At 34.1% G+C, this 72,089-nt stretch overlaps 1 protein-coding gene across 2 annotated transcripts; it reads right to left on the bottom strand.

Annotated features, from left to right (window-relative positions):
• Positions 1 to 19,005: 19,005 nt before the first annotated feature.
• LOC149579987 (chromatin remodeling protein DDM1-like) lies at positions 19,006 to 47,875 on the bottom strand. 2 transcript variants are annotated; one of them, XM_089788295.1, is made up of 17 exons: positions 47,593 to 47,875; positions 42,947 to 43,027; positions 42,429 to 42,611; positions 41,201 to 41,482; positions 41,045 to 41,119; positions 40,054 to 40,409; positions 39,767 to 39,959; positions 39,495 to 39,670; positions 21,914 to 21,983; positions 21,624 to 21,813; positions 21,336 to 21,434; positions 21,147 to 21,241; positions 20,939 to 21,058; positions 20,579 to 20,698; positions 20,356 to 20,454; positions 20,081 to 20,182; positions 19,006 to 19,879 (listed from the first exon to the last, which is right to left on the bottom strand). In XM_089788295.1, the coding sequence occupies exons 2-17, from the start codon at positions 43,016 to 43,018 to the stop codon at positions 19,601 to 19,603; spliced, it is 2,511 nt and encodes an 836-aa protein (XP_089644421.1). In that variant the 5' UTR covers positions 43,019 to 43,027; positions 47,593 to 47,875; the 3' UTR covers positions 19,006 to 19,600. The 2 variants fall into 2 exon arrangements, with proteins under 2 accessions (XP_089644421.1, XP_089644428.1); XM_089788302.1 differs by having other exon boundaries at positions 47,647 to 47,737.
• Positions 47,876 to 72,089: the final 24,214 nt, after the last annotated feature.

The raw sequence follows: 72,089 nt of genomic DNA on the forward strand, positions 1-72,089 counted from the left end.
TGACTTATCATTGATGCCTTTAGTTGTTGATAGAGAACTGTTGTGATCATTATGATTATCATTTGATGCTTTCTAGTTTTCTGTGGAGAACTAGTGTGATTATTGTGGCTTATCTTTTGTTGCTTTCTAGTCACTTGTATAGGACTGAGGTGACTTTGTGATTTGTGATTTCATGAGCCTAGGGTAGGTTATCTATGTGTAGTGTCGGCAAGTGGCTTGCAATGGGGGATAGGAGACCCTAAGTGGCTCTAGGGATGACTCATTGTAAGTTGTTTTTAATAAGTGATTACATTACACTAAATATTTACTTAAATTAACCTAATAAGATTAATTGTATGTTCTCACCCATGCCTCAAGTGCTAGTACAGACTAGGATGGGAGTTGAGAGAATGCTTGGTTATGACCTTGCATTCGATAGTATGCCTTGTTAGTACGAGAGGATACTAGTGGCTGCAGGATTACTAGGGACCTGAGATTCCTGAGGGATTGCTCGGGTAACTTCCAACATGTTTTGTGCGATGACACTTTTCCGCTTGCATAGTAGGTTTCCTACATGTCTTTGTGTGCCTCTCGATCTAGATGTTGATCTATTTGGAACCTTTGAGTTAGTACACTTTTAGGATTTCCTAGACTTAGAGAGTACTTGTGTTTTGTGTATTGATATCCTGGTTGGGACTTGAGACTATCTCCTCAATGTGGTGGGAGTGGACCATTTAGGTTCCACGTGGTTGAGTGGTAGTGCTTTTTCACTCTTACCATTGAGATCCATCCATGGTCACCGTGGCTAGAGCATTCTTTGTTGGCATTTGTCTTCATTTTTTTCATGGGTCATTATGATGGATGGTTATATTTTATGATGGATGTTGTATCATTTTATGATGGATGTTATATCTTTTGATGTATGGATGTATCATGTATGGTGGATGATTTCATTTATTGTATTGTACGTGTATCATGGATCCGAAGAGGGTGTTGTGTTTCTATTATTACTTATGTATGTTCTTTTAAGCCTTTCATACCCTGTGACATGTACAGTGGATGAATGAGCATTCTGAATTAATTCGCCAAGAGGCATTCGAAAAAAATGTATATTAAATGGACTTTGGACTTTCTAATTATTCTTTCATGTGGATATGATAGTTGATAGACTTAAAATTAATTAAATTTGAATGTGACTCAACGTCTTGGGATCCTTAAGGAATGTAACCTGTTATGTATGTTTGTTAATGATTACATGTTATTGCTTCTGCTACTATGTGTTTGATGTGTATGATTATCTTTCTTGTTTTAAAAAATATATATGTTTAGCAAACTTAGTAAAACTTTAGGTTAATTCTTTTGGATCCCTTGGCGGGGTGTTACATCTGGTATCAGAGCCTGAGTTTCTACATTGGGAGCTCTAGGTCTATTGGAATGTCACTAGTGTTAAACTTGTTGAACTGAAAATAGAACTTAAAACTTTTAGTTGTATATATTTTTCATACTTTAACACTTAGACTTCAAAACTAAAATTATACTTAAACCAAAATTATAGGCAAACTAAAAATTGGAACTATTCTATTTGCAAACCATGTGTCTTTTATCTATGCTTTTCAGTAGTATGTTTTATGGCTATTATAGCATTGTGTATCTTGTTGTAGGATGGTATCTGGGATGAGGTCGTGGTAGGGGCCATGGACGAGGCAAAGCTATCAGTGTCCATGAGTCTGTCCACGAAGACTTTAATTAGGAAGAGAATAGGGAAGAGCATGTCAGTGAGCATCATGAAGTGAACCATTGAGAGGAGCATGCTAACTCAAAGGAGGTTGATATGAGGCAAATGATGTGAACCATCATTGATCACCTACCTCCTGTTCATGATCAGGATAGAGCACATCGGGCAGGACATGAGCATGGACCTAGGTCTAGGACCCCTCCGAGGGATCGACAGAGATCCATAGTATCCGCTCAAATGAAGGATCTTCAGAGGTCCAAGGTCAAGCCCTTTAACAGGCAGGGTTCTGGATATGTAGATGAGCAGTGGCTTATTAACCTTGATAGGATTTTTGCTATGCAAGACTTTGAGAGTAATTTCAAAGTGAGATTTTCTATCACCAACCTGGAGCTATTTGGGGCCACTTGGTGGACAATCGAGGAAAAGAAGTTGGGCTTAACCATGAACAGTGTCACATGGGAGTTATTCTTTGAGAGCTTCCATGAGCGATTCCTACCAGAGGAATGGAAGAAACATAGAGCATATGAGTTCCATAACCTGAGACAGTACACTATGACCATTATAAAGTATGAGCACCAATTCTTTGAGATCATGCCCTTTTCGGGATTCAGTGACAACCCAACACAGTTGGCACAACATTTCATTAGAGGTTTGAACAACTGTTTAATTGGGGGTGTTAAGGTATTTGAACCTAAAACCCTCAAAGATGCGGTACATCAAGCCGTCCTTGTAGAGCAAAGCGTGAACTTACAACATGGGGGTTCTGTAGGAGCACCTTCAGCATCAGGGTCGAAGGGTGGTCATGGAATAGGTAGTGATAGGAAACCTCCTTTTGGGGGTAATCAGTGGCAGGAAGGAACTTATCCTCCAGCACAGAGTGGTGGCAGTGGTTCCAATGCTAGGAACTATCACAAGGCTCATCGCAATAAGCCCAACCAGTATGATTGGTCGTCTCAGGGTGTTCAATCTTATCCTAGTGGGGGTAGTTTTCAGCAGTCTAGTGCACCTAGAGTTCAGAGGAGCTTCAATGGAGATTGTTTCACATGTGGACAACATGGACACAAATCATCTCATTGCGCTCAAAGGAAACCACCGTTCTCAAGCCAGGGACCAGCAGCTTCTGAACCTACAATTGGTGACATGGGTAGAGCCCAAATATTGTACTTAGTGGAGTCATATCCTCCTACAGGGGGAAACGGTCCAAGGGGACCCGCATAGTGAGTCCTTAGCTTTATTTCTTCTTGTAGGCTTCCAGGAGTAAGCCTAAGTCTGGGGGGGTGGATGTAGTGCCTACCCCTAAGTTACATTTTTTCTATCATTGCCAAACTCTTTTAGGCTAGTTTTATGTTTGATGATTAGTACTATTGTTTTTGAGATTATCATATATTTTTTTACACTCATTTTATTATATGATGAGATTACTTGGTACTCTATATTTCATGTATGTATGATGATTATTCAGTGTTTTTAGTTATTGATGATGATTAGTTAGATGGTTTATTATCACATGTGTTTTCTTATGTATACTTACCCCATATTGCATTTGTATGGTGCGCGTGTTTGTTTTCTTTATGTATAGCATTTCTGATGTGGTTAAGGAAGGGAGTCGTAGTCACTTGTTAGTCGGGATCTACACGATGCACCACTTCTTGCCATTGTCTATTTAGCTTAGAATATTGTGTTTGTACATGCGTGGATTTTATGCAGGTTGCAGGTATTGGGTATCGACTTCCCTGAATTGCCAGGATGAGCATACCCTATCGCATTATCTCAATGGTAAGAGAGGGCAGATAAATCTTAAGTCCAAATCTTAAACCCTTTAGCCATTTTTCCTAATTGATAATTAGGACAGGTATCTAAGTTGAGTACCCTCCGAATGACATTAATTCATGATTATAACTCTTTAGTTTGATTTTGTATGTGTTCTTCTATGATGGGTTTTTTTATGTTGTTTATGAGTCCTTAATGATTTTCTATTAATTAAGTTTGATTAAAAAGATTAAATTAATGATTTAATTTAATGGAAATTATTATGACACTTTAATATTTAATTGTATTTAATTAATTGAGAAATTAATTAAATAAAAAGAATTAAATTTGGAGATAAAAGTTTAAGGATAAATTTAGAACATGATATTATTTATTTAATTTAATAATAATATATTTAGAGTTCATTTTTAAATAAATGCTAAATATTATTGTTATTTAAGTTAATAAATATTCTATCAATTAAGTTTCTAAAATAAATTAAAAGTGGAAAAGATATTAAATTATTAAAAAGATTCTAGTTCGCTTGATGTATGCATGAGGTTAAAATATGAGAAATTAATTAAAAAGATAAAATAAGTGAAATTAATAATGTTATTTTAATTTCATAAAGTATGCATGGGATTAAAATTAATAATAATTAAAAATAGAAGTCAAGTGAAAAATTAAATAAAGTTATTTAATAATTCATTTAACGTGCATGAAAAGATAAAGCAAAGATTAATAAAAGATTAATTTGGAGTTTGAGTCTTGTGAGCATGGAGTCCTCTCGGGTGAATGCACAATTAGTGCCCCGATTTGAGGAGAAAACTCCTTATCACAACTTTGGGGTTCATTTTTGAGGGACCACGAATTTTGGGACAAATTTGGACAGGAATTTTGGAAGCAAATTTTGGAGAAGGAAGAAAATTTTTCAAAAGGGAGAAGATTTTGAGAGAAGAAACTTTGACTCTAAAAAATCTTTCCAGGTGTTGCGTTGTTAGCATCAGAATCTGGGTAGATTCTTGTGTTTTAATTCACATAGTAAATTTACATTTTCTATTCTTCCTGTCTCCTTCGTGACTATAAATTGTTTGTGCATACTTCTCTGCGATGAATGTTTCAGTATAATATTTTGGATCTACTGGAATTCTTGTGGGTTCTTCTGAATACGGTGGGATTAATATAATTTTAAAATCCTTTATTCAATAGAAGTAATTGTAAATTAAATTCGAGTAGGGTTTTAAAATAATAATAATAATAATAAATTTTAATTTAAAAATTTGAATGGTTATAGTTTTTTTCCTATACTAATATTATAAATGTTATTTTATATATATATATATATATATATATATATATATATATATATATATAAATTAGAGAGAGGGTCTTGTTTTTGGAAAACTTATATATATAAAATTTTATATTAAAAATATATATATATATAATAAATTATGTGGGGGTTTTTGTTTTAAGAAAATTTATTAAATTAAAAAATATATAATAAAATATAATTTGGGAGAGGGGGGTGTTTTACCCCACTCCATCCCCTTTACTTAACTAATCGGCGGATGTATGCATGTGGGTACCTGCATTAAATCACAGGGTACCTGCGTTAACCGCAAGTAGCATTAATGTTGGCGATCCTTTGTAAGGAGGTTGCATGCCTTTTCAAAAGGAGGCCGCTAGTTTTAATATTAAACTTGGTTTTAATAAAAGTTTTTAATTATTATTTTAAATTATTAATATTTTTTAAAAGCTATTCTTATATATATAAGTTTTTAATTGTAATTTTTTATTAATAATATTTAGTAACAAGTTTAATATTAATAATAGATTTTAATATTAAATTTAATATTATTTAATATTATTTTATTAATAAGTTTCGTAATGCAAATGTTCTTATTATTTAATAATATTGATAAATTTTATTTATTAATTTAAATAATAATGCATTCAAATATAGTTAAATTTTAATTAATAAAATAATTGATAATTTTATTAATTATTAATAACTAATGATGGTTGAGATATTAATATAAGTATTTAGTTTGATAATTGTTAATTAATTTTAATTAAAAATTTGTTTAATTAAATTTAATTAATGATGAATATAGTTAAGTGAAAATTGTAAATTTATTTCAGTATTTATTTTAATAATATTGTTAGATTGGGGTTACTTATTTGTTTAAAATAAATAACTTGCCTTTAGATCATTTTAGAGAACTGAATCAAATCAAGTTGGGTAATTGGACTTTTATTCAAATATAGGAAATAGGTTAATTGTAAGGGTAAACAATGAAACTTAATTACTTAAAACATATGTTTAACTGGAAACTAGAACCTTACCTTCAACTCAACTATATGCTTTCAAATCAAATCCAATCTGTGAGACTTTGATGTTTTCTATGTGTTGTCTATGTTGGGGTTTGGGTGGTTCTAGAGTGTTGACCAATTTAGGACGTTTACCAGAGGCTGAGAGTTATGCGATTGTGATGATATGATGATTTCTTCTCGATCTTTCTAAACCCAACCATGGTGATGTGTTGATATGCTCTATGATGGATGTTATTACTGGTTATTATTGCTTTCTAGTCTTCTTGTCTGAAGCTGAGTGTATGTTTATGAGACATCTGACTAAACCATTTTTGAGCCATTGATCAGTTATACTTGGGTTGCTTTCTAGTCGCCTTGAAGGGACTGAAGTGTTTTGCTATGTTCTTGATGATGTCATGTTGCGATATGTTTTGTCTTGACCATTTTGGAGTCTTCAATCAGTATTGTGATTTATTTTGGGATATTTCCTGGTTGCTCATTGAGAACCATTGGATATTGTGACTTATCATTGATGCCTTCAGTTGTTGATAGAGAATTGTTGTGATCATTATGATTATCATTTGATGCTTTCTAGTTTCCTGTGGAGAACTGATGTGATTATTGTGGCTTATCTTTTGATGCTTTCCAGTTGCTTGTATAGGACTAAGGTGACTTTGTGATTTGTGATTTCATGAGCCTAGGGTAGGTTATCTATGTGTAGTATCGAGAAGTGGCTTGCAATGGGGGACGGGAGACCCTGAGTGGCTCTAGGGATGACTCATTGTAAGTTGTTTTTAATAAGTGATAACATTACTCTAAATACTGACTTAAATGAACCTAATAAGATTAATTGTATGTTCTCACCCATGCCTCGAGTGCTAGTACAGACTAGGATGGGAGTTGAGAGAACGCTTGGTTATGACCTTGCATTCCATAGTATGCCTCTTCAGTACGAGAGGATACTAGTGGCCGCAGGATTACTAGGGACCCGAGATTCCTGAGGGATTGCTCGGGTAACTTCCAACGTGTTTTGTGCGATGACACTTTCTCGCTTGCATAATAGGTTTCCTACATGTCTTTGTGAGCCTCTGGGTCTAGATGTCGATCTATTTGAAACCTTTGAGTTAGTACACTTTTAGGATTTCCTAGACTTAGAGAGTACTTGTGTTTTGTGTATTGATATCCTAGTTGGGACTTGAGACTATCTCCTCAGTGTGGTGGGAGTGGACCATTTAGGTTCCACGCGGTTGGGTGGTAGTTCTTTTTCACTCTTACCATTGAGATCCATCCATGGTCACCATGGCTGGAGCATTCTTTGTTGGCATTTATCTTCATTCTATTCATGGGTCATTATGATGGATGGTTATATTTTATGATGGATGTTGTATCATTTTATGATGGATGTTATATCTTTTGATGCATGGATGTATCATGTATGGTGGATGATTTCATTTATTTTATTGTACGTGTATCATGAATCCGAAGAGGATGTTGTGTTTCTATTATTACTTATGTATATTCTTTTAAGCCTTTCATACCCTGTGACATGTACAGTGGATGAATGAGCATTTCAAATTAATTTTTCAAGAGGCATTCAGAACAAATGTATATTAAATGGACTTTGGACTTTCTAATTATTCTTTCATGTGAATATGGTAGTTGATAGACTTAGAATTAATTAAATTTAAATGTGACTCAATGTCTTGGGATCCTTAAGGAATGTAACCTATTATGTATGTTTGTTAATGATTACATGTTATTGCTTCTGCTACTATGTGTTTGATGTGCATGATTATCTTTCTTGTTTTAAAAAAAAATGTTTAGCAAACTTAGTAAAACTTTAGGTTAATTCTTTTGGATCCCTTGGTGGGGCGTTACATTAGATCTCCACTGATCTCCACAATCCACAAGATCTCTTTTGTACACATACATACATACATACATATATATGCATGCATTCATATATATATATATATATGTGCATGCATGCATGTATATGTACACATACATACATACATCCTTTGCATGGTTCAAAGGTAATGTTATTTTGGCTGAGGTTTTTGCAAGGGAATGAACCTCATGATTATGGAATTTACAAAAGTAGAACTTACTTCTTCAACTCCTTACACTCAACTCTTTACTGAAGTTATTCTTCTAGCAGTGAGAATGGTTGTTACAAATTCCTGGGAGCCAAAGGATCCTGAACCTATGCTATTTTTTCTAGAGACATGGGAGAAGTTACTACCATCTTCAGTACTTCATAACATTTTGGATCATATAGTGATGCCCAAATTAATAGCAGTAATAGATACTTGGGATCCTCACAGGGAGAGTGTGCCAATACATACATGGTTATATCCTTAGCTTTCATTGTTGGGCCAATGTATGGAGTCTTTATATCCAACCATTCATTATAAATTGAGGAATGTGCTTCATTCTTGACATTCAAGTTATGCATCTACATATGCAATTTTATCACCTTGGAAAATTGTATTTGATCCTGCTAGATGGGAACAATTGATTGTTCATTTTATTATACCTAATCTGATGATAGTTCTATAGGAATCCATGATTAACTGAGCTAATCAACAACTAGACCCATTTAACTAGTTTATGGCTAGTTTCTGTCTAGATATATCTACTATCATATGTTTTTGTAAAATTTCTTGTGAACTCTACCCATTTTTCCTAGTCTGCATTATTTGTGTGGAGGAACTTGAGGTAAGTCACTTAGCACAAGTTGAGTGAGTTTTATTGTTTTATTATTTGGATTCTGGAATATGTATGTAGCTAGATCAATTTTTATATTGTGCTAAGATGTAATAAGCACCTTTAAAAAGATCTCTAAATATACATGTTTAGAAGGAAATACAAAGAGATACCAATTTAGAAGGAAAAGAAACAAACATTTACATAGCTCCCTTGAAGAAAATCATAAAGCTAGGGCACGACAATAAAATGCAGAGATCACAAGGGCATGACAACCATGGCCAAATCACAGAGCAAGGGCATGGCAATGAAATCTAGAGGTACACAACAACGAAATCATAGAGCAAGGGCACAAAAACTAAATGCACCAATGACAAGGGTGTGACAATGTTCAAAGCTATCCACCCTCTTTTGTGTGCAGCTCTTCGCAATCAAAACAAATTGGGAATGATTTGTGACGTGTTTTCTTTTTTTATATACTCATTCGAGCATCGCAATTACAATGCCAATAGGATGAGATGAAATTGGGATAGTGAAAAAAATATGATATGGAATAATGGAATATGAAAATGAGTGCAATGGGATAGAAGTACAACTCAAATTTGGAGATTTGAAGGCTTTAAAGAGATCTTGAGGCATGAGTGATGAAACAAATGAGACACATGAAGTAGTGAATAAACATAACGTGATCAAGGATGGAAGAAAAAGAAAGGTATTGAGAGGAAATTGTGAACGAAACTTTTGATATTCAAAGCTCACATAAGGCAATAGGTGAAATGGATATTGTGGGATAATGAGATGATGAAGTGTGGTGATGTTGTGATGAAACAATGTCCATAATACACGAATGTTGAAAGCTTGCTATGATGGTGATGTTGGTATCGATCATTTGTTGTCAGTATTGCGACGGTGTCGAGGATAATTGCAAAAAAAAATGAAAATAACCACAAATTACAATGTCATCACAATTTGACCCCAAATGTTGTAGTGGGCATACTTTGCTCCACCACTACTCCTCCCCACCCTCCACACTCAACCTCTACTCCCTCACCAGCCATGCCTCCACTCTCTATGATATCCCTAGTCAGCCTCCTCTCCTCTTTACCCCACCTCCCAGTTGCCACCTCTTCACCTCATCCATTATTCTTACGATCATTAGATTCATGAGCTCCAGTAGAGCTACAAACAAGGAGGGTTTTCAGGGCGAGCTCCTCAAGCTCGACTTCCTTGTCCTGGTTTCTTTTCTTCGTATGCTCTTCAATAGTGTTGTTTGCATTGGTTTGCTTAACTCATGGTCGAGGCACATCATCTATGTAATTCTCAAGACTGGCTTGACTTCGGATCCAGGTAACTACAAAACTATCATGATTGGGCACAACTTTGCTAAGCTCTATGTTACAAATTTTAACATTATTATTTGTAGTGATCCTGACAAGAGAGTGTGTACAGCTAGGGGTCAAGTTGGTTTTCGAGCTAATAACTAGACCATGTACCATATTTTGATGTTGTGGTCCATCATCGAGGAGGCTCTTCATTGCTCTAAGAGATTCTATTGTTGCTTCATAGACTTTCGTAAGGCCTTTGATATCATCCTGTGGGTTGCCCTTTTCCAGAGACTGAGAGACATCGATATTTCAGAGATTTTGTTGATTGCTATTATGAGACTATATGAGAGTGTTACTAGTAGATTCAGGATGCCAAAGGGTTTCTCAGCCCCTATTCAGAGCACTATTATGGTGAAACAGGGTTTCCCTCTTTCCCCTACTTTATTTGGTATTTATATTGGTCAGTTGGAGACCTTCCTCTAAGACTTCTCACTCCCTATGGACGGTTGTTGCTTGCATTAGGTCTTGATTTCCATTCTCTTGTTCGTTGATGATGTGATCCTTTTGGCATCCTCTTTGAAGGGTCTTCAGGGACTTCTCGATGGCTTGGCCTCCTTTTGTGACCTTTATCAACTCTCAACGAACTTGAGCAAGACTCGAGTTATGGTCTTCAACTGCCTGAAGACCTTTCATCTGCACATCTACTTCCAAGGTCATGAAATCAAGATCACCACATCATATGTGTACCTTGGGGTCAAGTTCTCTGGACCTCGCTTCAGTTTGAGACCTGTCATCTAGCCTAGGGTTAGTAAGGGTATGGGCTCCCTTTGCATGCTCAAGAGATAATGCTTCATATATCACTTCCAAGACACTTCATCCAAGTTGTCCCTCCTAGACTCCTTGGTCCGATCGACAATTCTTTATGGCTCAGTGGTTTGGGGACCTTCTCTCCTTGATTATGACTGAGCTTCCATCGAGTGTGTTCAGACCCTATTTCTTTGGTGTATTATCATATGTCATCAACTCAGCCCCCACATTATTATTCTCACCAAGTTCGGGGCCCATCCCTTTAGGTTGGCCACCATATTCAACCTGATTTGGTTTCTTCATCATCCTCATGGTATTGTTGACTCTATGTGTGATTGGTGTAGATACTCTTACTTGGCTTATTGCTCCTCTGTCATTGTGGCAGATTTTGATCCGACCTCCCAGGCCCATTGTTGGTTTTCACAAGCTTCATCTTTGTTGAGCTTAATTGGGATTGATATTGACCACCTCCCTCCCTTCTAGTTCTCTCTCGATGCTCCCATCCACTCATCCCCTCACAGCAGGAGTTGAACCAACATGTTAGACTTGACATTTATAGATAGTATATCACCACGACTTGGTGTAACCCTGCTGGCAGATTACACCCGAAGATGGTCTTTTATGCCAAACACTTTCTCATTATCAGAGACAGTTTTAGTGTTCCCCCTAGCTACTTGTCTCGGCATTGGTGTCATGCCTTACGCATCTCTCTGGGCTCCTTCAAGGTTGGCTCCCACTAGCTTCAAATTTAGACAAATCACCACATGGATGGAGAGGACCCAGACTTGTCACTTGTGTACCTTGGGCACGACCGAGACAAAGATCTTTTTCATTTTTTCATTGTCTTGCCTACTACGAGATTAGTGGGAGATTATGTTTCTTATTTAGGGAGTGCAACTCCCTCGTGGCCTTCTTCAGCTACACGGACCAGAGATGCCTTACCCTGTACCTCAAAGATACTATGCAGCTCTGCGACCACAACTTACAACTTTTATTCCCCCTAAGAGAGACCTTGGTTCAGCTTATCACCACTTTCTTCTCTCCCTCATCTCCATCATGTGGGACAAAGCGGCCTTCCAGTGCCACCATCGCCAGTCACTCTAGATCTGTGAGACCTCATAGTTGTTATACTCGTCAACGACACCTCGGTGGCGATTTGGGCACCTGCTTGCCCTAGTCTATACCCTTTTATGCTTGGCTTCTTTTTACCAAGGAAGGGCCCTTAGTCCTTGCTTCTTCTTGTATCTCTTGTTTTTCCTATTAGCTTTCTTTCCTTGGCACTGTTTGGTGCTTTGGTAGCTAGCGATCTTTTATCTTGTACGCTTTTCAATCCCATTGACCCTTGTGGTCTCTTGTTGGACATTAATAAATTTATCTTATCTTATCTTAGTTTATCCTTGCCTTCTCTGTTGCATTATCAACTAAATTTTTAATTTTCTTATTCCTTTCTTTCTTTTTTAGCTCCATTCTAACCATTACATATTTTTAAGTAAATGTCTCAAACCTCTCTTCCTTATCATTAATGTGAGTACTATGCATTATTAGAATCTGATAAAATTAATAACCCAGAAAACTAGTGCAAAGAATAAATATCTAAACTATGAATGCAAATGATACAAAATCAAAATAGCATCATAGAGTTAGTCTCGAAGAGAGTAATGCAAATGCTGGAAACAAAATAGCATTAAGAGGATGCAAAAACAAGAGATGCTAATACAAGCCAGGTAGCATGCTTATATAAGCTAGGAAGAGGGAGGAGGTGGCAACACCAACCAATGAGGAGCAACCATCTATCGGACTAAAGATAGCAAAGTATCTTCCCAAGATAGCTAATGGATGCTCACATGTAGGAAGGTGACACCTCACAACCATTCACCTAATAAGACATGCTTTATTAACCTAAGCGAGATTATTAAAAGTGTAGGAAAAAATTAGAAAAATAGGAAAAATAAAAAAACTACACTAATACCCCCCCATAAGCGAAGCTTAGGTGGATGCTAACCTAGCAAAGATATGAGAGCAGGAAAATGGGTCCCAGCAATAAGGCCTGATCAGGTACCCAATACAAGAAAAAGAACTAGATGAAGGAAACTAAGCCTCCAATCTAGGAAATGTCCCAAAGAGAGGAACAAAAAAGAGCATGAAGCATCTCCGAAGCATGAAGCTGCAAACACTGTCAGAAGAAACTACTGGAACCCCCACTGAAATAGTGCATGACTAGGTAGAGAAGACAAAGTCTAAAGAGCTGATCAATCGAAGAGGTGACCTCCAAAGGTAGGAATGAATGAGTGTCTATATAGTAGATGAGCCATCTCACCGAAATGCATAGGTGCCTAGCCACTGCATCCGCCTAGTACATAGGAACAAAAATTGAATACGTAGATCACTCAACCGAACCAAAGAAGCAATAGAGCCAACAGGTGAACCCCCCCATAATGCTTAACAGGGAGAGGGGTGACAGGAATACTGAAATGCAATGCCAAAAACATCTGCAAGAAGAAGAATTAGGAACACCAATAGTGCAATAAAAGTACAAGCACAGGATAAAGGGTGATGTCACCGACACACTGCATGGGCTAATGTCGTGGAAGAAAAATTCATTTGACAAGGGTGGATGAGCACAAAATGGCAAAACATCATGACCCCCCATGGCACTTTATAACTGAGTGCGAGTACAAACAAATACAAGGTGTACAAGATCCCAGATATGCAAAAGCAAACACTTTATCTCAGTGCATTTGCAGAAAAAGGAATGCAACAGAATTGAAGAATACAATGCTCAGAAGTCAAAAAGAAGAGTGAGCCAAAAGAACAGAAGAAGAGATTCCAGGACCTGTAGAATCCAAGTAATCCGCTAGAGTGCGAAAGTGCAAAACTCGAAGGAGAAAGAACCTGGAGTAGAATCTGGATAAAAGACCTCTGCAACTGAATAACTCACAGAACCAGATTTCCAACGATATCTGGCTAGCCCAGAAAAGAGTCTGAATGAGCGAGATATGGCTCCCGGAAGGCAAAATAGAACATCTGGCTTTGACTACCAAAATAGGCAACCAGACTATAGCAAAAATCAAAAACACCTATACCATCATTTTCATCTTGGAACCAGCTTTTCGATGCATTTTTTAGATCGAAAAAATATGTCTGTATGCTCAAGTTACGGTGAAAAAACCAACAAGGCCTCCTCATGAAGAGCATATGCTAAAAGTGAAAGTTGGGCACAATAATCAAGGAAACAAATAGCACCACTACGATCTACTCAAAAAATCATGCACTTTCAAAAAAAGAATCGCCTCGATGCGAGGTCGTATGAGAAATTTATGATCCTCCAAAGTTTCCAAAACGAGAACTGTGCACAATCACGGTTGAGAATCTGCAATTTTTGAAGAATTCATGCATGAAAATCAAAAGAACAACTCCACTAATGGATAGAGCACAAAAAAATAGCCAAGTTCATAACAAAAATCATCAAAATCGGAGTCAGTATGAGCAAGAATGAGACATTTGAAAATTGTGTTCAAATCTGCGACTGCCAACGAAGAGGGTATGGTTGTATCTTTGCATGCTCGATTCTGCAAAATATATAGCTTGCATGCAAAATCTAAAAGATACCCAGATGGTTTTTCGGGGTTACGAACAAAACCCAGAAAGCGTTTTTCTTGCTGATGTACAGAAGATGTTGTTGTAGTGTAAATCAAACGCCTTTAACAGTAAAAAAACGACTCCAAAAATCAAATAATGACCCCAGCAACCAGAATATGACATGCAAATGCTGGATCAGCTTCCTAAGTCCATCAATGGTATGTTGGAACCTGCAATACTAATTGAAAACTCCAAATATGCAAGTTGGTTGTCAGATTTGAGATTGAAACCCCAGAGAAAAATCGTTTTTGTCAAAACTTTTCTGATTCTCAGGATCATCCAAAGATGCAAGAGAAGAGCATACTTCGTTTTTCAAAAAACTACAAAAAAGTTTATTAGCCCCCCCCCCCCCCCCCCGAATCTCTCAAATAAGAAAACTAAAATCTACTCTTGCACATACAAAAGCTCTGATACCATGTTAGAATATGATAAAATTAATAACCCAGAAAACTAGTGCAAAGAATAAATATCTAAACTATGAATGCAAATGATACAAAATCAAAATAGCATCATAGAGTTAGTCTCCAAGAGAGTAATGCAAATGCTGAAAGCAAAATAGCATTAAGAGGATGCAAAAACAAGAGATGCTAATACAAGTCAGGTAGCATGCTTATATAGGCTAGGAAGAGGGAGGAGGTGGCAACACCAACCAATGAGGAGCAACCATCTATCGGACTAAAGATAGCAAAGTATATTCCCAAGATAGCTAATGGATGCTCACATGTAGGAAGGTGACACCTCACAACCATTCACCTAATAAGACATGCTTTATTAACCTAAGCGAGATTATTAAAAGTGTAGGAAAAAACTAGAAAAATAGGAAAAATAAAAAACTACACTAATATGCATTTCTTGAATATATCGAATAATGATATTAGGGATGATCTCATTTCTCATTAGTTATATCCACATCTCCCTAGGTTCAACTACCTCAATACAACATTGATCGATTTTTACCATAAAACAAATTACCTCTTCATATTTTTCAACAATTGTTGTAAAAAGTATTTCCCTCTTTCGCATCCTCTTTTGAAACATCTAAAATTATCCTAAAAATGATATATCAATTGATCGTTGTTTTGTGACCTGTAGAATTGTGAAATTTGATGGGCTTCCAATACATCATTCTACCAGGTTACTCCAGGAATGAAGTTCAATGGATAAATAAACATGTGAACTATTAAAATTAAAAATGAATATTACATAGTTGTCTTTATTTAAATCATCTAAGTTCTTTAATAGTTGGCTCCTCAAAATTTCACAAATATCAAATTGAGTGTCTTTCTTTAACAACCAGTAAGTTATTATGCTATACTTTGTACCTAAAAATCATAGATGCAAGTTTTACATCTAGTTGTACAATTTCATTTAATGTCATCATTCTTTGACCCCATTTAGATTTTGTCAATTCCTCAACAACATTTTTCTTGGTTGATTTCAAGTTAATAGTTTCATAGGTTGCACTAAATCTAGTGACCTCTTGAATAAGTTCTTTGTAATCTTAATTGGTTGATCATTTATCTAGAAAAATTAAACATGTATCCAACTTAGAACTATTTTTATCCACTTTGGTTCATTGAATTCCGAAAGTCCTTGTATTGAAATAGGTTAACTTCCTTAAGTTTTTGAAATTCATTCTTCAAAATTCTATTACCACCCATTGATTTATATTGCTTGCGAATGTCAAGACTACCAATTTCTTCCAACTTTTAGTGCATATGTGCACAAATATCCACAATATGCAAAATATTGTGGGGAACATTTGAAAATGCACCTTCCAAATCATCATCCATTGATTTGAGTTGATGAAATTTGAATTCATATCTTCTTTCTCCAAACACTAACTATATGAGGTATACCCATAATTATACAAAGAGATTGATAAGATTCTACTCAAATAAATATATTTTAGTGTAGTAGGTTTACTCGCAAATATGATGAACTAATCAAATTGATTGTCAAATCACCTTTGATTTGCTCTTCTCAAGTTCTTCAAGTCACAATGTGAATAATATCTCATGTAATCCACCTTTTATTCTTTCGATCCATCCAGTTTGGTTATTTAATGTCGTCCGTGCCCTAACTGTCAATAAAGATGATGAAAACCTTCTACGATCATTGGTTTGTCAATAACTATGCCTAAAGTCCAATACGTAGCATTTTAGATTCAATTTACAACTATGCCCAATACCACATCAAGAAGTGATGCCATCCCCTGGGCTCTTCATATTTTTGGCTATATTAAGGTTATCAATAAAGTATTCATAGTAGGGGCTAGTCTGACTTACCCAGTTGAGTCAATCTATTCTTTTCTAACCCATGTCTTCTTCATTTCATCTTTAATATCACTTAAATCAATTTTACTTCATTTATCATCATTATTTGCATTGTTCTTCTTAAATGAACCATTCAAGATTATTCCATTATCTCCTTATCTATGTCCATAATTGTTGCATTTGTGACAAACGACATATGATTTACATACCTTGGATTTTGGAAATTTGATCTCAACTTGCAATTTCTTGAATGTGTCCAAAGTTGTTGCATATATAGCATGAAGGGTTTCCTCCATTTGCATTGGGTCTAACGTCCAATCTTGCTCTGGATCTACATTCTCTAGATCAATGTCTATACTGCTAGCATGTGAAACAATGTCTAAATAATGGTGAAAGTTTGTACAACACTTGTCATTGAATTTATGCCCTTTATCTTTTTCTATAGGTGTCTCTTTGGGTTTCTGTGTCTAGCCTACTCTACCTTAATTTGTTTTAGTATATTTTCCTTATTCATAACCTAATCCTTACTTATTTGCATTGTTCTTCTTAACTGAACCATTCAATATTATTCCATTATCTCCTTATCTATGTCCATAATTGTTGTATTTGTAACAAATGACATATGATTTACATACCTTAGATTTTGGAAATTTGTTCTCAACTTGCAATTTCTTGGATGTGTCCGAAGTTGTTGCAGATATAGCATGAAAGCTTTCCTCCATTTGCATTGGGTCTAACGTCCAATCTTGCTATGGATCTACATTCTCTAGATCAATGTCAATACTGTGAGCATGTGAAACAATGTCTAAATAATGGTGAAAATTTGTATAACACTTGTCATTGAATTTATGCCCTTTATCTTTTTCTATAAATGTCTGTTTGCGTTTCTCAGTCTGGCCTACTCTACCTTAATTTGTTTTAGAATATTTTTCTTATCCATAACCTAATCCTTACTTATCTTCAACTAGTCTTTTCCTTCTTGCTGCTTTTAAGTGCTCAATTTAAATCTTTCCTTGAATTTCTTTGCTTTGGCTACATCATTCCTTAAGATGTTATTCACTTTTAAAAGTTCGTGCTCATTGTGCTTTATTTCATCTAGATGTTGCATATGTCCAATTTGTGACATTCATCTGATTTCTCCTTTTAAGGCTTTTTCAAGTTTTACCTGATTTATTGTCTCTCATTCAGTTCCTTATCTCCATCTCATTATGTGATTCATCTTTTTCTTTCATTGCCTTTTCTAGTTTCTCTGATGAGACCACTTCATTCTTCAAAAATGTGACCGACAGGTCTTTATGTCTCTAATTGACAGCCAATGACAACAAATCATAAGAATATAATAAATTCTAGACTTTGAAGATCTCTCTTAAATGAATAGAATACCATCATCTTTCTCATGTCCATAGGCTAGGCATCCCAAATACAGGTTACCCATCTATATAATTGCATTTGCACCTCTTATTCTCTATATACAGGATTGCCAGGAATTGGAACAGTTCATGACATGGAAAAATTATCAGAAATAGTGACTTCTTTGTAGAAAGAGAATGGAATTTGGTAGACTCTTCACCTTATATGATCATACTGTATATTAATCATTTTTGTGCTCAACAATTTAGTGACACTTTAATTTATTGGGGTTTTGACTTCACAAATATTAGACACGTTCTTTTTTTTAATTTGTGTTGTGAGAGGGAAAATTGAGTTCAATTACAAGAAAGATTTATGCAGTGATTCCTTACTCGTGGTTTGTCAGACGGTCATCAAATGTTTATTGTCAGACAATCATCAACTGTTTATGGACATACAATCAACCATATTTGTGCAGTAATTTTATCCTAAACTGTGTCCATTTGCCTTCAACAAATTCTTTAAACTTTTCCAACAAGGATATGAAATTGCTCTCTTCTGCTTATAGTTACCAACATTGTAGTCAACCCCAAATTTTGCTACAGATGTTAAATATTTACGAGAAAAAAGTCTTATGCCAAAGTTCACCGATATATAAAGAGGGTTGGGTCATCCATCTGCTTCACTCAAATGCTTCATATGCCATGCTTCAAATGCTTCATATTTCTGTTCACCCATCTCTCATGCAGAATCATCTGGATTTCTTGCTTACAAACAGAGTGCTTTTGTACTACTCTTCACTATCTTAAGACATTATGGGGTTCAAGTACTAGTACAGATATGAGGTTAACCATTAAAATTAGTATACATATACATAAATGATCAAATATAGTTACTCCTCATTCACATACCCCAGTTACTGATATATGTAGATATCATCTAGTTCTACTATAAGGCATATTAAACATAACCATGTATGTGGTCACCAAAAATTGTGGATACAGAATAGGGACAGTCCTCATTCACACAGAAAGTGCCTGGTAAGCAAGGTTCACAACCATGGAGATGGATTCAATTGAGTACAATGCATTCAAATAGTCTCTGTAAGCAGCTTGCAAACTTCTTAAAAAATGCAGTCTTAAGTAAATATTAAGTTTTATGGTAGACTAGAGTAAATCGATTATTCTAGATACACAATCTGTATTATCAATGGAATGGCATCAAGTTCACAAATTAGAGTAAACCAATGAATACATGTAATAACCCTTACAGTAGTCAATGGAGTGGCATCACGTTTCGCAAATTTGGTCAACCAATGAATACAGACAGCGAAATTCAAAATTGTCAACAAAAAGGTCTTCTCCCTGATTGATGTTGAAAACCTGTTCGTAACATCAAGTTTGTAATTGAAGTGTGTCCATTGAAACAACTCCTGATCCAATCTTCCAAAACTGTCGGCAAAATTTTGACCATATAATCACTTCTGGTTGTAAAATCAAATTCCCAGCACCTGTGATCTTACCACGTAAATGAAAACAAGGTAGTATGGTTTTGATCCAGGTCCATGATAAATTTACTGTGCACGATAGCCAAAAAGTTCCGTGAAATACTCAAGATATACCACAATGGTAGAGCAAGGCAAGCTTAGTTGAAACTTCTGGCCACAAAACAATTGCATTTAGAAGAAGTTCAGACCATTTATTCTCTTTCAAGTTTCATGTCTCTTCCTGCTTCATGTTTGTGTCAGCAATATGCTTGTATCCTTCAATAGACGAGAGCATACTTTCAACCTTTCCAGCTCGTATTACCACTTCCCATCCTGGACCCTTGAGAGGAAGTTTGTTCGAGTAAGTGCCAGCATCTGTAGATGAACCCAAAACCATGTCACTACGGTCCAAAAGCTGTAATAGATTCGATTCACTAATCTCCTGACTCTGAACAAGCTCTTCTTCTTCGTCCCTTTCTTGATTCAGTAAAGCAAGGAGGTCAGATTCCTGTGCCAAATTCAGACAAGCACTCCATTAACCACTATTTCATGTTGACTACTGGATCATTCTAGAGTGATTGTCAATTCTCCTGTAATATTATAGCTCTACTGAATCTCAAAATTCAAAATGTTCAGGCAACCCTGTTTATGTAAACAGTAACATTAAATTCTAGTTGTAAAACCAAGCTAGCAATATCTAGATACATACCTTAAAGAAACTGTGAATAGTCCGGTCCTGGCAAAACCGACCTTTCTCAATCACAGCATGCTCCAACTTCAACTTGCCAGAAGCAACTTTAAGCATCCGACACTATTTTTAATCAACCACACAAACATCAGTGACTTGAGCTGTTGGCAGGAATGTTTCAAGTCCCAACTGAACTACACATCATTATCTGACACTATTTTTCACCAACCACAAACATCAGTGACCATCACCTATTTGCAGGATTGTTTCAGAGCCCAGTAAAAAGAAGACATTACCTCAGCAGAGTGAGCTGTACAAAGCCTATAAACATGCACAGGTTTCGTTTGCCCAATCCTATGACATCGATCCATTGCTTGCAAATCCATTTGTGGATTCTGCAAAGATGTCAAATACCAATTAAAACTTCATATCCAAAATGGCATAAAACATAACACAGAAAATTCAAATACCCAAACAAGTGCATATAAATATTATCATTCTGCAATTACATTTTCTTACCCAGTCACTGTCATAAATAATACAAGTGTCTGCTGAGGCAAGATTTATTCCGAGCCCACCGGCTCGGGTGCTTAGCAAAAAAATGTGAAGATTACTTCCTGGATTATTGAATTCGTTGATCTGAATTATCAAATTAAAACACCATTACATTCAACTGCCATATAAAGCTTGTAAGTGAAGTCACAATTAGCATTTTAACCAGAATGATGTCAAGTAGTGAGAAGTACTCAGTAAATGAAATTCTTTGAAAAATCAAGATGCTTCATTCAAAAAGTGACTAGCTTTTCTATCAAATGATCATAGGTTGTAGTTTCACTTGATGTGTACAATTAAAATAAAGTCCACCAGTTGGAGAATAACCTGTCTTTGCCTATCAGCTAATTTAACTCCTCCATCAATCCGACACATTTCATGGCCCATTTCACTTAAACAGTACTCCAGCAGGTCTAGAACTCTAGTCCATTGAGAAAATACAAGAACCTGTCCACATATTCAAAATCAGTATAACAGCACATAATTTAATTTCGATACGAACATTGATGACCAAAATACAAGAACCTGTCCTTACCTTGTGTCCTCTGGCTTTCAAATGTTTTAGAAGCCTGTCTAGAAGCTGAAATTTGCCACATTGTTCCATCAATTCATTTACTGGAGGATAGTCAACTGAAAGAGAAGAAAGTCCAATTAGGTTTTATAATTTTTATCTCAAAAAACTTTGAACAGAAGTTTTTTTCATTCAATCGTGATAAAAGCATACAAGAAATCTCAAATTGTGACTGCAGTAGATCAGGATGATTGAAATTCTTGCGCATTTGAATCATTAAATTGTCCAAAGTGGCTTTATGAGCTCTTGTACCTGTAGAAAATATGACTAGTTATATTTTCTACTAAATGCACAGAAAACCTTAATTAATTCATCCAAAAAGTCCTTCCAAACACACCATAATAAGAACTAAGAATCTTTACTGGGCTAAGTGTTGTGTGCCTGTATGAACATATTAACCATATGAGTAATTATAGGTGTAAATCCACGAGTTGTTCCCACCGTTTACTGACTTATCATGTAGATATGGAATCAGAGTCTTCTTTATTAGATGATCCTGGATTTCTTTCTGTGTTTTAGTCATTCGTGCATATAATATTATTTCCTTTTTCAGAGGAAGATCTTTCTCCACATCTTCTTTCAGCCTTCTCAAAAGAAAGGGTCTGAGAATTGCATGAAGCTTTGAGATTACCTAGAAACCAGTTGCAACATTTAATATAACAGCACTGAATTATATTTAACAAACAGGCAACATTATCATTTCAGCGGATAGAGATAAAAGGAGTACACACTTGGACCCTTCTTTTCTCATCAATTTCTTCCTGTGCTGTTCCATTTATATTCGATCCAGATAGATTAAACCTGGAAACAAAAGCAAAAAGTTAACATGCCATCCAGCAGTGCAATGTATAAGCAGAAGGTATATTTTCTTTACAGACATGTCGTATATCCTCCATCGTGATCACCGAAGCAAACCCAACAACAATAAATTCTATAGGATGTGAAAAGTATTTTTCATCGTAAAACATGAACCATACTCTATGAAAGTGACATATCCAGCTAAAAGGCAAGTATATCTTTTCACATAAACCGCATTAATATATCGCAAAAGAGATTGTTATTCCTTTTGCCATGAGATGGTTACAATTGCAAAGTAAAATTTGATTTTTATGACAAGATCAGCACCTCAATGGCAAGATTGGACATATTCTGGAAACAATATGGCATAGCATGCAATGCAGTAATACATATGTGAACAGTAGAGGCATGTCATAGATCCTTCATCATGGCAACCAAAACAACTCACAACAATATACTCTTGATGATGGGGACGGACAGTTGACAATAAAAAGTGAGCTCTATTCTATGAAAATAACACGCCCAGTTAAAAAAGGAGTGAAGATCTATTCTCACTTAAAGTGACAAGTTTAGATAGCCAATAAGATTGTTATCCTTCTCGCCACAACATGGTAAGACTTTAAAATTGATCTGTACGATGATGATCATATCAATGAAGCAAGACTGGAGATATTTTGAAAGCCAGCAAATAAATGAGCCACTAAATCATTATATCAATAAATAGAATCAAAATCCCTGATACTCTTGTTGCTTTTAATTCATTACTCAAGTCATCATATCAATAAAGCTTCACCAATTTATTATAGGCTTCTCTTAGTTACACAATGTGTCATTAGAAGCTAATAAGGGAAAAAATGGTTATGTTTTCATGAAAACATTCACCTATAATCACTTTTGTAAGCAAAATATTTCCTACTACAAGGTCATTCATTCATTTGAGAGAAATATTGGTACTTAAATGCATAGGGCAGTACTCTTGATCAAAAATATAATTGAACAAAAGCCTTAGCAACAAGAACCCAAATAACAAAAACATTTTTTTTGGTCGGTAATGGCTTTTGACAAAAGCTTTGAACTAGCGGGGTCACAATGGGGAACCTCATCCCTATGGTGGCATCCAGTAGATTAGATCACCGATACATAGTCAATATCCAATGGGTATTTAGTCATCCATCATAATATTAAGCAAAAATAACATAAACATTGATTTGAATCAACATAATATGTAAGTTTGTTCGTATATCTGCATATAAGCAATCATATGCTAATATTATATCTATGAAATGCATACAGAATTGAAGTTAAGAATAGTCCTCAAAGTACTTATTATGCTATCTATATATATTGTTACACTCATACCAAGGAATCACTGGTTATTATAATATGTTCTTATTAATGCCTTTTCTCTTCTTAGAATATGTTCTTATGGATGGCACCTTCATCTCTTCTAAATGTCTTTCAATATTGTTGGAGAGTTGTGTTTCTTAGGTAGTTACTTTGTGAGTTTTTCACACCATCACCCCATTGTAAATGGTGACCCCCTTCTTTTGTTTTGGGCCTTGGCAATACAAATCTTGGACCTTAAAAGTTTGAGTGGTTAAGTGATTGAATTGTTTAGGTTATAAGAGCAAATAGGAGTATCAAGATCAAAGTTTTACCATGACAAAATTAAAGTTTGAGGTAAAATTCCTAACTGCATAAATAATTTGGTTAGTCAAAAGTCCATTCATAGCGGTTTCAAAATCCCTATAAAAATTAATTTTCCATACTTAAAATATGAAAAAACCCTTATGAAAATCAAATTTTCCTTGTGAAAATGCACTTTACCCTTACGGAAATAGAATTTCTTGTTATAGTTTAGCATACAAATAAAGATAAACAGCATTAAACAAAAGTAGAGTAACCTAGGCACTAAATACTCAAGACATTTATCTTGAGAAAACCCTTCAACTAAAAACACCAACCACAACAGAAAAAACTCTTTTACTAATGATAAAAATGTTCAAGTACAATGCTTTCCACTTGATGTCGTCTATCGTTATACTAAGCAATCACACATATAAATTGAGATGAGAGACTCTTCATAACATACCCGAAAGTCTCTTCAATTTCCAAATACAAGACTCTTCATGTTCCAAACACATTACTCTTCACATGACACGTCTCTCCAAATAATATATATTATCTCAAATATTACCAATATATTCTCCAGCTATTGATACAGTATTATCTCTATTTTAACATATGGAAAAATCAGAGATAAAGAGCTCTATCTCAACTATAATCTTCAACACTCCCTCTTAACAAGAGAGAGATCTTTAGTATAGCAAGCACATATAGTTGCAACCAAAGGTGTCAATGTTATCTTCATCACATAAAAGACGTGTTATCTCATCATAACATAATTCACCATAGTAGAATAAAATTAGCATCATGGAGTCACACACGACTTCCACCATCTCTACTCACAAAGGGTAGTCCACCATAACTACTTGCAAAGGGTGGAATGAGGGCTTTCACCTCAAACTTCTTCCAAAGAAGAATGCATTTTCACCATGTGTGCTCACAGAGGGTGGTCCACCATACCTACTCGCAAAGGTGCAACGAGGGCTTTTACCTCAAATTCGAATCCAATCTCTCTTAAGTGGCAATGGGGTGTATTACATTTATTTGAAAATGGGACCAAAAGGATTGTTTGGAGTATGAAGACTATGAAAGAAGAAGCAATTTGAAGTGAGGAAAACTTTGAGCTAGTCATGGAAACCTTAAGACTGATTAAGTGGGCCTTGATTTAAGTTACTAGGGGCCAATATATGAAAAAATATGAGCCTTAAGAATGGGCCCCTAACTTCCAACATGTAGGCTCGAGTCCTAAATCACACTCTACATCCAATGAAGATAAGGCCCATGATAAAACATATGGACCTATAACCAATGTTAAAGCCCAAATCTCGACGTATAGACCCTAAATCAAGCCTTGATCCAAATGTGTGGCCTACTAAATCAAGGTGTGGCCCCATAAGTCTCAAATCTATAGATTGAAACTCAATATGACCAGCCCAAAATCAATGGCCTATGACTCTAAACCCAAATGCTAGGGCTTAGTTTCTAACATGTGGGCTTGAGTTTGGTGAAATAGGCCTTAAGCATAAAAGGTAAGGTTCTCAATGTTCAACACGTGGCTTCATTTCCAACCCATGGCCCTAGATCTACCCTCATCACAAAGCGTGTGGGCCTAAATTAAATAACTATGGCCTTAATTTCAATGCACATAACTAAATTTAGTGAGAAAACAACCTAAAATCTCTAACATGTGTCCTTAAATTGTGAATGTGTCCCTCAATTCTAACGTATGGGCCTTAATCTCAAGCATGTGGCCACAAATTTGCGCATATATGCAACAGGGCAAGTCTAATAGCTAAGCATTGGACTCAAAGCTCAAGGCCTAGTACTAAATTTTTAATGAAATCTTTAATTTGAAGCATATAAACTCTTTGTCCAACTATCAAGGTTGAAGTCCTACGAGGTTTGGCCCTAAAGCAAATGTATGGCTTGAGATCAATGAAATTAGCCTTAAGCCTTAAATGTGGGGTTCTCAATGTGTAATGTATGGCTTCATTTCCAACCCATGTTCCCATCACAAAGCATGTGAACCTAAATTATATAACTATGGCATTAATTTCAATACGCAGACCTAAACTTAGTTCAAACATATGGCCCATTCATTTTAATGATAAGGCCCAAATCTGGGATGTGTGGCCTCATCTCCCAGCTTGCAGCCCTATATTCAAACTTGTGGCCTTGATTTCCAGCATGTGGGCCTAAATCGGGCCTCAAGTCAAACATCAGCTCCTCAAATTGGAACATATGGCCCCATAAGTCCAACAAGCCTGGCCTTTAATCCTAGCATACAATCTTAAATCAGGACTTAAATCTAAAAAGGTCTGGCCCTATAACTGAAACATAGTCCAATTCCAGCAATAAGGTCTTAAAACCTAAACATGAGGGCCTAAGTTTCACATGTATGAGCCTGAATACAATAAGGACTAAATCAGGCCTATAATGCCAAACACAACCATTAGGTCCTAAATCAGGCCCTAATTGATGGTGAGTGGGCATAAATTCAATACAACACCCTGATTTCAATAAAAGGCTTTATAAACTTAAATGCAAAAGCCTTCAATCTGATCCAGTAGCCTCAAATTTAATCATGAGGCCCAAATGTAATGAAGTACTACATCAGCCTATAACCAGGCGGGAAATTCAATCCTAGGTAACAAGACTTATATTGAAAATTTGAAATTACAGGCATTAAATTGAATGAGAGAGTCGTGAATTAAATGCAAAAGCATCAATTCGTTAACGAGGCCATTAACGCGTTAGAATTCATTTTTTATAGCCTAAAGGGAAAAACGATTCAAGGAGGCAAAGCTATATGAGCTTGGGCATTTTTCAAACATCCAAGCTTGAAGAAAAAATCCCTTCAAAAGTTTGTTTGCCAGTATATCAAGAGCAGTCTAATCCATCAAAATGGCAGATTGAAGAGTTTTTCCACCAGTTTGGTAGAAGGTAGAAGGAATAAGTATAGAAGCTGATGAAAAGGTAGTCCTCTTCAAATTTCAAGGAAAATTTATCTTAAAAGGGACTGATTATAGTGGTTACCAGTGATTAACCTTTCTGATTTCAGTCACTTTAAACCATTTTAGGACTTGAAATCAGATCAGATCCCTCTAGTGATCCATGATACATCCTTAGGCTACACTGTTTCAGTTACAGGTCAGTCATTTGAACCAATTTTCAGAGTCTCACAACCTCATATCAGTTAATAATTTGCAGGTCACAATCATCTATCATCCCATTGCAGCAACATAAAATTATTGTGGGAGCGATCATATAACATCTCATGCTATAAACAATGTGGCAGGTTGTGTAACATGGCTGGAGATGGAGATGGTGAAAATCCCATGACCAAAGGGACTAAAAACAGGACAAGTGCAAGCATAACATGGAGACTTAAGGTCACGATACATCCTTAGGCAACGGTGTCAATAATTTGCAAGTCACAGTCATCTATATTCTCATTGCAGTGAGGTAAAATCATTGTAGAATGCTCATATAATATCTCATGCCACAATCTCACAAATTTTGGATGAGCTTGCAGAGGCTTCCCTGTAATTAGCAGCCTAAAACCGCTGTCATTTGGAGTCTGGCCCAATTGTTGTTGATGCATTTACAGTCTGATAATAAGTGCCATCTGGTTTATAATCCAACTTTTAGAGTTTGTCTTTCAGCATCATGGGAAATTATTAAATTAGGAACTAGGATTTGATCCTATCTCCAACTATGCTACGAGTTTGATGAGAGGGAGTAAGTTAGCCAAATTCTAATTAACGTTATATGTAGCAGGTTGTGTACCATGGCTGACAATGGAGATGCCACAATCTCACAAATTTTGGACAAGCTTGCAAAGGCTTCCCTGTAATTAACAGCCTAAAATCACTGTCATTTGGAGTCTGGCCCAATTGTTGTTGATGCATTTACAGTCTGATAATAAGGAGCATCTGGTTTATAATCCACCTTTTAGACTTTACTCTTTCAGCATCATGGGAACTTATTAAGTTAGGAACTAGGATTTGATCCTATCTCCAACTATGCTACGAGTTTGATGAGAGAGAGTAAGTTAGCCAAAATCTGATTAACGTTATATGTAGCAGGTTGTGTACCATGGCTGGCGATGGAGATGATAAAATTCCCAGGTCTAAAGAGAATACAAATTATAGCACGTGAAGACTTATGTTCAAGCTGGTGGCATTTAAGATGGATTCAAAGTGCAAAGAACAAGGAAAATGAACAAGTCAGCATTGATGAGGCATGGTAATGATGTAATGTCCCCTCCACTAGAGTTAGCAAAACCTGCAAAAACAATAGTTAGAATCTTAATAATAACAAATCTTATTATACTTTCGTACCCTCTAGCCTAAACCCAAACTTTAAAAACGTCTTTAGATCGAGTTTGCTCAACCTTAGTTATTCAACCGTCTTTTCTAGAGTGCACCTTTTAAGGTTCACATATGCATATGTTGACACCATTATAATGCTCTTTCCATTATACTTCCTCAAGCATGTTGGTCAGATGGAGATAATTCTCACATACCAAACATTATAAAGGTTGTATCGATTAAGTAGTGTTTGGCCAAATAGGCGTTAAACCCATCTCTAATACCAACACTTTCTATCCATCTTTGTTGTGTCAGCCAAACAGGTAGTTATACCCATCTTTGATACTGACACTAAGAGTTTGCCATTTACTTCATTGTATCAGCCAAATAGAACGTAAACCTATTTTTTATACTGATACACAAAGTTATCTCCCTTATATTCATTAATCCTTTCACATATCAATCCCACTTATGCCCCTTTAATAAATAAGTAAAAACATTATTGAATTTACATATTAAACAAGTTATCTCTACTTTATGATTCTCTTAATCAAATAAATGAAAATATTATTTAAATTACATGAGTCCCTCCCATATATATTGTATTGTGTTTAATATATCCATTGGCAACCATGCGATTCCATGCCAATAAATAAGTAACAAGTTCTTTACCTCTATACTCTGTGACCGGTTTATGATATGCTCAGCGACCGTGTTGGCTAGGCAATTGGGCACTTGTTTGCTATGATTGATGTCTTTTTTTACAATTGTGTCCTTATTGGTGGCATCGCGGGTCTTCCTTACACGCAAGCAAGTTAGGGTGGTCCGCTAGTACTTCCCCATCACGTCTTCCGACTTTAGCTTTGGTGAGTTGATGATGTGATTGCTACAAAGGCTGTGATTTCCAATGTTATGAATGTAGAGGGAACAAATACCAACTCCCTTTGATGGATTTCCACCCACATGTGGTGGCCTTATATATGTGCTTTCTCTCTTTCTTAGTGACGTGACCCATGGCCACATTGCCTATCATGGGTGACATTATGTATTTTCTATTTATTTATGTCGATTATGAGCTTATTCACATTATTTCCTTTTGTTATTTTAAACAATGATGTTAGCATTGAACATAGCTATTAAATAATGGCAATCTTTAAATCATTATTTAAGTCAACTTGTTTATTATTACTTATAATTAATAACTGTTATTACCAAATAAGTTAAATGATAAATAATTATCAATATATGCTATTGTTGATACAATAAATAATGATAATTTGTACATTCTATAATACCTTTTAATTTAATTGAGTTCCATTGCAAAAGATGAGTTTTACTGCATCTTTCTAGTTCAAGAGTATGCTCAAAACCCCTTTTAGAAGGTGATCTGATTAAAATATTGCTGAAAACTACATATGCTTGACTAAGATTGTATATCAATATGCATAGTCTTCCCTCCTTTAGGTGAAGATCTATCAAGGATCATGCATTGTACCATTCATTCTACCTGCCCCCACCTAAATGCTCTCTCCATCCAGCCCTTGGAGATCCATTCAAATGGACTTCGTAGAATCACTTCCTTGCCATTGTCTTGAAACATAGTTCCATCAAATGAAAACCTTGATGATACATACCTAAAGAATATAGCCATTGAATGCTCTAAACTACATTCATTTTGCCCATATTTATTACATACAAATCTACTATTTGGTTTCTCCCAAAGGTAATGCTTAGTTGTTGGATTATTTGTGTGCGAGAGGGGTAGGTAACTACCTTGAAACCCTCAAAGTTTGCAACCCTTAGTTTCATCCTCACTACTAGACCTTCATCAATGAAATTGTGTAGCACCACTATCAATTAAGACTGACACCCTTTGGCCGTGTAAAACACCAATAATTCTAAAAGGATTATTACTTATGTGCCCCTAAAAGTGTGGCCATTGTACCTCTTCCAAACACTCCTTAATCTTGTTTCTTCTTCTTCCTTCAATTCCATCCATCATTGCTTGTATTTGTCACACTTTTCCCTACTTGGAAAATCAACGACTTGCCTTTCATGATTCTCTACAATTAATTAACATATTTTTTAAGGCTCACTCTTAGAATCTTCCACCATGCTAGATTGAGAAGGTATTGTAAATTGTCCTTGTCAAGGGTTGCTTAGGTAACCCTAATGGCGTACTCTTGCAACATCGATGACATCCCTTCCATGGCTCTTTACAATTAAATTGTAGATTATTCTTGAAGCTCGCTCTTAGATTCTTCCACCTTGTTGGATTGAAAAAGTAATGCTTTCAATTGAGAATTGTCCTTGTCAAAGGAATGTGGGCTTATGTGACCCTGATGCCATAATCTTAGGATAGGTGTTGTTCCAAATTTAAAGCCTTTTCATCATCTTGTTTCCTCTTCTTCCTTCAATTCCATCCATCATTGCTTTTATTTGTCACGCTTTTCTCTGCTTGGAAAATCAATGACCTGCCTTTCATAGTTCTCTACAATTAAATAATCGATTTTTTTTAGGCTCACTCTTAGAATCTTCCACCATGCTGGATTGAGAAGGTATTGCTTTCATTGCAAATTGTCCTTGTCAATGGGTTGCTTAGGTAACCCTAATGACGTACTCTTACAACAGCGATGACCTCCCTTCCATGGTTCTTTACAATTAAATTGTAGATTATTCTTGAAGCTCGCTCTTAGATTCTTCCACCTTGTTGGATTGAGAAGGTAACGCTTTCGATTGAGAATTGTCCTTGTCAAAGGACTAAGCACTTATGTGACCCTGATGGCATAATTTGAGGATAGGTGTTGTTCCAAATTTAAAGCCCTTTCATCATCTTGTAGAGATGGTAAGGATCAATTTTTTAATATGCTTTATGTGCATTCATCAAGGTCATTTGCTACCATGTTGGGTTCCTATTCTCATGATTGATCCTCTCTATGTTAGAAAGTACATTGCTCTTCTTAATGGAGTCCCATTGTTATACTCAAATGGTTCACATTAACATCTCTTGCCTTGCCTTGAGTAAACCTAAGAGCATTGATTGTATGAATCATGTTTTGAAGTTTTTGGAGAACCAATTGTGCTGCTTTTTCTTGTCACTCCATATAAGCTTCAACTCATTTTCTCATTTAGCTCACAATGGCCCATTTTATTACCTTTAATTGACTTGCTACTTGCCTCTGGTTTTCTCCTTTCTCTTTCCAAGGCTGGTTTAGTTGTTTGACTCAATTGCATATATTACCTTTTTAGATTCTTGTACTAGCAAGATCAATGCTTAGATACCAAACATAATATCCTTTTTGGTATATTCCTATATTTTGCCTTTAAACGATAAGGCTCATTCAATAATAATATTCAAATTAATTCATCATAGCACAATTCTCAAAATCAGTCATATCGTGAACTAGTCAAAAATACTTATAAATCTATTACTAGAGGCTTTCATCCCTAACTCACAATAGCAATAACTATTACAATAATAGATAATAGTCAATTATTAGTTAATGGTTCTCTATTGTAAATATCTAGTTAGCTTTAGTTTGCTTTCGCTTTTTTAGCTTTCTCTATTAGAATAGAATGTTTCTATTCTTTACGATTGCTTCCTAAGGAAACATTGTTTTATTCTTTTATATATATTGAACTTTCGGTCCCTGTAAATAACAAGCAAGTATTTTTCAATTACTTCATAATATGGTATCAGAGCCAATACTTCAAACTTTTGAAATAATTACAAAGTTTTTTTATTTCAAAAAAAAAAAAGGCTAGGGTTTCTATTTGAATTTTGGAGAATCGTCATAAACAAATGTTCGAATTTGTCTAAATTTTTGCATGATCTCTAGTTAATGAATGCAAACAAGCTTGCATCTCGTGTGATTTTGCATTTTTTTAGAGCAATCGGCCCTCCAAAAATGGCAATTTTTGCAAACTCGTGTTTTTGTTTACTATTCCCATTTTCGTTTGCTGAGGAACTCAGCACTGCTACAAACTTGTCTATTGCTCCCATCTGTGAGAGGCTCGACGCTACTACGAACTGCAAACATGTGTTTTGCATCCTATTTTTTTGCAAAAAACGGGCCATTTTTCTGCAAAGTCTTTTGCCTTCAAGTCTTCCTCCTCACGCTTGCTACGCCATTTCTTTGGTGTTTGTTCAACAATATTCAACCCTGTTCGTCAATCCTTGAAGCAAAATCGACTGTTTTATCACAAACTCATGTTTTTGTTTATTCCCTTGTTTTCATTTGCTAAGGAACTCAACGCCACTAAAAACCTATTTATTGCTCCCATTTGTGAGGGGCTCGACACTGCTACAAACCGCAAACATCTGTGTTTTGCATCTTGTTTTTTCTAGAAACGAGTTTTTGCCTTCAAGTCTTCCTCATCACGCCTGCTACGCCATTTCTTTGGTGTTTGTTTAGCAGTATTCAACCCTATTTGTCCATCCTTGGAGTAAACCTGATTGTTTTATCAAAAAACCTCAATATTAATGGAATTTTTGACCATTCATGGTTGCCGACTGTATCTTTTTCAAAACCCTAATTTCTTAGCTTGCAAAGATATTTTGATTTCAAATTCTTGGTGGGTTTTTCAAGAGCTCAACTAGGCTGTCATTAGATTTTTTTCAATGCCTTGACTTTCGAGCCAGTGGATCTAGAAAACGGCACCATTTTCTTTTTGGGTTTTTTGAGCTCTCTTTTGGGTCACTCTCTGATTTTTTTGGTTCTTATGTTTTTTGCCTCGAAGAACGTGCCTTGACAGATTTTTCACAATTTTTCATTGAAAATCATGCCATGACATCTTTGACAAACATTCTACTTGAGCACAACTCCAAATTCAATGGTCAAAATTAGGCCACTTGGAAGTAGCAAATTATCACAATTTTTGAATATTGAAACACCGATCAACTTGTTCTAGGTGTTACAAATCATCTTACTGCTCCTAGTTCTGATCAAGATGCATGGGATCTAAATAATCGAGTGGCGATGATGCTTTTCAAATTATCCGTAGTTGATGATCTGCTTTCCCAGATTCCATCCAACAAGACAACTGCCAAGATTTGGACACATCTCAAAGGTCTTCATGAGACTTCTAATAAAAGCAGAGCCTTCTTTTTGAAAAAAACTCTATTTTCTATAGTCATGGATGAGCGCACCTCGCTCCAGGCACACCTGAATCAAATACAAGAAATCTGTGATTAGTTACTTGCCATCAGTCGCAAGATGTAGTAAGAGGATATTGTGGTTATCACTCTTCAGAGTTTACCAAAGTCTTGTGAGCATTTTATCAAGACTCTCAACATCACATCTTCTGTTGATTTGAAGTTAACAAAGCTCTGCACACTATTGCTTCAATAAGATCGATGGAAACAACAATTCAATAGCAACTTCAATTCCACCTCCACAAAGCAAGCCTTTGCTGCGAAATCCTTTCAAAAGGATAAAGGCAAGTTTCAACAACCATCTCAACAAAAGTCTTCTTCTCCAACATCAGATGGTTGCCGAAAGAACAACATTCAATGCAACTGCTGCACAACTTTGGACACATGAAGGTTGAATGTCAAAAATGCTTAGCTGCACAATCTAAGCAATCAGGTTCATAGTCAAAGCGAATAGTGTAGCGCACACTGCACAAACGGAGTTTTCCTTTTACAACTTCATGGAATTAGTCTACCTAGTACATTGATTCAAGTGCCTCTCATCATTTCACTCACCGCAGAGACTGGTTTGCTGACTACCAGCCTTATTCAAACTTTGTTGTTTTTGGTGGCAAAGAAGAGTACATAGTTGTCGATAAAGACAACATTCAAATTCAGTCTGCTGGGAGGAACCTCATATTCCTCAATGTGTACTTCGTTCGAGGGATGGAACGAAATCTACTCTCAATCAGTCAATTATTGCAACATTCTCTACACTTGGATGTCACCTTCAATTCACATCAATGCACCATCACTAATCAAGCGACTAAGTCTAATGTTGCAGTGGGTCTTGAGGATCATGGTCTTTTTAAACTTACTGATTTTGGTGATTCTCGGGACTTAGCTATGGCTACTCGACAGTCTTTTGTCAGCACACTTTGGCATCAGTGATATGGGCACTTAAATGTGCATTATCTCTCACAACTTGCTCAGGATGGGCTTGTTCTTGGATTGCCAGAGATTTAAACTCAACAACTTGGAGTTTGTGATGCATGCCAAGATGGGAAGCAACATCGCCCACCTTTCACCAGTGGCAATTCATGGCAAGCTTCTCACATACTTCAGCTTGTTCATATCGATATCTGCAGCCCTATGGCCACTCTTTTTGTTCTTGTATCCAGATATTTTTTGTTGTTTGTTAATGATTTCAGTAGAAAAATGTGGGTGTATTTCCTTAAAAAGAAAACAGATGCATTTCCTACATTTCAAAAGTTTAAACCTTAGGTTGAAAAAGAGTCTCGAAAATCTATTATTACTCTTAGATCAAACAATGGGGGGGATTTTGCTCTAATGTTTTCTCCAACTTACACAAGGCATCAAACACCAGTTAACCACACCCCATACACCACAACAGCACAATGTAGTTGAACATCAGAACAGGACAATCACCGAGATGGCTCAATCTATGCTCGAACACAAATATGTTCCGAAGAAGTTTTGGGCATAAGCAGTTTACACTGCAATTTATCTATTGAACCGATAACCCACAGTGCGGTCAAAGGTAAAACTCTGGAAGAGGCCTGGTCAGCTCACAAGCCCAACTTCTTGGATACACATGGCATCAAACACCAGTTAACCACACCCCACATGCCACAGCAGAATAGTGTAGTTGAACATCAGAATAGGACAATCACCAAGATGGCTCAATTCATGCTTGAACACAAACATGTTTTGAAGAAGTTTTGGGCAAAAGCAATTAACACTATAGTTTATCTGTTGAAGCGGTCACCCACAGTAGCGGTCAAAGCTAAACTCTGGAAGAGGCCTGGTCAAGTCGCAAGCCCATAATTAGTCACCTAAAGGTTTTTGGCTCCCTTGCTTTTGTTTGGATTCCCAATGCGTTGCGCACCAAGTTGGATGCCAAGTCGAAAACTCATGCTTGCTAGATACAACTATCTTCACAAAGCCTATCGCTTGATCAATGTCAAGACATCTCGTCCCATCTACAGTCGTAATGTAGTCTTTGATGAACGGTGAGGACCATTCATGTTTGTTTCTCCTATTTCTAATCCAACAGACCAGCCTATGAAGGCTCATGATTTGGGAGTTTGGCTTCTATTGGGTCCACTTGATGGAAGGGCTCCAGTAGCTCCTGCAACTCCAGTTATACCAGTGATACCTCTACAGACACCTCTGGTTTCTTTTGCAAAATTGCCTCAATTTGTAGATGCTTCACCTGAGTTTGATCCAAATTCTTCTGATGAGAAATTTGTTGATCACACATCTCCTAAATACTAATGTTCGTCATTCTCCTCTTTGACCTAAGTGGTGGGCTAAGACGTTGATCTTCATGATGATGAGCACATTGATGGGAGAATTGCTCGAAAAAAGAGCAAAACTACAAAGTTTGTTAACTTTGCTCTCATGGCCAACATTCATAGTGTGTTTGAACCTCAAACATACTCTAAGGCTAAAAGAATTCCAGAGTGGGAACAGGCCATGACATTTGAACACAAGAGCCTACTAAAGAACAACATCTGGGTCCTTTTTGATCTTCCACCAAGGAAGAAACCTATTGGCTGCAAATGGGTTTACAAAATCAAATACAAATCAAATAGTACAAATCAAATCAAATACAAAGCTCATTTAGTAGCGAAGGGCTTTTCTCAACATCAAGGCATTGATTATGAGGAGACCTTTGCTCCTACTGCAAACATGAGCACCATCAAATTTGTCCCAGCCATGGTAGCCCAATTTGGCTAGAAGGTCCATTAGATGGACGTCAAGAGTGCTTTCCTAAACAGTGATCTCCATGAAGAGGTTTGTGATCTCCATAAAGAGGTCTACATGATGCAACCTCTTGGTTTCAAGGTTGCTAGTAAAGACCATCAAGTTCTTAGATTGGTAAAAGCTCTCTATGGCTTGAAGCAGGCCCCTCGAGCATGGTACATAAGAATTGATAAGTACCTCTGTGATCAAAGCTTTAAGAAAAGCTCTTCAGACTCAAATCTGCACATCAAGACTACTAATAGTGACATCATCCTTCTGGTTATTTATGTGAATGATTTGATCATCACTGGTAGTTTGGAATCTTTGTTTCAAGTAATTAAACAAAATTCATGTCAATCTTTTGATATAACTGACCTTGGGCTCATGCATTATTGCCTAGGTGTTGAAGTTTGGCAACAATCTTCTAATATATTCATCTCTCAGTCCAAATATGTCACAGCTCTGTTAGACAAATTTTGTATGCAAGATTGCAAGCCTGCATCTACACCTATGGAGAAAGGTCTTAAGTTATTTGCAAAGTCTGATTTTGGTTTCGTTGATGATACTACATACAGGGAACTAGTAGGTAGCCTCATCTACCACTTTGTTACTAGCCCTAACATCAGCTTCACGGTCAACTATCACTCAGTCCAAATATGCCACAACCCTGTAAGACAAATTTTGTGTGCAAGATTGCAAGCCTGCATCTACACCTATGGAGAAATGTCTCAAGTTATACACTAAGTCTGATTCTCCTTCCATTGATGATACTACGTACAAGCAACTAGTAGGCAGCCTCAACTACCACTTTGTTACTAGGCCTGACATCACCTTCACAGTCAGCTATCACTCAATCCAAATATGCCACAGCCCTGTTAGACAAATTTTGTATGCAAGATTGCAAGCCTGCATCTACACCTATGGAGAAATGTCTCAATTTATCCACGAAGTCTGATTCTCCTTCCATTGATGATACTACGTACAAGCAACTAGTAGGCAGCCTCATCTACCTCTTTGCTACTAAGCATGACATCAGCTTCACAATCAGCTATATTTGATGCTTCGTGACAGCTCCTAAGGTTGATCATTGGATGGCAGCAAAGCGTGTGCTTTGTTATGTGAAGGGCACTTCCGATTATGGACTTTTGTACTCTCAAAGTTCTAATCCTACACTCAGTGGGTTCACATATTCAAATTGGGCAAGCTCTATTGATGATAAAAAGTCAACTTCTGGATATGTGTTCAGTTTGGGATCTGGTGCAATCACATGGACCAATAAGAAGCAACAGGCAATTTCTCTCTCCTCTACAAAGGTTGAATATAGAGGGACTGTTAAGGTAAGATGTGAAGTTGTTTGGCTTCGTCTAATGCTTGGAGAGATGCATATGTCACCAGCAAGACCGACTACTTCGTTTGTTGATAACGAAGGCATTATCAAGTTAGCACAAAATCCAATCTTCCATGAATGAACCAAGCGTGTGCATGTTCATTGCCATTACATATGACAACTGGTTGAAGACGTGAATATAGACTTGCAATATGCTCCTACTACAAATCAAACTGCAAACATTCTCACCAAGCCTCTTGATCCTGATAAGTTTGTCAAATTTAAAGGACAGCTTGGTGTTCTAGATAGATTAACCATTAAGGGAGGGTATTATGATAATAGATAATAGTCAATTATTAGTTAATGGTTATCTATTGTAAATATCTAATTAGCTTAATTTGCTTTCGCTTTTTTAGCTTTCTCGATTAGAATAGAATGTTTCTATTCTTTACCACTGTTTTCTAAGGAAATTTGTTTATTGTTTTGTATATATTGACCTTTCAGTCTCTATTAATAACAAGCAAGTATTTTACCAATTACTTCGTAATAATAAGGGGATTTGTCCTTAACTTGCCAAAGCGTGAAAGAGTTTTCAACTTTTTGCCCTTCCAACTCTTAACCCACCTTGGAGGATTTTCATCCCCCTTGACCAAAGTGACAAGAGTGATAAGAATTTTGTCCTCATCCTCTCATGAACTTGGAAGGGATATCATCCTTCTTGTTCCTCAAATTCAAAATTAACTACTTGATGTTATTGTTATATTATTTTCTGATTGTCTTTCATTATGATTGTTTCTCGATGGTTTGACAAGTCAATATTTGAATGATACTTGAATGATTGATGCTTGAATTGATTTTGGATTTGATGCCTTTCATCAAAATCATTGCCATCAATAGTTAACCACTACCTTGCTATGCATGTTTTAACTTTACTTACATGCTATTTGGGGATCACTACCAAGTAACATGCTTTAATTTAATCTCCAATAACCCCTTTGTGGAATCACTGTCATATTAATTTCCTCCAAAAGGTTAAAGGGAAGAAAATAATTCTGATATTTCCTTACGTGGTGGGGGCATGATACCCCATCCCTTCAAGATTACAGTCCATAGTTGGTGTTTTCTGTGATAAATAAATAGATAACTGAAACTGTGTATAAGTACTTATTTTATGAATTTATGTATTTTAATATACTGATTATTTTTTCTAAATTTGAATTGCCAAGTTTTTGCCCAGTCCAAATTTCATACTATTTAATAAATTATAGAGCTACTCTAAATTTCATTTTTCATTGAAAATTCTACCTTTTTATTGTCTGAAATTATGACCCTTCCGAGACTGCTTTTGACAAGACTTGCACACTTAACATTATATCAAATTCATCAAAATGCATGTATTAAAATATTCTGATTATTTTATTAATTTATGTATTTTAATGTACTGACTATTTTTCTTAAATCCTAAATCAAGGTTCATAATTTTGGATTGCCAAGTTTTTGCCCAGTCCAAATTTCAAACTATTTAATAAATTATAGAGCTACTCTAAATTTCATTTTTCATTGAAAAATCTACCTTTTTATTGTCTGAAATTATGACCCTTCCCAGACTGCTGTCGACAAGACTTACACACTTCGCATTATATCCAATTCATCAAAATGCATGTAGCATGTTGCTGCAAAGGTTCTGCAATAAGGGTGTTCCCCAACACACTTCGCATTATATCCAATTCATCAAAATGCATGTAGCATGTTGCTGCAAAGGTTCTGCAATAAGGGTGTTTCCCAACTAGATATAGTCACATTATTTCCAAGCACTTTTCTCTAACCTTCAAGAAAGGAATCTCAACTTAATTCTCATAAACTGTTGCATAAATTTGTAATCATGTGGAAGTTCAGATTGTGGTTTAGCAGCACCAGAAGAAAAAGATTTTACAAGGACACGCGTCTTCATTTGAGTATTCTTACAATAATTTATGGTATTCTTAGCAAAATAAGCATCAAGACAACTATAAGACCCAAGAATATTCACTAATAATGGCAACTTCTCGTAGAATAATATGACAATCATTTTGACCTAACTGCTCCCATTTTCCATTGTAACAATGATCTTGCAATTTGAGAGAAGCAACCATAAGATCTCATTTCTATCATTAGAGAACTTGTAATCATGCCAACTTCTATATATTCATTCTCCTAAGCTAAATCTTGCCATATAATAAAAGTTTGCATACATAAAACTGAAAATGCACAGAAGATCTACTTTAAAATATGAAGTGGTACAACTGCAAGAAATTTTATGAAAAGCAATATATCAAAAAATACCAAAGAGAAAGACAGATATTTGATACCATGATTCAAACTCATGAATGGATGTGAAAATTTGAGGCAAGATGAAATTTAACAAAGACCAAAGTTCTGCCATGTTATTCTGCAAAGGAGTTCCAGTCAAGAGAAGAGAATTTTTGGGTGACAATAACTTCAGTTCCCTCACCAATCTGCATTCATAATTCTTCAAACGATGACCCTGAAACGTAGAGGAACTTCCAGTCAGTTGCCCAGGCTAGAACACCAAAATAGGCAATGAAAAATTGTATAAATCCAAAGCAAGTAAAAACTGTACCTCATCAACCACTAGGTATGTCCACTTGTATTGAGTTAGAAACCTACGATCAAACATTACAACCTCATAAGATGTGATAACAACGGGAAATGTTGGTTCTGGGTCCACTGTTTTGGGCATATAGTCTCTCCTAAGCAAGGCACGATCTTTCTTTGATCCATGATAAAGAAGTACTTTCATGCTTGGAACAAATCTACAAATCAAAGCATTCATTTATAAAATGAGACTTGAGCTAAAATTCTGCTTGTATTACATGAAAAATTAACTGCAAACAGCTAGCTTCCAACCTATTGAATTCATTCACCCAATTTGAAAGTGTGGAAAGTGGGGCAACTACTAAAAAAGGTCCATGCAATCCCTCTCCCTTCAAATGTGCAAGCAGCGCTATAGCTTGAATTGTCTTCCCAAGGCCCATTTGATCAGCAAGAATTCCATTAAGTCCATTTTGCCATAGTGAAATCATCCACTTCACCCCTTTCATTTGGTAAGATTTTAGCCTTCCTCCAGTCATCAGAGGTACAAGTTCCATTTGCTCTTTCCACAGGCTCTCTTCATTCAGTAAAATATCAGAGCTCTCATCATGTCCATTTTTCTCACGATTTGTGAGCATGACCTTTACTGCCACTCTTGCTTTCTTCTGGGCCTGAATCATATAGACCACAAACAGATAATCAAGGCTCAGACCAAGCTGGCAGAAAATTCACATAATTTGAACATAGAGAACAAAAATTTATGTCCAAGATTTTCCAAAAAATGTTTACATAAGGAAGCACAGATTTGCATCATATATATCAATAAAAAGCATGCTTACTGTAGCCTCATTTCTACATTATTTATTTGCAATTTATTAGCTAGGGCATTTCTATATTGAATTTCAATTTTGTGGCTTATAAATAATTTAGATGGAATGGTCTAAAGAAAACCAGCTTTCTGCAACAGCCGGCCAACCACGGCAGTCTACATCTTTAAAGCCAAGAAAATATTTTCACAAATACAATCATACCTGCCTCCAGAGAAGATAAAATCAAACAAAGCTACAGAAGAATAGAAAAATAGTCAAACCAATCAAGGGAAGACATGAATCAAACAAAGGCACAGAAGCATAGGAAATAATCAAACCAATGAAGCCTATCAAGAGAAATAGGTCATCAGTCTAAGTATCTCAAATGTTAGGAGAAATTACGAAGAGCAAAGTATTAGCAAAAAGTGAGCATCCTTATCACTATAGTGACAACAGTTTGTTTAAGTTGATGGAACACAATAACAATGGAAAGTTACCACAGCAGCAGCTCTTTTTGATCTTCCTCTCTTCCTCCCTCGAGTTGATTCTGCATTTCCATTTGCTCTTGCACTCTGCATTAGCATATGAAATTCAGGATAGGACAAAGTCAAAAAATTCACAAACAGAAAACCTGAAAGACCTTCAGAACTTACCTCAGTAATGTCATCCATCTTCTCAAGTAGAAATTCTGAATACAATTGAGTCTGCGTAAGAAGACTGTCTAATTTTGTGAACATTGATTCATCAAGCTCTGAAGTTTCACCCTTGACTGGTATTTCAGTTTTAGCATCCTGTTGCGTCAAACGTGCTTGTTCAAGTTCTTTCTCCTCTTTGGCCATTTTCTCTGTGATGACTACTATGTGACCACTCTCCAAATTGAATTGCATCTCATCATCACTCCCTTTGATATGTACCTCATTTGGAACCATTTCTTGCTGTTTGTTAACACAATTGTATCAAAGTGTTTAATGTGCAGAATAAATATAAGACATCAACAAAAATGTTGAATATCATGAAATGCTCCTAATAACAGAAAAAAAATGACACACATATATGTATATGTGCATGTACATACATACATGCATGAATGCATACATATGTAACTGTCTTTTTATGTATACAGAAGTTTATATATTGACTCTGTGTGTATACATGCATAAATGCTTACATATGTAATTATCGTTTATATATACAGAAGTGTATATAATGGCTCTGTGTGCGTACATTTCATCCATTTTTGGCTGATTATTAATGCAATCACACCTCGGGCAACTTTAGTCTGGGGCTAGGTGGTAATAGAAGGTGCTCTCCTCCCAAGTGAAAGAACTTTCATGCTCAAATAACTGTTGAGTAGCAATGAAAAAAAATTGTTGCTTTTGTTGCTCTCTCTGTGAGCATAGAACACTTTTTTCATTCCTTGCTATTCAAAATTTATGTCGATGTCTTTATTTATTTTGACAATGACATATTTTCATATGATTGAATTAATAATCAGCAAAAATCAGCAACAAAAGATGTTTCATATATGTGGGGATATTGTGTGTAGGTACGTGTATTTATAAGCACGGGTATACTTACACATGAATGTCTATGTACATACATGCATGTAAATGTATATATGCATATACATACATATATACAAGGACACAACAGAGATTTTAAAATGTACAAAGTAAATGAAGGTAAAATAACTAAATGATTGCTTCTCACTTAAAAAAAATAAAACTTCGATATGTTCAAAACAGAAACCTATCAGTCATCAAAATTATTTTTGAACTCCTCAAAAAGTAATGTAGGATCAGCCTCCTCTTTGACAAAGGAAATTAATTATCTTCTGCCTTCATCATCTTTAAATTCAACAACAGAAAATTGTCAACTTACATCCAATTCTTCCTTGATTGATATGTCATTCTTGGCATCTTGGTATTCCAAGCATGCCTGTTCATGCCCTTTTGCCTCATTTACCATTTTCTCTGTGCTTAATGCAATCTGACCATTCTCCAAGTTGTTTGGCATCTCATCATCCTCATCTTTAACATGTGAATCCTTTTCATCAGGCTTTTGCTGTTTATCAGAGTAATCATGTCATAACGCTGTATATGTGAAATAAGCACTCACCAAAACAAAAAATAAAATGCTTCATTGCCACATACAGTGCATATTATATATGAACGAAAATAAAATACAGCACACCGCATAACACAAAACAATAAGCCTAGAAGCAAGCAAAAATGGCTTTCAACTATATCATGAGACCTAAGTTCAAAACAGAGATTTAAACAGTTACACCAAGAATTCATCTATTCATATAGCCCCAACAATGACCACAGGCATAATGGTACCTGAGAAAACAAAAAAGAATTTATATGATTAAAAAATTTATAAAAATTTTGGGATACCTCTTCTGGAAAAACAGAAATTGGTGAACTTCTATTTTTCAGATTGCTGATCTTGTCTCCAATATCCTCCATTAACTATTCCTGTTCAATCACCAGAGTATTCAGAGCAAATGTGAGTTCCAACATGTGTTAATGCATATATAGACCTATCAAAACATATATATGAGGCAAAAATCAATATTTCATGCTAATAGTAAAGTGAAGTGATCTTTGAGAAAGTGAAGTGATATTTGAGAGATGCTCCTCATTTCAGCACCGCCAACATATCTTTCTTATCCATTACACAAGAGTAGACAAACACGACCGAGCCTTCAAATATGGGTTCACACAAACTGGGCATTTCCCACAGAGAAAAGCATGAGATCATAAGGCAAACACATCTCTATCGAGGCAAAAATCAATATTTCATGCTAATCGTAAAGTGAAGCAATCTTTGAGAGATGCTCCTCATTTCAACACTGCCACAAGAGCAGACAAGAGTAAACAAACAGGACCGCATCTTCAAATATGGGTTCACACAAATTGGGGATTTCCCACAGAGAAAAGAATGAGATCACAAGGCCTTCCAGCTGATTATTTAATAAAAATCACATATGACTAAATAATTAAGGTAACAAGTTGGGAGACAAGATCCAGTAGATTGAGCAATATATCAGACAAGAACACTGGAATAACATAGTACATTTACAAATTACAATCCTTGTTAACAGGGTAATTGGTAAGACATTTAAGCATTATGCGCATATTCTTGGAAACCACTAAGCAGGATTTTATACTAAAGCTAACCCAAGACCTGTCTGAACCGAGAGAGCATTCTCCTCATTCTCATTCACCATAGGAGGCTCTTTCTTCCTGGAATCTACACTGAACAGTGAAGCTAAATCCTTCACATTGCTCATGGGTTTTAACTTCTGGAAATGTAGGAAAAATTCTAGATGTAAATTCCAGAGTGTATCAAAAATTGCATGTATCTAGGTATGGTTTGGTTTTCGCAATATGGATTGCACAGTTGCTGGTAATGAACTTCAAATCTATAAAGTTTTCATGGACAGCACACAACTACATGCTTAAAGTCAACAAATTCCCAAAATCAGCAATTGATAATTTCACATATAAACAAGACAGAATATTATCGTACAGAGCACAATGCACTTTCGTTAAAAAGCTTTACAAGCATATCCCTCCTTTAAAAAGTCAGGAAAAATAACCATATATAGGATAAATGCCGCCTTTAAGCCCTGGCAAAGCTTGCCAACAAATCCATTGATCGTCCAATGCAAATGCCATAGGATTTCTATAGACTATAAGTGAAGCACTCCAAGATCTAACTAGGCATTAATGCAGTAATATAGATGCCTTGCTCTCTGAAGATGGATTCCACAAAACACTTGAAATGCATACAAATACTTCTTGTAAGATTTCCTAATTTTATAGTTGACTATGGATTGGAATGGTCAATAATAATAGTTCTTTGTAACATTATCTAATGCAATCAATAACTCTTGTGCAAGAGTTCCTAAGAAAATTATTAATAACGAATGCAAAAAGAAGTTTTATATAGCTGGTACATAAGGACTTCCTATCCTCCAACTATCAATTTTATATCACCCAACAAAATCAACAAATTTGTAAATCCTGGGCTCATCTTGTGCTTATGCTAATTCAGAAAAACATTATATGTAAAATAACATAAGAACTATATTGCTATTGAGAGGTGCTTCTCATGTTGAAATAATGAGCTACCTTATGAAATGGGCTGGACTAAACAGTATTTGAATAGAAGCAAGCAAAACATCGTTGTAGATCGGTTAAAGGAGGCTAGTGCAAAGCTGCAAGGGACCAGCCTGTTTACCCAACATAAACCAATCACAATGCTGAGACGAATTGCTTGTGTCCTCTAATTAAACATATTTTTGAGGCACTTGTGTCTCAAATCCTGCTTTCCTTTAGGCCTTTAAAAACCATTTATGTCAGGAAACCTACTTTGTCATGAGTGTAGGTGACTGCGCAATGTAAAGACTCTTGGAGCTGTAAAATTTATAATCTTCTGAAGAATTGACACAGTTGCAAATCTAATACAACTAGTCTTGCATTCATCAATGCAGAGGTCCTGTCTTCACAAGTAAAGGATGTTGGTATCACTTTTGGAGGTTTTTGCTCTTTTCAAGCAGCAAGCTGTAAAATTTATAATCTTCTGAAGAATTGACAGAGTTGCAAATCTAATACAACTAGTCTTGCATTCATCAATGCAGAGGTCCTGTCTTCACAAGTAAAGGATGTTGGTATCACTTTTGGAGGTTTTGGCTCTTTTTCAAGCAGCAAGCTCCCCAACAACATCAATAAGGTAAAATTGTCTCTATTTACAAGCTAGGACAGGAATAAAGTGAGCAGCCCATTTAACTAGTGTGAAGCTGCAAGGACCGACTCATTTAACAAACACAAGCCAAACAAAATGACATATAAGGCGCACAAGGGCCTCATAATGATGTTACTTAAAAGTTAAGGATGCAAACACCTAATGATGTGGTGGCCTCATGCCAAAGCTTGCTTCTATCTGAGGCCTTCATCACACCATATAAGTAAGAAAGATTCATTTTATCATGAGCACAGGTAGCTCTTGCAATGTTGAAAATGATTAGTTAATTTGTAGATCATAACCTCCTGCGCTATCCTTCTGCATTCCCCAACACAGAAAGAGGTCACATCTAAAAAGAAAAAAAGGCATCTATCATATCAGGCTAGGTGAGATTTCAATAGGGCCTGTATTATCCGACGTGAGCTACTCATATATTTAGCAGGCTAGGTTTAGGCAGCAGGAAGCCCATTTAGCAAACATGAGCTAGTCCCATTAACATCAGGCTGCAAGAAGCCCATTTGGCAAGCATGAGATAGCTTGCATGCAATACACACGTGTACCTTGAAGCAATGTCAGACAAGGATGATAAAAGACAACCTCATCCAAAAACTTACCTTCATTTAGCACTTTATAAAACTCATCTGCAAAGGGATAAATAGTTTTGTTACCTATGGCCGATCTTGCCAACATGAGCCGGTCATGACAGCTCTTCAAAGTGGTGACATTCATTTAGCACCATATAAAACCCAATTTGGGCCTGAAATGGATACAAAAAGCCTAGGAGCTGCAGCTAGTGAGAATGCATACAAAATGCCTAGGAGCTGCAAAAACATAATATTCAGCTAGCAATTTAGTGTGGCAGGATATTACAATATATTCTCTGCAATCACAGATTTCAACAGTAACTTCTACCAAAAGATGCAAGTGTACAACAATGAGCGTTCTAGTTTTTGTTGATGACTAATTTTTACATTTTCAGGAAAAAAAAAACTATTGTGAAATTCATTAAAAATCTGTGGCAGGTCAGAAAACTCCGAGTTTTGCTGATAGCTTTTTTAAAAAATGAGTAAGTGGTACATTAACAATTCACAGTCAAATAAAAATCTGCATAGACTCAGTTTTAACTTCCATAGTTTTCAGTGCAGGGCACCTGAGACGCTATGGCATAATGAAAATCGCATCTTCTCAACATTATTCACGTCAAAGTCAAGGGAATTTTGCCACCAAATGACGCCCTGCGTGTGATGTAAATCTTCCTTCCCACACATTTTACGCAAGTTTTGGATGCAGACGCCTAAAAATCTACATAAAGAATAAAATACAGTTTTCCATGGAATGGTTTACTGTTAAATTTCACTAGAGCTCCACCCCGATGGGGACACTACCAAAACTCAAAACTCAAAAAACATTCCGTTGGAAATAACTCTGTAAAATTTTACACCTTGCTTGGAACTTTTAAGTGTCTACCGCAAACCCCAACAAAAAGCTTGAGACCACCCAAATATTTCATCTGATACAAACCTAAGCATTCTTGTAATAACTTCAGACAAATATTTGACGGATGGCTAATAAGTCTAACATTACGAGTATTTCCAACTCGTTCCAAGACTTCACACATTTGTTCACAAAAACGAAGATTTGTTATGAAATCATAGCTCTAAAAATAAATCTATCAACAATTTAAAACAGAAAATAATCAGAAAAATTTGACAACCCCTATAGCTCTCTCAGTCTCAGTGGAATAAAATCATGAAAAACAAGCAAATTAAACCCCCAATGTATAGTTTTTATTTCAAGAGTAAATAAGAAAATCAAACTCCCGCAATATTGAACAATGCCAAATCACAGGGCGTAAACCAAGCCATAGCTCGAAAAGCAAGCCTAGTAACTATTTAAAAGAGAAATTAATCAAAGCAAACAACATCTCCTCATGTATGGGAACTTTCTGGCAACCCCTCCAGTTCTCTCAGTCGAATAAAACCATGAAAACAAATACATGAAATCCCACAAGGGCTGTGTTTGCTACAAGCATGGATAAGAAAGCTAAATTCCAGGAACGCTGAAGAATGACTAATTATAATGCAGACATTAAACTCGGAAATGCCATTACTGACCTCCACAAAAAAACTTGCAGAAATAAAAGATAGTTCTCTCAGTAGAATAAAACCATAAACACAAACACATAACCCCCAAAGTGCTGTCTTTAATGCATGCATGGATAAGAAAGCTAAATTCCAGCAGAATGACCAATTACAAGACGGAAATCGAACTCAGAAATACCATGACTGACCTTAACAAAAGCACGAGCACAAAGAAAAGTTTGAGCTATGCTATTCCGCCGAACCTTCTGGCAAATGTGGAGAAAATCTTCGCACGGAGCCTTCTGTTCGCTCTTTCGCTCTTTAACCTAGAAAAACTCGAATCGGCCGCCTCATCATAAGAAAAGAGAGGGAAAAAACTGGCGGCGCCGAAAGAACAGCCAGTACTCTAACAACGGCTAGTTATTAATGCGCCTCTTTAATTGAAGGATTGTCAATTGTTTTATTGGTTGGCGAAAGTTCTTCTCCTTTGTCCGGCTACGTTGGAGACACAAACTGTCCTTTTCTTGTCGTCGGCCTTTTTGGGCAGCGTGTGAATTAAAAACTAAATTTCCAAAGATATTTAGAATTATTGTAGCAATGATGTTGTGCAACTGGAGGAACTTTTATTGTGATGTGAATATCAGGATTTAACTTTGTGATTCTCATGAGAATAAATGAACACTTAGCACTCATTGGATATAGGTGATGCTCACAGGGGTGAAACACCGGGATTTTTAAAAAGTATGTCGGATTTAATATTTGACTTTTAAGTCATTATTTTTAACTGCTCCTTGTCTATATAGGTCTAATTTTTGTTATTATTATCATTATTTATTAGTCTGTGTCATAGTTATAAGGATACTATAGCATTCATTCATTGAATGCTAATTTATTTTTGTCTTTAACTAATATTATCATTTTTTTTTTTACAAATGTTCGTACATTTATAATATTTTTATTTTATTTTTTAATAAACCTTGTTTAAAGTCTTTTATTTCATTTCTCATTGACTAGCACAATCAACAATACAATTTCTAATAATTACTTTATTTAAAATAAAATAAAAGTCCAATATTCTTCTCAATTTTTAACTTTTTCTATTAAGATTAGATAAAAAGCCAGCAATTGTAGGTAGTTCAGGCCTAGAATTTGATTGACAACCACCTCTACCTCTCATATGATTTTTTCATGACAGCTAAATTTATTTCATACCTTTCATTTTATGTTTTAAGAAAATGGTTGAATGTCAATTTTTTTTGTTTTAAAGTAATTTAACAAATCATTCTAAGTTTAAATATTTTATATTTTAGAAAATAATAAATACTAATTAGTAATATATGCAAAATTTCTATAAATAACATATAATTGTAAATTAGTAATCTATACAAAAGTTTCAAATAAAAGAAGCAAGTTTCTAATTCGTGTATTATTAAAAATATATAAAAATACACATCTAATATTGTAAATTATTAAAAGCAAGCTTTTTAAAATTCATTATATTCTATTTCAACAAGCTTCTAAATTAATATAAATATGAAATCATCAAAATACAAAATAGAAACATATATTTAATAGAAAGAAAAAAGAGAAACATATAAATATAAAATTATATATATATCATACATATATATTATATTTTTTATGAAATCATATTTATGGATATTAAATAAAATACTAAGTTTCCTATAACAAATATTGATGATTTGGTAATAAATTTACTTGTCATATTGATGGTTCTCAAAAAAAATAAGTCTATCAATTCATACGATCTTACAATTTTTTAGCCTGTCATATACGGTTCAAAAATGTAAAAACGGCTAATACAACCATCAAATTCCAAGCATGACTGCTATTAAATACATAATTCTCGAAACATCTAATTTTTACCCCCAAAAAATTCTGGAGGGGAAGACAACATCTATGCTTTTTTTAAGTACCTACTGATTTAAAATTACTTTGAGACAATCATGTTGTCTTTTTGGATGCATATTTATTAGTAAAATAGGAATGGATTTCTATTGATAATTTAGTGTAGTTGATTTCTTTGCCAGAGAAATAATTGGCAAATACTAATTTATACCTTGTACAGTGTTGAAGAGGCAAAATGCAAAGATGGTATATTGGGTTATTTCAGCTAGAGAAAGCAATGAAGATGCATGGTCAATGCATGTGTCTTTTGTTGGAGATGGAGTTTTTTTGTTTCAATTTTTTCTTTGCTTTTATGTATTAAAAAATTACAGATCTAGTTAGTTTTTCTTTATTTCCCTCTATTCTTGGCAACTGTGTAGTTGTTGCTACCAACTATATGAGATTTTTGTAAAAATGATGAGGGTTTTTGTGAATGGAAGTGTCTTCTCTAATATGTACTCGATTGAGCACCATGACCTTCAATGAGGGTTTTTGTAGGAAAATTAGTTTTTCTCTACTAGGTTGTGCCACAAAATGAATTCCCTGGATTCCAAAATTGCAGTGTATTTGGGCATCTCTATGCCCTATATATTTATTGCAAACCTTATGGAAAACCTTCTCATTGGTTGTAGTAACGTCATAATCTGGGTTGATGTGTTTTGTCTATGAGAATTGTTTAATTTTGGTATTAGTGAGAGTTGTGAGGTTGTAGATGTACATGTTGTTGAAACAATAAGTAAAAAGGTCTTCTCTTAAAGTGATAAGATTTTAAAATTATAAAGAATGTATTTTAACAATTGTTAAAGATATTTCTATAATTCAATTTGAATTATTTGTGTATTCTTCATTCTTTTCAAAATTTCAACTAGATTCATTGTAAATTTGTTTTTAGCAAATTCAATAACCTTGAATTAAATTCAATACACATTTGTCATTACTATTTCTCAACTTTATGTCTTAATACATTCATTATTCTAATTTCTTTTATAATTAATAATTATTATTTCAAAGGACATTTGTTCTTATTAAGAAAAAAATAATTCATATTAATATTACTTCTTCCTACTAAAACTGAATTAGTTTCCACCAATCATAAGTCATTTATCTCAAACATTATTGATTGAATTGATTTAGTGCAATATTGAGAGAGAACAAAGAGTTCAATCTCTACTCCCAAGAAAATATGAAACACTCATATATTTAATTTGTACTTAATATTTTTTATTTAAAATATTTTAATTTTTAATTATCATTTTTAAGTTTTGAATGTTTAATAAGAGTTTAACTATATCGATTACATTTACAAATATTTCAAGTTTACAATCTTGTTTCAATCTTAATGATGAAATAATTAATTTATAATATTATAATAAAATGTTAAATCTAAATATTTAGTCTTATAAATTTAATAATTTCATTAGTAGATAAATAGAAAGTATGAAATGAGCATTGATATAATTTTGACATGTATAGCCACTTTTTAACAATATCATTAAATAAGTTTAAAAAAATTTAACTCAGTATTTACTAAATTTTAAAAATATTCACTATATTTTAACCTCTATCTAATAACAGGGGTTGTGTGTAGCTCAAGTCCCTGCCTTTGGTGGGGGGGGTATGAAAAAGTATGCAATTAATATATGCATGGACCGTAGATTGTTAGCCAAAATTCCTTATTCAAAGTGTACAAGTCATTCTTTAACACATGCATAAAATATGCTCCACAATCCCTAAAAGTCAGCTATGACATACCCTTGAGCACTAACAAGATTTAATTACTAAAGAAAGGCATAGGTTTTGTTTGCTTGAATTCAGGTGGACTCTCTACCTCTAGTTGCTTGAATGTGAGAGCTAGGAGTTGAACTCATTTAGCGTTATGACTTTTAGTTTCATTCTTCATCTATCTACTTTTTCATTTCTCTCACTTATGAGAAATGGAGTATCTAAGGAATTTTTTACAGTAAAAAAGAATTAGGTTTCAGATTATAAAGATATGAGATTATATCAAACTCTAACCAAGCTGACTTCAATTTCTCTCTTAGAAGACTTAGTACCAACATCATTTCAACTTCAGCACAAATACATAGAACATAAACCTCAAAGTAACACTTAAACTATAATGACAAACCAAACAATTTTTTTTTGGAAAAGTTAAGTTTTTTAAGTATTGTAATTTTGAATTTACATCTCGTGGCAACTATATGCCAATGTTGGTGTGCAAGATTAATACAATTCATGATAGAAGTATCCAACTAAATAACAAAGGCCTCATAAAGTGAATCTTCTAAGAATAAATTATAGGAGTAAGAAGTGGTATACACCAAGCACAAAGGTATACATTCATGGAGCAAGGTCGCATACAATCTAGAAGAATTTCAGCATGTTTAAACACTTGTCTTTCCCTTGATGGTGCATTTGGTGGATAAATGGAAAAATAATTTTACATGTTGTAAGATGATTTTTTCGGTCATGGAAGGTGGTAGTCAAGTAGATTTACATGGATTAGAGGATTTTCTTCTCACAAGTTGTGCACAAAGAACATATTGTCCCAATGAAATAAAGTCTTGCATTTCCTCGTTGAATCTTTCAATAGAAAAATGTCTCTACCTGTAGAAATAGTAGTTAGAAACCTTAATGAACAAGAGATATAGAACAAATTATCCTTGAATACACAAATGGGAGAATAATAATAAGTTGTAGAATCTATTTAAAGCCACAATTGAAAGGTAAGCATGAGAGTCCTAGCCAAGAGAAATAGACGAAAAAATTATATATATTTTTATTTTTATTTAATCGAGGAAAAAAGAGAAGTGCAAATTCAGCAAAATCATTATTAAAGTGAAACCTTTATATAGGAAGGTTCTTACAAAATTAATACAATAATTGGATAGCTACTCTAAAATAAGGAAATAGAATAGATAAGGTCATTGTAACATCGCTAGAATATGCACAGAGTAGAGTCAAATCAAAAGGGAGATAGTGGTAGAAAAGAGACTATAGACTCCATAATGGCCATTTTGGCCATGCTTATATATGAAGTTCAATGTAGAAACCAAGTTAGAAACCAAGGCATAAAACATAATAAAAGAAACTGCTATTAATCCAAAATGGCATCCCAAACTAAGAATAGATTGTGCTAACTAAGTTTCAACAGTGACCAATGAAGCTGGGTTGTAAAGAAAAAATGAGATATGCATCAAATATGACCTGATAGACTCATTTGCATAGAGGTATGAGGCTTGAGCTTTAATTCTCAACTTTAAGATCAATCTAGCCTCTACATTTTTTTCGATGCTTAGCCATCTTAGCTCGTAATGCCCAAACCTAGCAACCTAGTCACTGCCAAGGAAGGGAATAGTGCTACTAGAGGATAGTAAAACCAAAGGTCATGGTTTTAAAATATCCTTTAAAAAGTACAGTTACATGAAAATTATAAACTATAGAATCTTGTGTTTACTTTTTCAAATAGCATATTCCTAGCAAGTAGCTTTCTAATGTAATTGGGATCATCGTAGCTCATAATGCCCAAACCCAACAACCTGATCACTACCAAGGAGGGGAATAGCGCTACTAGAGGATAGGAAAACTAGAGGACATAGTTTTAAAATATCCTTTGAAAAATACAGTTACGTGAAAAATATAAACTATAGAATATTGTGTTCACTTTTTCAAATAGCCTATTCCTAGCAAGTAGCTTTCTAATGTAATTGGGATCATCTTAGCTCATAATGCCCAAACCCAGCAACCCAGTCATTACCAAGGAGGGGAATAGCACTACTAAAGGATAGTAAAACTAGAGGACATAGTTTTAAAATAAACTTTGAAAAGTACAATTACATGAAAAATATAAACTATAGAATCTTGTGCTCACTTTTTCAAATAGCCTATTCCTAGCAAGTAGCTTTCCAATGTAATTGGGATCATCTTAGGTCATAATGCTCAAACCCAACAACCTAGTCATTACCAAGGAGGGGAATAGCAGTACTAGAAGATGGTAAAACCAGAGGGTCCATAGTTTAAAAATATCCTTTGAAAAGTATAGTTACGTGAAAAATATAAACTATAGAATCTTGTGTTCACTTTTTCAAATAGCCTATTCCTAGCAAGTAGCTTGCCAATGTAATTGGGATCATCTTAGCTCATAATGCCCAAACCCAGCAACCCGATCACTACCAAGGAGGGGATAGTGCTACTAGAGGATAGTAAAACTAGATGACATAGTTTTAAGATATCCTTTGAAAAGTGCAGTTACGTGAAAATATAAACCATAGAATCTTGTGTTCACCTTTTCAAATTGCCTATTCCTAGCAAGTAGCTTTCCAATGTAATTGGGATATTATAAATCTAAATTTATGTGCCCAAATTTGAATAATAATATTAAAATATTTGAATAAAAATAAATATGATTCATATAACGGGTAAATCAATAAAATTTGGTCTGTATCAAGCTACTTATGTATTGTAGCTCCTTCTAAAATATTTTGGAGATGTGAGGTTAATAGTTAGAAAAGTTTCAAAGTAACTAGAATTTGAAAGGAAAGCCACATCTAATAAATCATAGAAGGTAGGAAGAAAATTTTAACCTTTATGAGATTAAATAATATAATTTTTGAGACATGTATAATCAATATTTTTATAGAAAATTATGGATGTCCCCAATTAATGGGTGGTTCTCTAGTTGGAGGAGATCAGAGACAAAAGACATGCAAGTTAATCTTTATCTTTGTTTTTTGTTTTTTGTTTAATTGATTTTAGTTTTTACCACATTTAATATGTTTGTTGTTAAATTCTTTATATTGATCAAAATATGTTTCCTCTTATACATAAAATTATTTAGAAATAACTATTTATTATTTATTATTTTTTGTTTAATTGATTTTAGGTTTGACAATATTCAATATGTTTATTGTTAAATTCTTTATATTGATCAAAATATGTTTCCTCCTAAGCATAAAAATATTTTTAAAAAAACCAATCATTTGATTAATAACAACATAAACATCACCAAGCTCTTCTTTTTTATAATTCTATCTATTATAATAATATCTTTTTGCCAATTTTTTTAAAAATGGTTGAAGCCTAGATTAATTATTGTTATTTCTTGTAATTAATTATTTTTATGTGTTAAGGGAATTCAAACCCAAGACCTCCCACATGAAAGGCTCACAAGTTACCATTGTGTTGTAGGTTCTTGCCTTCTTTCTGCCAATTATGATAAAGCAAATAACATGTTGTGTTTATTGTTCATGATATCCAAATAAATATTTTTAAAAAAGTAATACCAATATATATTTTTAATATGGTGAGTTTTTAAAATCATATTTTCATAGATAAATAAATATATTTATGATATCTATAGTAGCATGCCTGTCTCTTTTTAGGGAAACAAGTGGGTAAATACAATTTTAGCCATCTATACTAATAAAGGTATCTTTAAATTAAATTCATCAATTTTATTATCATTCTTAATATAGTGTTTGGATTCAATGCGAGAGACTCAAGTCCCTCAAATTAAGACAAACATTTATTAAGCATATATTAGAATCATAATACATCAAATTTATCGGAGCATTAAATAAGTCTACATTACAATCACAAATAATTCATCTATTAAGTATGAAATAAGCATACATTACAATCATGAGTAGTTTAAACATAAGAAAATTAATTTCATTAAAGTCACCCAAACATTAGAATCACAAATAATTTCAAGTACTTGAAATTCATCTAGGCACACATTAGAATTACAAGTAGTTCATCCTTGAGAGAATGGAGTCCATCAAAATCACTAAGAATTCAAAGATAAGATAATCAAATCCATCAAATTCACCCTAAGAATTAAAGTAATGTTGCTCTTAAATTTTGAATATTTAAGATTAAAACCCAAACAATTTAAGGTTTGCAGGTATTATTTACCCTAACCCTAGTTGGAAATCAACAAAGCAACATAGTATTTGAATTTAGAACGGTAAGCACTACTTGATTTTGGAGGTGCTAACATTATTGTCAGTTGATTTTCCAAAACATCACACATGCATTTGCTCTAGTGCTTTACAAAATGAGAATCAACTCATTGGATTTTGATCTACAATTTACAAGGGAAGCTAATTCATTTCACTAAGAAGTCGAGAAATAAGTCTAGATGTTGTAGAAGAAAATAGTGATTCCAATGTGAGGACAAGTAATAGAGAGAGAGGATCATGTGGAGGAATAGATGGATGAAAAAGAAGTGATTGCAATGGGAGAAGAAGTAGGAGTAGGAGACTAAAAGAATAATAGTTTCAAAGCAATGGAGAAATAGATGGAGAGGGAGAGAGTGAGAGGAAGAGAAGTAGGAACATATGAGGAAAAGAATAAAATTGGTTCAAAGATTTGAAGAGGGGGAGAGTAACAAGAGAAGAAGAAACTGTGGTGGTGGAGATGATAAAAGGGGGATAATAAGGGGCTCAAGACAGACACTGGGAAATGCATGAATATCAAAGACCATTATGTGTTTGTCTACGTCAACCCTTTATTTTGATCATGCAATGGTTCTCTTGTCTTTTATCACCACCTGGACAGACTCGCCCAACATTTTTTTTGGGCCGCTATACTGAAGATTACTGGGATGATGATGACACTACTCTCAATTAGTTCTTCCAAATGGGCTTTTCTCTATTTTTATCATTTCAATTAGATGATCTCATAATTAGTTTTGTTTTCAAAAATGCTTTTTGATAAGAGTTTGAATTAGTTCAGGATGAATTGTAAGGTCTGTATAGAGCAAATATTTTGTATGAGATGAACATCATTCAAATCAACTAGTAGTTTTTGATGTGGGTTTGTCTATTTAGATTAATTGTAAGTTTTGTATTGAGCAACCACTTTGTTAGAGGTAAAATTTATTTAAATCAAACAGTGGTAAAGGTTGTTTGAACAATGCATTTTGTTTTATATTTTTCTTCTAAATATTTAGTATTCAATGGGTTTTGCTCGGTTCCTATCTATTTCAGTATTGGGAGAATGGCTAAGTGTTTGAATTAGATAAAGCATGACATGAAAATTGCAGATTGGGGTTTTCATAGTAAATCCCTGGGAGAGGTAGTAGTGTCAAAATTAGATACAAAAATCATAAAACATGCGTGAGATTTTAGGGTAAATTGCAATAGGACATTTGGAAGAGATGCTTCAAACTATAAAGAAGAAGAGTAATTTTTAGGCTGTAAAGAAGAAGAGTAATTTCTAGGCTGACTTGAATTTGTATACAACTTTGAAAGAAATCATGCCCCTTATAAATAGATTTATGGCTTCAAACATCTGCAACTGAAATTGTTATATGAAAAATACTCTAGAAGGATTTCTTCATTGGCATAAATGAAGTAACAAATAAAATCAATTATTTTAACATGGGATGTTTGTGAAAGAGATTAAAAGTTGAAAACCAAATGCTTCATAGAAAATAAAATGGTTTCAAAATAAGACAGTTCATTAAAATCATTTGTAAACATATAAAAATAGAGGACAAATTTGAACTATAAATAACAATTACAATCACTCTTGGCTATATATGTAAAATCTTAGGAAGTATTTTCACAAGTTCTATTGAAAATTTTGAATTATAATAAAAATTTAAGCAAAATCAGCAAGAACATTAAAATATATGAGATTTGAATAAAGTATAATTGGCAATCATAAAAATAGAAATGGTAATTAAGTAGAAATTCCAAGCAATAATATGTTGATTATGGAAGAAAGGTTCAAAGTAGAATTGGCAATCACCTACAAGTTGTAATTGATGCTTTTAGTTCACCATAATGACACCCTTCTATCAACGATGCCAATGAGAATTGTTGTAAAAATATTCAAAATCCCTACTATAACATAAGTATTAATGAATAACATGGAATGAATCCAATCTTTTCACATATACTGCCACTTTCAAAGCCTCTAGAACATGTGTAAGAATAGCAAAGATACGTGGATTGTGAAGGCATTGTCAATGATATATTGTGGTGTGTTTATAGTGTGCCAATTGTTAATATTTTGAGTAATCTTGCTTTTTCCCTGATTTCTTGAAGGTAAAAGAAAAAGACCACCAAGAAAAAAAGCCTCAATCAATGGAAAAAGATAAATAAAAGTAGAAATTGCAGCTTAATAGAGATTATTACAAACTATAGGATAAGTAGTTGTTGTTGTGATTCCCTAGAGTTGAATTAACATAAAAAATGCATTTGAAAACTTTAGTCTCTTGCCTTAATGGTAGGGACTAATAATATTTGCAAGCAATATGTAGGTTGAGACATTGATGTAACTATACTATTTCTAAAAGAATATATTTTAGTCAATTCATTAATTACCAATAACCATTCTCACATTTTATAATTCAATCAACACATCATAATTTAAATCAATTCAAATGTATATAATAAAGTTTTAATTTAATTTTATTTTATTATTATTATTATCAACTATTTGAATTAAATTAATTATAACTAGTCTAATATTGTTAACAATACTTTAATCATTTTTAATATCACAAATTTTATTGGATCAAACAAAACTAAAATATGGCAAATATGTGTCAGCACTTCTTACCTTCTATTATTAATTATCATTAACTTTTGCTATATCATTGCATTATTTATCTATTTATTGTTGTCATTATTAGTGATTTAGTTTAATATAATAATTAATAAATATATTTATCTTGTCATTAGCTAACTTATTAATCAATCTAACAACTTATTGGCTAATAAACTAAAAAAAAAAAATTATAAGCTTAGAATGATAGAACAACATATTTTTTAATCAACTCATCTATTTTGTGATATTGCTATCAATTCAGTTCCATTGTATTTTGAGTCAAACTCATTGACCCAAAATACTAAACCATTGAGTTGAATCATGATAGCAATATCACAATTAGACTTGTTGTGGAAAATATCTCCTACTTATCAACTCATCTACCTTTTCAAATTATTTTTTGATCTTTGATCAATTCTCTATTTTGTCTATACAATATTTCAAATCTCTAAATTCATTCTTTTATACATTATTCACCAAATCTTAATAAAATAACTCTTATCATTTTCCCCTTTTAAATGTGTTAGTGTTTATTATTATCACTTTCATATTGTCAGGCTTTAGCAAGTAGCTTCATCCTAGTAATCTAGGATTTGTAGTTGAATTGGAATCACATTTAGATGTGTGATGTAATTATTATTTTATATTTAAATTTGTAATTGCTTCCAATAGTTGGTAGGGTATATTTATTGACCACAAGTTTGATTCATGATACAAGTAATATATTTAAAAGTTGAGTTTGCTCTTTGTAAAATAAATATTTGTTAAATAGTGATGAGCAACTAATTTGTTAGTAAAAAACTATATATTAATTAATTGATTTTGATATTGATATTTAAATTTCTTATAGCATAGTTAAAATTGAGTTTATAAAGTTAGAATTGTAATAATTTTAGCTTTTGATTGAAATAATGTCTCGTGTCAATTAATAAGTTAAAAAAATAATGTGCACATAATATTATTATTTAACAAAGGAAAAAACCTGCAATTTTCCTCAGTTGCCATTTCTGTGAATTTTGAATCATCGTTCTCCCCGCATGTTATTTGTCCGACGACGTCAACGATTCAGAAGACATCAGTAATAGCCAAATGATTTCTCTGAAAAGAAGCGAACAATATCTCTACTCGCGTTAAAAGACTGAATAACCAATTGTAGAAATGAAGGCCACTGAGGGGAATATTAGATGGTCACCAACTTTTTGATAACAATTGCGTACAATCACAAGCAATGTTGAAGGAAATAATGGATTAAGATAAGAATAAAGATCGCACTGTGTACTAATAACCTGGAAAAAGAAGATTTCAATTAGTGAACAAAGGCATAATCATTATCAGCAAACAAAGGCGAAATCATTATCAGAGAGCAAAGGCAGGATAACAATAGCGAATGAATTTATATGAAACTTTCGCAAAAGAATATCGTTGCAACCCGAGGAAAAGAAAAGTAATAGGAACAAAAAAGGACAACTCCCATGACACTTGATCTGCATCTAACTCTCTAGATATTACAAGTGATTTGAGCACTTTTAGGGCAGACATCCATGCACATATTTCCTCCTGCATTGTGCCTTCTTTTTCCTTGAATAACACTATGTGGTCTACCATTTTATATGCTTGCTAGTTTCCCGAGCAACTTAACCAGCACACTGAAAGCTTTGAATAATAGTGGCTTCTAGTGAGCCCAGCCACTATTAGCCAATAGCCTAACTCCAATGCATAACAGTGGTCCCAAGATATTGGCTAAGAGTGGTTGGATCCACTAGAAGCCACTATTATTCAACACTTCCAATGTGTCAGTTAAACCAAGCCTTAATTTCCTTTGGAATTAGAATCTTGTCTTTTGGTCAATTGGTAGCTATTATTTCGAAGGATCTACAAGGCAAGGAGAGAGAACATCTACCTATCTACTAATCTGATTGAGAAGAGTGAACATCTACGAATATTTATAGGAGAAATAAGATATAGTATAATTTTTTGCAAAATACATTGAATCTCCGCAATACAAATGCTCACAATTGGCAATCAAACGAGGTTTGCTATAGTAGCATAGGCATCCTTTATTTGGCATCAAACTAAATTGAGAAGAGGTGGTGAGTAAAGAAGATCAATGAATACATACAATAAAAATATCACCTTCATGATCTTTAGCTAATTGCTAACTCGTGAATGTAATAAGAAATAAATCACCCTCAATCCAAAAAAGGAAAATGGTGCAACAATCTTGAAATCATCTCAATACTTTAATAATATGCTAAATTGCCCTACTTATCAAACAAATTCGAAATTCTCCAAATAATTGATGACACCGACTAGAATATTAAAACAAACAAACTTCTTCAGCCCTCTATTTGTAAAACTACCCTAGCCCAAAAGGAAGCGGAAGACAATGCAGTAAAGAAGCAAATCAATTTCTTTGCTAAAACTAAATATTCAAAGCAAGACCAGGAAAAGAATCCAAAAGATAATCCTTCAAGACCTCCGATTGGGCAAAATAAAAGATAGGAATCATTTCATATAAACAAAAAAATTCAATGGGAATCTCCTAATCATCAACAACAAATACACAACAAACAATGTAGGTTCAAGTGTGAGGAACAAGACATTTTTTCATTTTGGAATGAGCCTAAAATGAAGAATTCTAAACTAACAAAATGGTTGGAAAGCTTATGCAGACAATAGGTACAAATATATCCTTTGTGTCTAATCATTTGGCCTATTTGCATTGTAGTAGTAAGGATATTAGAGACAATTTTCTTTTAGGTCCTCTTTGCTTTTATAAAGGGTTTATCGTCAATTTTATAAAATGGTCCCCTAACTTTGATGAGGATTCTATCAAAAACCATAACATACCTACTTGGGTGGTAATTAAATTCATACCAATAGAGAACTACTAAAATCCAAACTCTTGAACATATAGGATCCACAATTAGAGAATTTTGTAGCATTGATGCTAATTATAAAAAAGCAAATGATGTTAAGATTTTACTTTATATTAAATTAGATCATGATGATTTTCAACCCATAAAAATTATTACCAACAAGTCCATATATAACATTCAAATAGTGGAATTTAAATGTCATATACAAGACATAGTGCTAATAGAAAGGAATTGTGATAATGCAAGATTCAAATATATAGACAAAACATCAAATATTAAATTAGAACTCTCAGATCCTCCCAACAGAAATCAGGATAAGATAACACGTATCTAAGGAAGTATGCAATTTCAACCTTCTGATAATCCTACAATACTAAATCAGAACAACATAGGCAAGACAAGATCAAGGTTGGCAAGTGAAATATGTTTCTCGAAAGAAGTGCTTGAAGGAGAAATAGTGGAAGCAACAAAGGAAGAGCATTATGATAGCTTACTCAAACCTTATAATCTAAAGACAAAATCCCAAGAGGGAGATCAAGAAGACCTCAAAAATGTCACAACAACAACAACAAAGGAAAATCCTAGTGATAATGGATTGAGAAAGATGGAATCACTGGCTTGGAAGACAATATCAATAAACTTCAACAGTATAACCAATATAGAAGTCAACAATTACTCATTAAAGACATTAAAGGAAATCCAAACCTTTATAAAATCCTGATTAAGGATTTAATTCTCATTCAAAATGATTTGAAAAATCAAATAGTTCTATGGGAGGAAGCACACAGAGAGCATCTATTAGTTCATTTCCATATAACATCGATGGAGAACATACCCATTCAAAAGAGATTATTTAAACATTGAACATTTTTAATCCAAAGATAGTATTATATATCAAAGTAAAGAAATTATTAATAATATGGCTTCTTCCAAGCTCGGGGATCATAGGGGAAAAGACTCCAAAATAACATATTATATCACAAATACATTGGAAAATAATATTGTGATACTCCAAGCTAAACACATCTCCGACATGGTTTCAAAATCTCTTTTGGATGAATATAACTTAGATAAGGAAGGCTTCTTTGAGGACTTCAATTTTGAATCAGAAGATGAAAAGAGTAAAGAAGTGATAAAGGAGAAACTTTGGTTAGTTGAAAGAATTATGGAATTCGATAAGGAGAAAATTGAAGGTGATGATTTAGAGGATAATATAGTAAAACTCAATTCAATAGAGACCAAGGAATATAGTGTATCAATCTCAGATAAAAACACAGTCTTAGACATTCAAGTAGGAGTGGGGGAAGATAAACATCCATATATAATAACAATAAAAGTGTATTTAATAAAGTATCTATTCCACCCTTCTGGGAAAAAAAAAGAAAAAAGAGTAGGAGCTTGCAAATATATTCCAATTGAAGTACAAATATTTTTAAGAGAATCTAAATTGATAAATAAAAAAGAGTTTCCAGATAAATAGAAGTTGGATATAATCTAGATAGAAATAAAGTAGGGAAAATCTAAAATTGGGAAGAGTGTGTGATCTAGGAAATAGAAGTATTTTGACAAGATGTGGACAAAAAAATGGAGTAAATAATAAAATTATAAAAATAATAGGTAGAGGTATGGATGTGGATGATAGAGGAATTGGTAACAAAATTATGAAAGAATTAGAAAAAGAACATTCAGATAAAGAGGAAGATGAATCTATTGCTACAAGTGTGCAGAACGCTAGTAAAAATCTAGACAATGTTGGTATTGTAGCAAATTTGAAAGGCTTAGAACATCTAAAATGTGGAACAAAAAGAAAAAAAAGAGAGGAAGGAAATCGTTTGTTGAACTTAGAGTAGCTACAGGTCTGGTTGGAAACCATAAAAAAAATGATCTTTTGAATGCAGGGAAGGGGAAGTTCCTTCCCACAAAGCCATGAAACTAACAACATGAAATGTTAGGGGCCTAAATGCCACTAACAAGAAGCGCTCACTTAAGCATAATTTCACATTATTTGAATTAGATATATTATGATTACAAGAATTGAAAATTAACAAAGAAGAAGGTGAAAATTTAAGAAGAAAACTAGGTTCTTGGAAAACAAAACTAGTTGATTCAGCAGGGGCCTTGGGAGGGATTGGTATTATATGGGATCCAAGAAGGGCATATTTCACTCCACTTGTATCCAATAATAATTGGATGGGGGGAGAGTAAAAAGCTTCAAAAGAAAAATTCAATTCTTACTTATTAATGTGTATGGGCCAACTCCAACAATTAATTAAATTTGGATTGAGATTGGCAAATATTTAGAGATAAATCCACAAGAAAATGTTTTCATTGGGGAGATTTTAATAGCAATTCTAGATTCAAGAGAAAAATTAGGTGGATCAATAACCATTAATTAGGTTATGTTAGATTTCAAAGCATGGTTCATAAAAGACAACCTCTTGTCATTCCAACATTTAATGAGGTCTTCACATGGAATAATAAATGAACTAACTCTTGTAATATAGCAAAAAGATTGGGCATATTTATATTTAAAGGATATAAATAATATCTTTTAATCACCCTTTCAATACAATCATTCTCCCAAATGCATGATTTGATCACTATCGGGTTAGATTGGAAATAGGTGAATCACAAAAACCATCAAGAAATCAATTAAGTGTGAAAAATGTGGTTTCTAGATAAATAATTTTCTAATAGCATATACCAATGGTCGCATAAAGATAAATTTAAAGGATCAAGGATGTTTTATTTCATAGCCAATTTGAAATCATTAAAAGAAAAAATAAAACAGATGGAATAAATATAATTTTAATAATATCTTTAAAAAAATAGAGAATGAAGAAGAATTGGAAGACTTAAACGAAGAAATAATTAGGGAATTAATGGATGATGAAAAATATATCAAATAAAAAGAACTTTTAGCTAAACAAGAAAGCATCCTAGCAAAAGAATAAATATTCTTGAAAAAAAAATCAAGAGAAACACGGTTGTTAGAAGGTGATAAAAATAAAAAAATAAATCATAATAGTACTATTAATGGGAGAAATATTAATAGAATAAAAAAAATCAATGATAACTTAGGAAGGGTAATTGAAAACTTAAACGAGATAGTGGAAACCTTTGTGAATTACTAGATAGATCTCCTTAATAATTTCAAATCATCGAACTTAATTGCTCATAATAAGATGTAAGGATCTATTCATAAAATAATAATAGTAGAAGATAATTAAAACTTAAATAAGAAATTTACGAAAGAAGAAATTAAGGATGCTCTTTTTCAACCTTATCCTAATAAATGTCTGGGCCCTTATGCCTTTCAAGCCTTTTTCTTTCAAAAATATTGGGAGATTCTAGGAGGCGATCTTTAGAAGGCTATTGAGGCAACTAAGAATTTTGGATCCCTTCTAACTAAAATTAATAATATATTCCTAGCTTTAATTCTAATGAAAACTGAATATTTGGATCTAGGAGATTTTAGGCCTATAGGCATGTGTAACAAAATCTACAAAATACTCTAAAAAACACTAGCCAACAGACTTTAAAAAGTACTACCAAAGCTCATTTGAGAGGAAAAGACAAATTTTGTTCCTAATAGGTCAATTTTCCATGGTATTATTGTAATTCAAGAATTAATCCATTCCATACAAATTTACAAGGAATATTGTACGCTAATGAAGTTATATATCCAAAAAGCCTACTATAAAGTGGATTGGAGTTTCTTATGTAAAATAATCAAAGGTTTTGGATTCTCTCATTAATGATCAACTTAATATATAATTGTATTTAGACACCTAAAATTTCCCTCCTCATAAATGGTACCCCTAAAGGTTTTTTTAGCATTTCTAGAGGACTAAGAAAAGGGAATCCTATATCACCTTTTCTCTTAATTGTTATGGAAGAAGATTTTGGAAGAACTATAATAAAGGCTCAATCTAAAAGGAAAATCATTGTAACCAAGGAGGTCCTTAAAATAAAACTATTTATTTAATTCTTTAGAATAACTGGAGGGGGGTGTGTGAATCAGTTATCTAAGGTCCAAATGTACAAATAAAGGTTTTCAATGCTTAACTAATTCATATCCATAAAACCATATCATGCACTCATCCATTAGATCATCCAATATCTTAACTTAGTCGGTCACTATCCTAAGTCAAAATAACTTTGCAGAAATGTAAACATGAAATACTAAAAACTCATTCACACAATTTGACACAAGGATTTTATGTGAAAACCCAATTTTGGAAAATCGCCAATAACATGCTACCCAATTTCACCCTTCTGAAGTGATACCATGTTAAAGGTTACAATACACACTGTTAAATGTGACCTGGTTAAAAGATTTCAATCACCCTATTAGGAGTGAGCCTTGTTAGATGACTTTAAAACATTCCATTAGAATATCACTTGGTTAAAGGATTTACAAATGACTGTTAGGTCAACCTTAATCCAAAGGATTTATCTAGACTGATACACTTGTTAGAAAGTAACAATAGGACTTGATTTGATAATAAAATACAATTCACTTGCAAATTATAGATCTTTGGTTCAGTCCTCCATTCTACTTGCATTCATACTCTTCATCTTTGATAGCTTTTTTAGCCTTCAAGCATTCAACCTCTTAAGTCTTCTTTCTTTGTATGCCAATTACAGTCTCTTCTATTCGACCACCATACGAAGCAACAACCTAGACTTCTTGTCTTCCTTAGGTTCTCACACATGACAACCTTTGCTTCTAGCTTGCTATCTCTATAAATGGAGAATTTAGATATTTTTCCATTTTACCATAATCGTTCATTTTAGGGTTAGATAAGATTCAATGAATCTACCCACTTTGCCCTCTAGAAACTTATTCTACAATTTTTCTTGAGTTCACCTCAAAATGGTTCATCTTGAATTTTGTGCCACCAACTCATCATAATTATTTTCCACACCCTTCATGTAATTCAAGAAATCAAATTACTTAGCTTAGATTCATCAAATTTTTGATTTAACACTTTTTGATATCACTCGACATCTACATTTTTTCATTCAACAATTACAGTCTTCTGATGCTCAACCAACACTGGGTTGCTTGGCACCGACTACATCTTCTTAGCTCGGTCACTACTATCATTTTCCTAATGCTCAACACTTACTAAATTTTACTGATGCTCAACATATACTAACTTTCTACTCTGCTTGAGCTAGAATTTGCTCGCACTGTTTGCTCGGCCAGGCTTGGTAGACACTTTTTATGAAAAACACTTCTTCCTATCTTAGCTAAAGTAACCATTTAATTTAACATTAAGTAGATCAAAAATACATAATATCATCAATGTCTTACTTGGTCTTAGTGCTCCTTTTATACACTAAATAACTCAACCTTTCTCTAGGTTCTCTTGTTATCTTTTCTTTTCAAATTTGCTTCATTAATCAAACAAATGTTAGCATTCAAACCAAAAAGAAATTTTTTCACCAAGAAGTAGCAGTTTTGACATCATTGACAAAATAATGATTGTTCTATGATAGGTTTTGCACTTCAAACAATCTCTTTTCAACAGTCTCCTTCTTTGGCATATATGGAAAACCAATACAAACAACAATACCAAAAAGAAAATTAATATCTTTGAAATTTCTCCCTCTATCAGTATATGTGCCTCTTTCTTTGTCTTTCCCTTAACCTTATATCTCCTTTGATCTCTCTCTACTAACTATCTCTCTCTTTCTTATATCTCCCTCTTTGACACCAATGCCAAAGACATGTCATCTTTCCATGCAGATACAATCAATTAAGGGTCTCCCTTTTTCACCTTGCATGTGACTGTAAATATTTTAATTTAGATCCTTCATTACTTTAGGTAGCTCCTAAAGTAAGATCCACTGCACCAAATTCTAAAATATGACATTCAACTTAGTTGATGCAAGGCACTACTCTTGCTTCTTCAGTAGCTTCAGACAGGGGTATCACCCCTAGTTTACTTCTAAGATATTCATGAGCATCCTTAGTTAATTTTTTTTGAATGTATCAGCTATATGTTCTTTTGTATTCACATATTCCATTATCACTTCTTTGTCTTGAACCAACTCTCTCAAGTAATGATACGTGATTGCAATGTGCTTTATCTTTGTGTGCATCACAAGATTCTTTGATATGTTTATAACAATTGTATTATCACAATAAAGTACTATAGGTTTAGTAATTTCTTTCTTCATTCCTTTGAGTAGTTGTTTGATCCATACCAGATTTGTACAATTTACTGCAGCAACCACATATTTAGCTTTAGCAGGAGATTGAGATATATAATTTTGTTTCTTACTGGTCCAAGTGACCAATCTCTTTCTTAAGAAAAATGCTCCACCACTTGTACTCTTTCTCTCATCAATGTTTACAGCCCAATCAACATATGTATAGGTTTTTAATTCAAACTTATATTATTCTTGTAGTACAGACCACAGTCTTCTGTTCCTTTCAAGTATCTCATGATTCTTTTAACAACCATCAAATGATTCTCCTTAGGATTAGTAGAAAACCTTACAACAATCCCAACAACTAATGCAATGTCGATCTGTTATATACTACATATTGCAATTTTCCAATCATAGACATGTACAATGTTTGATTTACTTCAATAGAATCATCAAATTTGGATAGTTTGTGTCCTATCACCATAGGAGTACTAACATTTTTGAACCTTCCATATGAAAAGTTTTCAATATTTCCTTTACATACTTATACTGAGTGATGTAAATACCATACTTCATCTTATATATCTGCAAACCAACAAAGAACTTTATCTCTCCAAATATAGACATCTCAAATTCTTTCTTCATTTCATTTGCAAATGTCTTACACAATGCATTTTGTCCTCCAAATGTGATATCATCAACAAATATTTTAGCCAGTAAAATCCCTTTACCTCCTTTTATCTTCAAATATAGATTGTTGTTATCATCATTCTTCTCAAAACCAATCTTCACAAGATAATTGTGAAGCCTTTCATACCATGCTCTTAGGGATTGCTTTAAACCATATAAAGTTTTGTGTAATCTACATACCATGTTCTAGTTGTTTGGATCAACAAATCCTTCTAGTTGTTCAATGCAAACCTCCTTTTCTAGTATTCCATTTAGTAATGTTTACTTCACATACATTTGATAAACTTTGAAACCTTTGAATGCAGAGTAAGCAAGCATAGTTCTCACTCCTTCCAATCTTGCAACTGGGGCAAATATCTCTCCATAGTCAATTTCCTCTTCTTATGCATATCCCTTGCAAACTAATCTTACCTTATTCCTTGTGACTTCACCATTCTCATCTAGTTTTTTTTGTACACCCACTTAGTTCCAATCACATTCTTGTTCTCTGGTCTAGGTACTAGAGTCCATGTTTTGTTCTTCTCAATTTGATCAATCCCTTCTTTCATGTCTTTACTCCAATCTTCATTCTCTAATGCATCCTTCACTAACTTAGGCTCACGCATACTTAACAAACATGTATCACTTCTCAACCTATTCCTTGTCATTTGTCTAGCATCTTTATCTCCAATAATTTTTTCACTAGGGTGATGTCTCTTGACATATTTTGACAATCTTGGTTCTGCTCTTCTTTCTTCAATGGGTCTATCAACTTCAGAGTCATGTGCACTTCTCTATCAAGTAAATCATCATTCCTTTCATGTATACTGATCTAAGTATTAGAATGTACCTCAGCTTCTATTTGCAACTTGGTTCCTAAATGCAACTCAACATCCATTATATGTGACTTGGCAATCACTGATAGTTGTTGCTATTGATTTACACCTTGGTTCATAGCTTCATCAATATTCATGTCTTCGTAGTAGTATATGAAAGTTTTGTACTCTTTAGGCTCCTTTTTAGGTTTAACTTCATGTACCTTTGTATATTCATCAAACTTCACATTTGCACTTTCCACAACTTTGTTAGTGTTAGTATTTAAACAGTTATAAGCTTTACTTCTTATGGAATAGCCTAGGAATATACTTTCTTCACTTTTAGCATCAAGTTTACCTTTCTTTTTTTCCTTAAGAATGTAACACTTGCTTCCAAATACCTTAAAATATTTTACATTAGGTGAGTATCCATATCATAGTTCAAAAGGTGTGGAATTTGTACCTTCTTGACTTGTACTTGGTTTAAGGTATAGATAGTTGTACTTTTAGCTTCTCTCCAATATTTCAAATCAACATTCTTCTTCATTATTAATGTTCTAGCATATTCCATTACAGATTTGTTCCTCCTTTCGGTAATCCCCTTTTGTGGAGGGGTCCTAGGTGTAGAAGTTTGTCCTTTGATTCCTTTGTCATTACAGAATATCTCAAACTCGTTTGATGTAAATTCTCCACCTTTGTTAGATCTTAGACATTTCAAGCTTTTTCCAAATCCTTTTCAACTCTTGCTAGATACAATTTAAACATTTTAAAAGTATCAATTTTTTTTTTAGAAAACATAATTGTCATCATCCTAGAATAATCATCAACAAATAAGACAATGTACTTGTCACCTTTGTAGCTTTGCGCACCAATTGGTCCACACAAATCAATATGAACTAATTCTAGAATTTCTTTTGAGGAATGAGTCTTACTTTTAAAACTAGATTTTGTCATCTTGCCTATCTGACATTGTTTGCAAATCACATTATCAGGTTTCTTCAATTTTGGCAAACCTTTGACTCTTTTCATGTCATTGATACTGACCAAGTTATCAAAGTTAACATGACATAACCTCTTGTGCCATAACCAAACATCATCAAATTCTACAACAAGATAAGTAACATCATTCATTTCAAGATAAAACATATTACCTCTAGTTTGATCTCTAGTTCCAATTAGTTTTCCATCAATGTCATAGATCTTTGCTTTATTGTTATCAAATTCAAATTTGCAACTTGAACTATTCAATTGTGACACACTCAAAAAGTTATATTTAAGTCCTTCTACATAGTAAGCATCACATGATCTTTTATGTCAGTTTGATTGATCTTTTACCTTTTATCAGACATGGTACATCATTACCAAATCTAACACTATTTCCATTGTAGTACTCAAGGGTAATGAACTTACTTTTATCTCTAGTCATGTAATGTGAAAATCCACTACCAATGGTCCATCTATCACTTTTGTTCACATAAGATATCAATGCAGTTGCCTTATCCTCATCAGAATCATCTTTCATATCAACATACACAACTTCATCATCATGGTCACCAGATCCATCTTTTGTTTCCTCTTTAGAAATGTTAAAAGACTTCTTTCCTTTGTCTTTATAGTCTTTGTTGTTCTCATCTCTTTTACCTTTGTATTTACCTCCACTTCTATTGTTCTTCTTCTCTAGACACCTAACATCAATATGACCAACCTCATTACAATTGAAACACATGATAGGTAGCTTACCTTTGTATTTCCCTTTTCCTCTATGAAATCTCTTTGCCAACAATGCTTCAAGCTCTTCTACATCGTCTTCATCTATATTACTATCACTAGAAACATGCTTGACCTTTTTCTTTTTCTCTTAAGGTTCTTTCAGTGCAAGTTTAGCTTTGAAAGGAGATTCAACATTTTTCAATTTTGAAATTATCAAAATTAGAAACTTCAAAAGCAGTGAGTCTACCCATTAGTCCTTCAAGGGTTAGATTACTACCAGGAACACACCTTAGTTCTTGTATTGAAGAGAATCTAATAACATAGATAGGCAACAAGCTTCTTAATACTTTGTTGATCACAGTCTCATCTTCAACAACACCATTTTCTCCTCTGATAACATTCACAACATCTTTTATTCTTGTGCAATACTGGAGTATAGTCTCACCTTCTTGCATTCTCATGTCATCAAAATTTCCTCTTAGACTTTCAACTTTGGCTCTCAGAACATTCTTATCTCCTCCATAGATCATCTCTATAATACCCCACATCTTCTTAGCAGAATTACATCCTTTGATGTCATCAAAATTGGAGTAGCTTAGGGAAGAGGCAAGTTCTAACATTGCCTAATTATGTTCTTTCTTCTTTTTTAGATCCTTAGTAGTAAGGGATCCACTAGGATCAATATGTTCAGTGGTGATGGTAGATTGTGCATAGTCTCCAAGACCTCCTAGATGTGGCTTCATCAAACTTTTTCATGCAAGAAAGTTTTCCTTTTTCAGTTTCTGCACCTCCTTTTTGTACATCTTCTCTTTTAGTACCTTCAAAATATTTCCTTACAAGCATCAAGGCTCTAATACCAATTGTTGAAATTCTTTAGAATAACTAAGAGGAGGGGGGGTGAATCAGTTATCCAAGGTCCAAATGTACAAATAAAACTTTTCAATAATTGATAAATTCATATCCATAAAACCATATCATGCATGCATCCATTAGATCATTCAATACCTTAACTCAGTAGGTCATTGTCATAGGTCAAAGTAACTTTACAGAAATTTAAACATGAAATACTACAAACTCATTCATGCAATTTAACACAAGGATTCTACATGGAAACCCAATTTAGGAAAAACCACCAGTAACATGCTACCTAATTTCATTCTTCTAAAGTAATGTTCTGTTAAAGGCCAACCCTTTTAAAGGTTACAATACACACTATTAAATGTGACTTGGCTAAAGAATATCAATCACCCTATTAGGAGTGAGCCTTGTTAGAGGACTTTAGAACATTCCATTAGAATGCCACCCGGTTAAAGGATTCATAAATGACCGTTAGGTCAACCTCAATCTAAAGCATTTATCCAAACTGATACAGTTGTTAGAAAGTAACAATAGGACTTGATCTAATAATAAAATGCAACTCATTTGCAAATTACAGATCTCTAGTTCAGTCCTCCATTCTGCTTAGCATTCATACTCTTCATCTTTGATAGCTTGTTCACCCTTCAAGCATTCAACCTCTTAAGCCTTCTTGCTTTGTATGTTAATTGCACTCTCTTCTATTCGGCCACCATATAAAGCAACACCCTAGACTTCTGATCTTCTTTAGGTTCTCATACATGACAACCTTTTCTTCTAGTATGTTATCTCCATAAATAGAGAATTTATATCTTTTGTCATTTAACCACAATCATCCATTTTAGGGTTAGGTAAGATTCAATGGATCTACCCAATTTTCCATCTTAGTCCCTCTACAAACTTCTTCTACAATCTTCCACGAATTTGCCTCAAAATGGTTCATCTTGAATTCTATGCCACCAGCTCATCATAATTATCTTCTACATGCTTCAGATAATTCAAGAAATCAAATTAGTTAGCTTAGATTCGTAAAATCTTCGATTTAACACTTTTGGCTATCACTCGACATCTACACTAGTCATTCACCAATAACAGTCTTTTGATGCTCGACGAATGCTAGGTTGTTCGACACCAACTATGTCT

This window comes from Cupressus sempervirens, chromosome 1, assembly GCF_028749045.1.
Source record: "Cupressus sempervirens isolate cs-2001-9-10 chromosome 1, ASM2874904v1, whole genome shotgun sequence".
Taxonomy (NCBI): domain Eukaryota; kingdom Viridiplantae; phylum Streptophyta; class Pinopsida; order Cupressales; family Cupressaceae; genus Cupressus; species Cupressus sempervirens.

Bases quoted from the DNA above. Each gene is read 5' to 3' on its own strand.
- LOC149579987 (XM_089788295.1), bottom strand. From the start codon at position 43,018: ATGGAGGATATTGGAGACAAGATCAGCAATCTGAAAAATAGAAGTTCA. The intron at 21,435-21,623 runs GTGGGAACAACT...TATTTTCTACAG, and splicing joins ACATGATAAGTCAGTAAACG to GTACAAGAGCTCATAAAGCC. The intron at 20,455-20,578 runs GTAAGAAAATGT...ACATCTTTGCAG, and splicing joins TTATTTATGACAGTGACTGG to AATCCACAAATGGATTTGCA.